General features: G+C 31.6%; 3 protein-coding genes across 7 annotated transcripts; all 3 read right to left on the minus strand.

The window, feature by feature from the left end:
• Positions 1–17705: 17705 nt before the first annotated feature.
• On the minus strand, positions 17706–21382 carry LOC127259294 (uncharacterized). 5 transcript variants are annotated; one of them, XM_051286519.1, is made up of 3 exons: positions 20325–21382; positions 19578–19633; positions 18318–18631 (listed from the first exon to the last, which is right to left on the minus strand). In XM_051286519.1, exons 1-3 carry the CDS (start codon positions 20721–20723, stop codon positions 18622–18624), a joined length of 465 nt encoding a protein of 154 aa, XP_051142476.1. In that variant the 5' UTR covers positions 20724–21382; the 3' UTR covers positions 18318–18621. The 5 variants fall into 5 exon arrangements, with proteins under 5 accessions (XP_051142477.1, XP_051142476.1, XP_051142478.1 ...); XM_051286520.1 differs by lacking the exons at positions 18318–18631; positions 19578–19633 and adding an exon at positions 17706–17795; XM_051286521.1 differs by lacking the exon at positions 19578–19633 and having other exon boundaries at positions 18319–18631.
• Positions 21383–29592: 8210 nt separating this feature from the next.
• On the minus strand, positions 29593–32176 carry LOC127259790 (rop guanine nucleotide exchange factor 5-like). The gene is made up of 7 exons (XM_051287383.1): positions 31885–32176; positions 31685–31801; positions 31454–31608; positions 31271–31345; positions 30869–31168; positions 30442–30777; positions 29593–30355 (listed from the first exon to the last, which is right to left on the minus strand). Exons 1-7 carry the CDS (start codon positions 32114–32116, stop codon positions 29807–29809), a joined length of 1764 nt encoding a protein of 587 aa, XP_051143340.1. The 5' UTR covers positions 32117–32176; the 3' UTR covers positions 29593–29806.
• Positions 32177–67679: 35503 nt separating this feature from the next.
• On the minus strand, positions 67680–69403 carry LOC127259548 (uncharacterized). The gene is made up of 3 exons (XM_051286929.1): positions 68582–69403; positions 68008–68058; positions 67680–67691 (listed from the first exon to the last, which is right to left on the minus strand). The coding sequence occupies exons 1-3, from the start codon at positions 69401–69403 to the stop codon at positions 67680–67682; spliced, it is 885 nt and encodes a 294-aa protein (XP_051142886.1).
• Positions 69404–72089: the final 2686 nt, after the last annotated feature.

Raw genomic sequence — 72089 nt, forward strand, 5'->3', positions numbered from 1 at the left:
ATGTTTCGTTCTATCTCATTTAATGTAACCCCCTTTCAATTGAGTTATACAAGCTGTATTATCTTCATACAATGTAGTTCGGGAAATTTTATCGTCAGGTATTAACCCGCAATTTTTCAAAATATGTTGAGTCATTGACCTCAACCAAACACATTCTCGACTAGCTTCATGTATTGCCAATATTTCAGCATAATTTGAAGAAGTGGCAGTTAAAGTTTGTTTCATCGATCTCCAATAGAACATTGTTTCGCCACAAGTGAATACATAGCCAGTTTGAGACTTGGCTTTATGAGGATCAGACAAATACTCTGCATCAGCAAAACCAATTAATTCATGTCGAGAATCTTTCGAGTAAAATAACCCGAGATCAATTGTTCCTTGGAGATAGCGAAAAATGTGTTTAATCTCATTCCAATGTCGTCGAGTAGGTGATGAGCTGAATCTTGCCAATAAATTTACAGCAAATGATATATCAAGTCGGGTGCTGTTGGCGAGATACATTAATGCGCCTGTAGCACTCATATATGACACTTCTAGGTCAAGTGTTTCTTCATTTTCCTCTTTTGGTCTAAATGAATCCTTTGCTGGATCAAGTGCTCTGACGATCATTGTGGTACTTAGCAGATGTGATCTATCCATCAGGAACTGTTTCAGTATCGTTTTGGTATAATTTGATTGGTGGATAAATGTGCTACTTTCCAAATGCTCAATTTGCAGACCAAGATAAAATTTAGTTTTTCAAAAATCTTTGATCTCAAACCATTTTTTCAAATATTCAACAGCTTGTTGAATTTCATCAAGAGTTCCAATTAAATTGAGATCATCGACATATACAGTGATGATTACAAATTCAGACCCATTTTTCTTTATAAAAACACATGGACAGATAGGGTCATTTATGTAACCTTCTTTCGTTAAGTTTTCGCTGAGACATTTGTACCACATTCGGCCTGATTGCTTGAGCCCATACAAAGATTTTTGCAATTTGATGGAATATGATTCTTTTGTCTTTGATTTGAATTATTCAGGTATGTGAATCCCTTCTGGGATTTTCATGTAGACGACATTGTCTAAGGAGCCATAAAGATAGGAAGTAACCACATCCATTAATCGCATATCAAGATTATTGTGTACTGTCAGGCTCACCAAATACCTGAATGTTATTCCATCCATGACCGGTGAATATGTTTCTTCAAAATCAATGTCTGGTCTCTGGGAAAAACCCTGGGCTACAAGCCTTGCTTTATATCTTGTGTATCATTATTTTCATTTCTCTTTTCTCACAAACACTCATCTGTAACCAACAGGTTTCACATTTTCAGGTGTTTGGACTATAGGGCCGAATACTTGTCATTTTTTCAATGAGTCCAATTCAGACTTAATTGCGTCTTTCAATTCTGCCCAATCATCTCTTTGCCGATATTCATCAACTGATTTTGGTTCATAATCATCGTCATCTTTCATTATATCGAGTGCTACAAAATATGCAAATTCATTATCAATGTTTGTTTTCATTTTGTTCCAATATCTTCCACTAGTAGTATAGTTAACGGAAGTTTCGATAACTTCATCATCACTTTCATCAGAATTTTTCGTTTCAATCTCTTATGGGGTTGTACTGACCTTTTCAAGTATCTGATCATTGTTGATCTCTTCACCAGTATTTACAATTTTCTTCTTTCGTGAATTTTTATCCTTAGAACCCAACGGTCTACCTCGTTTTACGCGGGTAGTATGCTCATTAGCACTCGGCATTTTCCCTTCTGGGATATTTATTTTAGCTGGTGCATTTTCTGCTGCAATATATGATTTCGTAATTCTGGCAGCATCATTAAAACCATTAGGTAATTGATTTGCAATTTTCTACAAATGCACAATTTTTTGAACTTCAAGTTCACTATGTTTCATACGAGGATCAAATTCAAGTGGTATTTTCCACGAAATTTCTTTTTCAGTTGATTACTGTCTCCCCTAATGTCGGGAAATGAGATTCATCAAAATGACAGTCTGCAAATCTTGCAGTAAATAAATCATCCGTTGTTGGTTCAAGATATTTTATAATCGAGGGTGATTCATACCCGACGTATATACCCAACCTTCTTTGAGGTCCCATTTTTATACGTTGAGGTGGCGCAATTGGCCCATAAACAGCACACCCAAAAATTCGCAGGTGAGATATATTTGGTATTTTTCCATATACGAATTGAGTATGGGAATAACAGTGATAACTTGTCGGCCTTATTTTCACGAGGGCTGCTGCATTAAATATAACATGTCCCCAAGCTGATAGGGAAAGTTTAGACCTCATTAACAATGGTCTAGCAATTAATTGTAATATTTTGATAAGGGATTCAGCCAGATCATTTTGTATATATACATGGGGAACATGATGTTCCACAGTAATCCCAATTGACATACAATAATCATCAAATGTATGTGATGAGTATTCTCCAGCATTATCTAAACGTATTTTCTTTATCGGGTGATCTGGAAATTGTGCTCGCAATTTAATTATTTGTGTAAGTAGTGTAGCGAAAGCTAGATTGCGAGTAGATAACAGCATACGTGTGACCATCGCATTGACGCGTCAATTAGTACCATAAAGTACTTGAAGGGTCCACACGGTGGATCTATTGGTCTACAAATATCACCCTGAATTCTTTCCAGAAAAGTTGGGGATTCAAATCCACCATTTGTTGGAGATGGCCTGATTATTAGCTTCCCTTGGAAATAGGCAACACAAACAAATTCATTCGGACTCAAAATATTTTTCTTTTTCAATGGGTGGCCATTTGAATTTTCAACAATTCGCCTCAGCATTACATTGCTAGGATCCCCAAGTAGATCGTGTTAAGTTTTAAATTTGCTAGTAGTCATTTGGTCTACTAGGTGATATGTTTCAATGACACTGAATTTTGAATAATACAAGCCGGAAGAAAATGATGACAATTTTTCTTTCACAATTCTTTTGTCATTCATAACCTGAGTTATCAGAGATATTAATTTTGTCTCATTCAATGTTTCAATGTGATATCTATTTTTCCGAATATCACTGAAGCTCAGTAAATTTTTTCGAGCTTTGCTCGAGAACAGGACATTTTCAATTGCCATTTTTGTCCCTTTAGGGAGAAATACAGTAGCTTTTCCTGAGCTTTCGATCATTTTCGATGCACCACTAATAGTAACAATAGTGGTCTTTCTCATATTTAGGTGGGAGAAATAACATTTGTTTTTTAGAATGTTGTGAGTCGTTGCAATGTCGATAAGGCATATATTGTCATCGGCTCCAAAATATTTGACATCTATATCTTTGCAAAAAAGTAGAAATAATTAAAGAAATGTATTAGTAACATAATCAAAATAGACTTATATTATAGAGGGTAATACAAAAAAGGGGGTAGAAAACATCAAAATAACAAAAGAGATACAACAACATTTTGTTATTTAACATCATCAGCTATGTCAAGCATATCATCGGCATCCAGGTGCGTGATATGTCCATTCATCACATCGTCAAATGTGTCATCGTGGGCAGCCTGATTTGTTTCAGAGGCAATTCTTCCCTATCTTTCTTTTGAGGCCCGATACAGTTCAGCCAAGTGACTGGTTGTGTGACAAACATGGGCCCAATGGCCTTTGATTTCACACCAGGTGCATTTCTCGTCATTGTTTCTGTTTCTCTCGGTGTTGAACCTCTGTTGAGGTCTGTACGGCCTTCTATCATTATAACGCCGATTTGGCACATATCGGGGCCTGTTTTGATAATTATTGTGACCATATGTGTTTGTCTGGCCCCGTCCGCGATTTTGATTTTGATCGCGATCAATTCGTTGATTTATGACTTGCCCACGGCCACGGACCGGATGTGCCGGTTGTATTGTATTTGCCTCTGGAAATGGATTTGCACTTGTTGGCCGAGATTCATGATTTTTCAACAGCAATTCATTATTTTGTTCGGCCAGCAAAAGACAGGTGATCAGCTCAGAATATTTTTAGAAGCCTCTTTCGCGATACTGCTGTTGCAAAACCATGTTAGAGGCATGAAAAGTGGAGAAAGTTTTCTCCATCATATCATATTCAGATATATTTTCGCCACAGTGGCGCAGGTGTGATTTTATTTTAAACATTACAGAATTATATTCTTGGACTATTTTAAAGTCCTGAAGTTGTAGGCTTTGCCATTCACTTCGTGCCCTTGGCAACAATGTCAGCCTCAAATGATCATATTTTTCTTTCAATCTCTCCTACAATTCAAGTGGGGATTCCAGCGTGACATACTATATTTTCAGTGCCTCATCGATGTGATGGCACAAAAAGTTCATGGCCTTTGCACGATCTTTGCTCGGGGAATTTTTATCCCAAACAATGGTATTTTCCAAGCCCAATGATGTCAGATGCATTTTAACATCGCGAGCTCATGCCATATAGTTTTGGCCAGAAACGAGAAGAGAGAGAAATTCTTGTTTGGCAAGGTTAGACATAATAAACAGATAAAATATAAAATATTACCTTGCGAAAATTAAAATATATAATCGTGCTAATAACGTGTTGTGACATTATTATAGGATTAGCCAATAGAAATATTAATTATCTCTACCGCTAACCATTATTTTATACTCCCTCCGTCCCACATAATTTGTCCCTATTTATTATTTTCGTCGATCCCACGTAACTTGTCCTTTCTTTTTTTGGAAATATAATTATACACTTTAATTACATTTTAAACTTTATATTTTATAATTTTTTTAATCTAAATTAAAGTATTTAGTTATCTTAATCTTAATCTATAATTATTTTTACTATACAATAATTATTTTTACAAATACACTTCTTAATTACTTACTAATCATACTTTACCTAAATTCTCATTTTTACAATAGCACGCCCAAATTACCTAGGATGGAGAGAGTATATTGTATATATAGATATATTATATGTATGTGTGAGGCTTGTATACTATGTATGATAATATATGATATATATGTTTATTATTTATTATTATATATTTATGTATATGAATGTATATTATATTTGTATATAGCAATGTAAATAGACAGAAGAAGACATGAGAGAGAGAGAGAATGAGTGGAAGGGGGGTAAATTTATTCATTGCATTACATGCCTATTTATAAGAGGAAATTAATACAAAGTAACACTGCATGTAAAATCATTGCGACGTGGAGTAATATTCCTTAGACGTTTGTCGGTAGTATGACATCCACAATATTGAGATATATCATCTACGTTGCTTATAATAGTTATATATACGGACAATTGGAATAAAATACCCATACCTATTTTCACATTTAAATTAGGTCCCTACACTATTTTAATAAACACTGCACTCCCCCCTTTTTAAAAATCTTTACCATTGACTCCTCATTATTTTTTTATTTTCAATTTTGCCCTTCAATCCAAAATTCATTTTATTAATATCAATTTTCTCTCTCTATTTGTAGGTTTGCTTTCGCACAAAGGAAGAAATTGTGTCCAGCATTGGTTTCATTTGTGCGAAGAAAAAAGATTGTCTACATCGTTCGGTTTTGTTCGCGAGGAGTAGTATGTGATCGTTGGTGACTGTGATGGGTTTCAAATCTAAATCCAAAATTTTAGGTTTATTTCACGCAAAGGAGAAACCGGTAAGAATAATGTTCGATTCTTCAGCGCGTGATGTTCTTTTGGTGCGATTATTTTGTTAGTTAATTACGATGGTTTTGTTAGGGCTTGCGGTCGCTTCTAGTAAGTATTTTATTATTATTTCGATGATAGTTGTCTTGTTTGAAATTATGATTGCAATAACTGCTAATTGAGTTTCATTATAACCTTTCATTTGGGAAAATATATATAAGGGAAAAGTTTTGTGGGGGCCGTTGCGATTGCGATTCCCTGCTAGTATCCGTAGGTATTTTCACGGGTTTTTTTTTCCAGTGTAGTAGACCTATATTCATTAATTTTATACCCATGTTGTCTGATATCGTATGATGCGTTTGTTTGAAAATACCCTGATTCTTTTGGTATATACTATAGTTAATCATATATGACCCTTGATATTTATCTTATGTATTTGTATTAGATAATGTTAAAATCTTGTAGCTATGCAGTAGCGTTTGCAAAAAATGATAAAAATTGGGAATGGTTTGTTGTTGTTTAAAGTTTGTTATGCCATTTATTATTATATGTACAACAAAGTAATTACATTTCATATAGGTAATGCGGAGATATCCGATGCACAACAAGAAGCGATGGACATTCATTTTCAACAAGTCAGTTATGTCCCTCTGCAGAAGGATTTTGAGCAGCATATAACGTATGTTATGGAGGCCATGCCAATTGCCTGAAACTTAATTTCTCAACTGCAACGCTAGTATGAGACAAATGATCTATTTCAAGATACTCATTGGGAAATAATAAATAATACTATAACCGAGTCGTTGAATAGTTTGGTGCACTCAACAATGTCATTACCTTTTGTCAGGATGTTTTATTCCATCCGGCAACATAAATCAAATTTATTTATAAGGGTATTTAATATTTTTGAAGAAGTTGCTACAATCAAAATACGAGTATGTTGTGGCGTTCGGGGAGCATATTCATTAATATGAGATGTATACATATTCGAGTAAGAGAGTGCATATTATACATGAGACATATTAGAACTATCAACTCTATAAGTAAACATTTGTCATTGAGGTGTACATTAAACGTGCCAATCGGTGCTTTCAGAACAGTATGGTGAGTACACATCTTTTTACTATATGTCGAATATGTAAAACCTATTTTTTTAATAAAAGTACATGTAATCATGTCTGGAGTATGTAAGTTAGTTAAATGAGGAACACATGTCTTCATTGAAAGTATATTATTCAAATTTAAGGGTTTCCTACACCCAACCGTGAAATTTTGTGCACCAAAGCATATATCTTAATTATGTGTGTAGGTACCTCTAATACCAATGTTTATATTTAATGTGTATCACATATGTCATATGTTAAATTAGAAATTATAATAAATCTCAAATTTTTTTTGGCAAAATATAACATCAATGACTAACTACCCCAAATTAGAATCCATATGCTTCAAACTTTAATTTATTCTCAATTTATGCATAAAACAACATATAAATCTGAAAAATGATAATACAACACCTCTACGATCTTCTGGTAAATATTTACAATAAATTTTGTTTGATATGTTTTGATATCGTTAAATTCGGTAGTTCATCTGCTAGGTGGATAAATTTCGTGTTGCATAAAACGTAACTCTCAGAGAACAAACATACTAATGACCTGCAATCATGACTCTCACCTTGGTTCTGACAATATTTAAAACACATACATAACTCTGCAAAAGTATATACAACACCGATTCAAGTTTACGATATAACTATATAGGTATATAACTTTCTTATAGAGGAACACCAATTGAAAATTAGGATACACATTATATATTATTTGTTGTAACTAAAAGCATTTTGAAACATTAATGCACAATAGTAAAAACAATCAGAATTTTCATAAATCAATAAAATAAATACATAAACAACCAACAATGTGGTAGAGATATCAACAAACATGTTCAATACGTAAAAACATCACATGAGAAATCGACACCAACGATATTTGAAAAGAATTGAACTCCACCCACATCATACTGCAACTGTTTTACTATAAAACTAAACCTAACAATATGATAATGAACACACTTCTATGTAAAATAAGGTTATTTTCAATTTAAAACACATCAAAATAACTTATATTTGAAACGATGATGAGTTACAATGTCGAAGTAAGCTCGGCTGGTACTTAAGCTTGTACAAACTAGATAGAGACACAACACAAATATTACAGTATGCCACAAATTCGAAAGTACATAACTAAAATATTGATTTTTACCAAATTCAAAAAAATTAACTTAATTCTTAAACTTTGTTTTGGAGATAAACTCTGTTCTACATTTTGAGAAGATTGTACACCTTTGTTTTATCCTCTCGGTTGGTCTTTGATACAAAAAATTTTCAATGCAATGGCGGTGATAATTTCAAGAATGGCGGTTGGAGACGACAACCTAAAAGTAGAAGGTGAAAATTTTCTGAAAAAAAAAATGATTGAGATCGTGTGTATTTTTAAATTCAGTTATTTTTTAATTATTTTTGTAACCAATTATAGTATATAAATAATAAACCAAGGTACATCACTTTGAAATTAAATTTGTATAGCACGCCAATTTTAGAGTATGTAAATAAAGAACGTAGGTTTACATAAACGCAACGTAAGTACATAATATATTAGTTATATATAAACATAATTTTAGGGGCAAAATGGGTAGCAGGGAGCTATCTATAAATATTTTACAAAAGTAGGGAGTACAGTGTCTTGAAATAGTTTGGAGGGACTGAACTTAAATGTTATTTACCTGACAGGGATTTAAATCAAAGTCCCCCTTATATATATATGTTTATTTTATATTATTTTTATTAATAAGTAAAATACTATTCTCTCTGTCCGATATACAATATCTATTTTTATAATTTTCGTCATTCCACATGATTTTTAGAAATACGATCGTACACTTTAATTATATTTTAAATTTAATAATTTATAAGTTTTAAAATTTTAATTAAATTATTTAGTTATTTTTATTTTAATCTATATTTATTTTTATTATACAACAATTATTTTTATTAATATATTTTTTATTATTTACTAATTATATTTTATCTAAATTTTAAAATAAATAGTACTTATTTTAATTTTTGTTGTTTCATAATTAACTTATTCTATTTGGTTCATGGACTTGGTGGGATTCCATAAAATTTGAATTTTAAAGTTCTAACGAATCTATGTTTGGTAAAATATTGATAATGCAATTTAATATAAATGAGATTTTAAAATACTGCAAACGAGGGATTTTCCGGTAACGGATACCCTCACTACAAAAAAATAATATATTTGTAACGGAATTCCGTCCCTAAAGTTCACGTAGCTAACGTAATTCCGTTCCTAATTCCGTCTCTAATGTCATTAGTAATCGAAAAAATAGATTTAGAGACAAAAAAATTTTGTTTAAAAAATGATTTTTTCTTGTAGTGCCTATTACTTTAAGCAAATGAAGGATTTTCCACTAAGGTACCCTATTACTTTAAAATCTCATTTTCATTGCATTTTATATTTTACCATTATACCCTCTTATCCAACAAGAAAATCATTTCTCTTTTCTAATATTATGTATATATCTACATTTAAATTACTACCTCCATCTCACATACCGTATCTGCTACACTATAGACACGGTATTTTAGGAGGGGTGTAATTAGTAGATAATTAAGGATGTATTAGTGAAAATAATTATCCTATAATATAAATAATTATAAATTAAAATTAAGATAACTAATTAGTTTAATTAAAATTTTAAAAAAAATAAAATTAAAAAGTTTAAAATGAGATTAAAGTGTATAATCATTTTTCAAAAAAGGAAAGTGACATGGTACATGGGACGGACAGAAACGGCAACGTGGACATGGAATGTGGGACGGAGGGAGTATATTTTATTTGGTTCTATAAAAATATAATGTTTTATTTAAATATACTATTACAAATAAATATATTTATTCATAATCATTAATTTTATTTATATTTAATTATATTACTAATGATATTTTAAATAAATTAATAATTTAAATTTAGTTGACTGGTCTATTAATTTTGTATTTTTAGTTTAAAGTATTTTTGTTATATTAGATATGAGAAAAAGTGTCGGTAGTGTAAAAAAAATTAATACTACCTTCGTCCGGCTCTAGAGGTCCCATTTACTTTTTGCGTGTTGATCTTTGAATATTAATTATTATATGAAAACGTAGTACAAATTAAGAGAAAATGACAAAAATATTTCTATTAGTGTCTTATAATACCATTATAATGACATTTGTGCAAAAAATTATGCAAATATAAAGATATTTTAAATGTTAGTACAATGACACAAAATCTAAATGAGACAGTTAGTGGAATGGAGGGATTATGCTATATTAAATCATTGTATTTTTTAGTGTAGAGATTATATATTATATATTTTGTATAAATCTATATATTATATTTTTTAATATTAATAAAAAACCGTATTAAATTTCTTTTATTAGAATACACCTACTTTGGTAGAAAAAATAAATAAAGTTCACAAGAAATAGATGTAAGGTTTAATTTATCACAATAATTAAAACTCATTGAAGGATAATTATGTCATTTAAAATATAAAAAATTCAAATCCTTAGATTAATCTCCAAAACAAACTTAATTTGGGAAATATAAATACGAATTGTTTTACCAATTAAGATTCTAAATTCTAAATATAATAAATTATATCATATATAAATTCTACGATAGAATCTCAATCCTATATAAAATATATATATATATATATCGCGAATCAAACGGCCCCTTATATTTATCGTTGAATTAGGGTAAAGATATTTCTCAACAAATTTCCTTGCTCCTTAATATCCTTGAGTAAAGATATCCAAATCATCCATACAGTACAAACAAAATTGCTTTATATATTACTTTCGTTTAACTGTGTTATTATAAATACGAGAATTTATATATAATTAGTAAATAATTAAAAATTATATTTACGCAAAATTGGATATAAATCTCTATCTGTACAAAATTCTTGCAATTCAGTCCCTATTTCAAGATATTTACACTGCACTCTCTCCTTTTTCATTTTTCTTGTTTTCTCCTTCCCATTCTGTAATGGCCTTTCTCGTTCCCATTCTGTAATCACCAAAATCGATCGTTTTCTTCCGCGTGAAATCGAAGGTAAAGAAACCGGTGATTTCAAAATTGAAGCAACCATCTGCACACCATTATTTGCTGATCTTTAATACTTAGTCTCCGGCTGCCGATCTCGAACAGACATTTGTCCCTTCCGAAATCAATGCTGCCATCAAGCTGGTTACGCAACGTCTTTAACAAAAAGCGACGGATGTTAGGGTTTTTAAAAGTTAGTATTTGTTGTGAATTTATACTCCTTCAGAGGTAGATCAAAGTAGATGTTGTTTTGCCGGAGCTGTTCGAGAAGGAATCCCAACCGTGCCGTCATCGGTGAAGGAAGACGTCGCGGGTCTGTTGTTCATCGCTGGAGAACAGCTGCTGCCCGGAGCCGCCATCACTATCCGTCATTGGATAAATCGATCTCGAAGTTTTCAGTTGATGAATTTTGTGAAATATCGAACAGGTTTTGTAGTTTGTTTCTTGTCCTGTGCGTGAATCCCTCGAAGAAGAAAGGTTTGCTTTATTTTCTGAATTTAAGGGCATTGTTTGTTTTGATATCTTCTACTCTTGATTTTCCACTTGCATAATGTCTTTTTAGCTTTAGAATTATATTAATTTAAATTTTGTTTCGGTATTATTAATTTAGATTTTATTTCGAATTCACTCTCACTAATATATTTATTCGTGGTTATGAGGTTTTGTTTGATAAAAGTCATCGATTCGGGAATAAATTCACAATAGTAACTCTATTTAACTTGTCGTAGTAAATAAATACAGTTGCACTTTTAAATACCCTGGATAATATGATAGTTAACTTCACACTATTTGTAAATACTTTGTAAAGTAGGATGAGTACCTACCATTTTTGTTTTTTTAATAAAAGAAATATTATTACCATTTAGAACTAGAACTCTAAATAATTGTGGCGATATTTATTTGTAATTTTTTCTTTTTTATGCAGGGGCGAGGTAGTTCGGTTGTAAAATATTATATCGTGGTAATTTTTCTTTGTTATGTTGTGATAATATCATTTAAATATTATATTGCGGTAATTTTTCTTCATTTATCATGCAGGAACTAGGAATTGATACATGCCCGTTTTGTCTTTGATTGATTCTACATAAATTATTGTGGTGTGCATCGACAAGAAATGTGTTTGGCATATTTATGCATCCTCTCATATTCTCGATTGTATATTTGACATACGTACTTGCAATTTGCAACACACCTTTAATTTGAGATTCGAACATAACCGACGTAGTTGCAATGAGCGGGTATTATAGATCTTTTAAAGTTATAATTTTTTATTTTGAAATATGTACATCAATCATTTACTTTGTAATTACTTTTGGCATGTTGGGTGTAATGTAATATTATAAGTAAATATACAATAATAAGAACCAAAATTGTATTGAAACTTGTTTGTAAATTCGTTGCATTGTGGTATATGAATGAAAAGTACAAGATTCGACTATGGTCAATTATAAATTAATTGTTGACTACAGAGGTTTATTGAATGGTAACAGAGGTACAAGTCATGTTGCTCGATAGCTTCCATCACACGAGTATTAAACTAAAAGATGTAGGTACATGATTACCCACCTTCGTCGTAAGGCTAAATTTTGTAAGCATCTAAAAACGGAGTCCAGGTACACATTTTAGGAAAAAAAAATGGTACATTAAAATAAAAATGAGGTATATCAGAGGCGTGATGAAGTACTTAGTTATACAACCGACTTATTATTTTATAAAATGCTATTGAACGGTTTTTACTTGAGTCTACTAGTGTCGACAGGTCGCCTTGCTTTGTTTTATGGTCTCAATCATTTTGAATAGGATTGGTTGACCTAATACTTGGAAAACACTCAAAGTCCAAGTAGTAGATTACAATTCGCCATTTCAAGTAAGAAATACATTTGCCATATTTTGTTTTGTGTGAAGGAGTTCATGTTGCATCGACAAATCAAATTTCGTAGCAACACTCAGATAGCCTAATAACGATTAATATTTTAACCAACTAATTTGTCAATTTGTTTACCATCCATGTATATGTGTGAAAATGTTCTCCACTACATATTTGTAAAATGTGTACATTTCGCCTTTGGATACTCTTCAAGAATGTGTGAGAATACTATCATGCAGAATTCACCCGATAAAATATCACGAGTAATTATATAGTTCTTAAAATGATCGGTTTCCCGAGTTGAGGTTACATGGGCATAAGTATATGTATCTAGAATATTTGAAATATATGTACGGGTATGTGAAAAATGAAGCAGGACATAAATATATTGTATGCAGTTACATGACTATAGTACTCAAGTATTAACATTGAGTTTATAAGTATATATATAGATTTGAAAGGTATTATATGTTAAGTAGTAGGTATCTTTAAATTTAGTTGAGTTCCTACGATGGATGAGAATTCTCTAAATGAGTTCTTACAGTTTAGATTACTATGTGATGGGTCAAAATATTTTATAAGATGAGTGTTTGTTCTATTAGATAGAAAACACAAATGAAGTTCTAGTATATTACAACTCACCTTTTAAAGTAAATATTACATTTTTTTGTGTTACTTTGTGAGAGCGAATTCATATTGCATCAAATGTTTAATAATCTCGTAGTAGGGGCAGTGTAGCCTAGTAATGAAAAATATTTTTATAAATTTCTTTATGACTTCGTTTACCATCCACAAATAGATATTAAACATTTATTATATATGTGTAATGATATTTTTTCGTTGGATATTTGTAAATGTTTACTATTGCATTTTAATACTCTCTGAAAATGGGTGAGAATACTATCAAGTTGAATTTATCTCTATTTACTATTAACAAATGGGTATATGGTATCCAAAATTATAAGTTTCTTAAGTAGGGGTTCCACGGGCATAAGTATGTGTACTCGGAGCATTTGGTATTATATTATAGGTACATAACTAGTGAATTACGATATAAATATAGTGTATGTAGGTACATGAATGTATATACCGGGTATTAAAATTGACAATAGAGGTACACATATTTATAGATAAGGTATTAGGTGTAAAGTACCAAGTATCCGTAAATATAATTGATTATTTACAACAACAGTTAATCCTCTAAAAGAGGAGCATAAGGAACTCGATGAGAGCATGTCCCCTGTTATCATCTATTATACCCTAACGAAAAGTTTAATCACTGTACGTATATATTCAACAAGTTATGCAACACATTCAATGGCATTGTAGTAGACATTGTAAATATTCTAATTGGGAGTATTTTTATGAGTATTATGCAAGTACATAAACTGCTATTTAAAGTATATCGCTGGAATCCGATCATACTAACTCGATTTATAAAAACTCCATTCATTATTCTAACCATTTACAGAATCATTAAGAAATTTAGCTCCAACAACCGAGATAATTCCGAATGAAAATACATAATAATCAATTCCATATACAAATATGGATGTGATTGTTGAAATTCAGGCAGGCCCAATTAATCTTCTTGCTTCGTCACCATGCATAGTCACCAATCGCAGTAAGGTCATCCACATACGGTAACAAAAAACAGAGGTACAGAATAATTTGCCGTACAAAATAAAATATTTGTAAAAATAAGGAAAATAAAGAGACGCGCTACATCAACAACGGATAAAAGCTCCAGTCCCTGCGCTAGAGCCTCATGCAGCTTCTGCAACACCTAGGCACAGGCCAGAGAACGTGACTTGCCCCCAAAATATCCTAACAAAGCATTCATCGCTGCTGATGCATTGTCCCTGACGTAAAATCCCGTCGAATGTAGTCCTCAGACTATAGAATATTCCTCCACTTCAAAGGGTAGCTCAATGTCGGCTCGGATGTTGAATGACGTGGACTCCGGGCTGAAGTTATTAACCAAGACAGGAAGGCGGTGCCACGTCAGTCTCATATTGGGGCAATCCAAAAAATGACTAAACGAAGTCATTTTAATGGCTCTAATATGTTCATCCAACATGCTTTTTTTTTTTTTTTTTTTTTTTTTTTTTTTTTTTTTTTTTCAGTTTCTCCACCTTATTGTGGAAAAATAGTGTTGCAAATCTGCTGATAACCAATTTGTATTCCTTCTCCGGTATGTAAATAAATATCATCAGTCTATATTACCCAAATCTCGAATTTATTTAAAATTTTATCAGTATATATCAGGAGTACGTAACAACACATTCCGAGTATACAGTAGTCCCCTTAAAATATACTACTTAGCAATTAACTAACCTGAAAAATGCAACTCGGAGTGCCCAACAAATTACACATTTGTCAATCCACAAATATTACTAATTACCGAATAATCAAACACAAAAACTCAAATATGCAACTCCGGTTAACTAAACAAAAGTCTATAAAAGTAACAAAAATTATAGATTAAATAAATAAAATCACCCAAAATCAGTGCCAAATTAAAACATCTAACCCGATCTACGTAGGCAAATATACAAACAATTTCAAACCCGGTTAACTAACACAACTACATCGATCACCTAGGACTCCTCAACATCGAACCGAGACATACAAATACAGGACCAAGCTTACACCCCAAACAATCGAACAAACTACAATATAAAATACTAATGTCAACAAAATAAACAATTGAAAAAGGTTTGACCAGACACTTACTTCTTCGATCTTGTTTTGGGGATGGGAGCACGTCAGCTATTTTTTTTTTCACCATTTTTACACCGATCGGTCGCCACTTGACCGCTGAGGATTGGAGGGCGTCAGGGTTCGCCTGAAGATGGAAGATGTAGGGTTTAAATAGGGATGAGGGAAGTTATGAAACGTTTCCTGCTTCAACCCCTGTTAAATCGTGGGTAATTTTTTTTTTTTAATTCGCGAAAAAAGTACGCGATATTTAAGTAGAAGTATACAAAGTTATAATGGGGGTAGAACGGAAAATAATGTAGGTATATATTACAATATTGGAAGTATTGATCAACCTATTTCGACTACCTATTGCGTATACAACGGTGATTGGGAAAAAAACAAAATTAGGGAGTTATAACAAACCTAATTCCTAAAGTAGGGACTGCAGTCTAATTAATTTTCAATTGAGACTTGAATTTCAAGTGAATTTATCTTACATGGATTTTAATTCAACTTTCCCTTAATATTATTATTTTTATTAAAATAATTTAAAATTAAAAATTTGGTCATATGAAACCCACCGAGCTCAAATATATAATATATTATATATAAACAACAACAATAACAACAACAACAATAATAATAATAGTAATAATAATAATAATAATAATAATAATAATTTTTAAATTTTAATAAATATATTTATCAGTTATAATTTGATTAATTATATCAATAATAACTATATAATATCAATGATAACATATTAACTATATCAATTAATTAATATAATTACTTTTATTAAAAAATTAAAAAAAAAAAAAGAAATAATCACGTGAGAATCTACCGATCTCAAATATATTATAATAATAATAATAATAATAATAATAATAAATTTTAAAATTTATATTTAATAAATATATACTAGTTATAAATTCATTAAGTATTTCAATATAACTATATAATATTAATAGTAACCTATTAATTATATCAATTAATATAATTATTTTATTAAAAACTAAAAGAAAAAGAAAAATTTAAGTCAAACCCATAATATTAAGAGTAACATATTAATTATATCAATTAATATAATTATTTTATTAAAAACTAAAAAAAAAAAAAAAAAAAAAGTTAAATCAAAACCTAGCGCTCTCAAATATATAATATACAGATTATATTAAGTTCGGCCTTCAAGATGATCGATCTCACTTTACTTTCAAACCGGAGCTTCTATGAGTTGGTTTGTAAGTTTAAAAAATTGTAATTGTAACACTATTTACAAGAAAAGAAAAAAAAAAAAAAAATGGTAGGATAGGCTAACTCAATGAGTTCAATTCATTTGGTTAGCTTTACGATTAACAAAAATTTGTCACACATTGCTTAAATAGAAAATTTTGAAGTTTTCGAATTTGAAAATTTTAATAATAATAAAAAATTAGTATTTTATCTAATATTTTAGGAGATATTTTTCTAAAAATCATTGTGTAGATGAATAATATCAAAAATTTCAGAAGTATATGTAAATAGAACACCATATAATACATTTGCTATGGTAGAAAATATTCGGCTTATGAAATATTGGGAACTTAGGTTTATTGTGGCCCAATCCATATTTTAGTAGTTAGTCTCAAAATTGTCCATAATTTTTCTGTGGTTTCGAAATTCAGCGTAAATTTTCTATTTACTTTAAAATTGAATAGCGTACCTTTATACTTTAAAAAAATATTCTTATGAAACCCCCGTGATACAAAAAATATAAATATGAAATTATCTTCTCATCATATAAAAAATGTGAAAAAAGTTTCATACAATGTTTTTTAAAGTATAAAAATGCGTCATGCAATTTTTAAAGTACAATGAGATTTACTCTGAATTTCAAAACGTTATGGACAATTTTGCTCATATTTTATAAGAAACCGATAGTGTGAGAAATAGAAAGGGGAGGGGGAGAGTATTGAAAATTTTGACCATTCGAGATCAAACCCAACGAGTCATTTGATAATACATTAGTTAGTCCACTCCTTAGCTCGGTCCACCAACCTTAAGTCCAATCCTTAGTGATTTTCTTATAACCGTGAGTGGTTGTGAGCTATTTAATCCCAATAGTTCATTCCTTGAGTGAGAGGGTGAAAAAAAAAAGAGGGGTCTTTTGGGGAGAATTTCATCAGCGAGATAGAGAGAGAGAGGAATTCCGATGAGCGTAAAAAGTCTTTTTTGAGTGCCGATTTCGGTGGGTGAAATAAGAAGCATAATAGCAAAGTAAAAAATTTGTTTTATTGAAAAAAGAAACTGCCTTATATAGGCTTAGTTACTGACTAAATAAAGCGTTGTTATAAGAAAAAGAAGATTACAAATTTTGAAATACGACTTTATGCTTTAGAACTTGATACCCGAGCAAGGTTGAGCCCAAGTTTGAGAGGTTCAACCTGGAGAAATGATGATGAAAAAGTTTCAAAGGGAAGTTCTTAGTAAACATATATGCAAGCTGATGATCGGATGCAACATGCTGGGGCAGAACGAAATCAGTGGAATAATGGTGATGCACTAAATGGCAATCGACCTCTAGATGTTTGGTGTGTTCATGAACGAAACCACATGCAAAGATGCGACCCAATGATCTATGGTGGGAGCATGCATGAACTGACTAAGTTGTTGCACATCAAAGCAAATATCCGGCACCAAGGTAAAGAAGTCGGCTAATCAACCGGTGAAAACCAAGAGGAGAATGAAAATGAAAACCTAAGCTTGTAAGAACAGTATGGGGAGGTAGAGGCATAGATGCATGGGAAGGAAGAGTGTCCTCAATGTCTTCCAATATATCAGCAATATGTTTCTGCTGTGAAACCCGAATACTATCTACGGATATAGACAATTCCAAACCAAGAAAATAAGAGGCATCACCTAAATTCTTAATTGTAAACTCCTTATCCAAGGCATCTTTCAATTTGTCAATTACAGCAGAATTTGATCCTGTAACTAAATATCATCCACATAAACAACAAGTAGCAGCATGCAGTTTAAAGAGGCAAGAATCATGAGATGATTGAGTAAAGCCATATTGTAAGAGAAACAAGATCAAGGCACGATTCCATTGGCGCAGGGCCTACTTGAGACCATAAAAAGATCGATGAAGCTTAAGCACTAAACCGGAAGAAGATTTTTGGTATCCAGGTGGTGGAATCATATATAAGTCCTCTTCGAGTGACCCATGGAGAAAAGCATTATTGATGATCTAATTGTGCAAGCTTCCAGTTAGAAGAGGCTGCAACAGGTAATATGTTTAGCAACCGCAACAAAAGATTCACTATAATCAACGCCATAAACCTGATGATATCCCTTGGCAACCAAGTGCGCTTTAAAGCGATTGACAGTCTCATCAAAATTAAACTTTGTTCGAAATACCCATTTACAACCAATAGCAGTTTATATGGAAGTGTGATAACTATCTAGGCGTGATTTTTTTCTAAGGCATCTAACTTTTTAACCATGGCTTAAACCCAATGAGCATGAAGTTTAGCTTGATTATAAGATGAAGACTTGTCATTTAGATTAGAGGCTGGAACATAAGAAACGACATAGGAGCAGTCATAGTCCGCAAATTTTCTAGGAGGTTTTGTTACTCTCAGTGACCTCCGCAGAACTAGAGGAGATGAATTGGAAGAAAGTTCCTGATCTATATTTTCCTCGTGAGGCTCGCACAATGCATCATCAGTGCCCATGAAATAGAGACTTGCAAGCAGAATTCAAAAATTTTGAACCATTCTAAGAACATTTATTCTGCAATTATATTGATTCTGGACAAGAGCTGCAAACATTTTCAAAAGGCCTACTATTTCACTTTTACATTGCATAAGATAGATCCAAGTGCATCTAGAGTAATCATCATCAACCAAAGTTAGAAAATATCGAGCCCTAATATACTAATGGTGCCATACGGTCCCCAAACATCAACATGCAATAGTTCAAAAGGCTTAAAGGAGCATGAGTCGTTTTTCTCAAAACTCAATCTGTGAAACTTAGAGCGAAAACAAATATCACAATGTTTATGTAAATTGGCAAGTGAGGTACAAACAGGAATATGTTTCATTGCTCCAAGTGAAGGGTGACCAAGTCTTTTATGCCATAGATTATTATTAGTACTCACAGTAGTTACAATGCTAGCAGCAAATTCCAAAGAAACTTTATCATCAGTAGAACTAGACACATACTCATATAGGTGCTTAGTCAGCTTCCTAGCCAATAGAGTTGCATGATTAGTTAGGTCCTGCACCATAAATCTAGTCTTAGTGAACTGAACTGTACAAGGCTGATATGCAGTTAACCGTTTCACCGAAACAAGATTCATATTAAGAGTGACAAATTTGCGCGTGCCATCAGGTAAAATAACATAATATGTTGTGGTAAGTGACAAAGGATTAACAAGCATATGCGCATCACCACATAAATGACATGAAGAACTAGAACCTATAATCCAAACATGTTTATCTGCCTTACATAATGTTGAAAAACTAGAGATTGTACATGCATACTCCATTGCAGTATTAATAGATTCAAGAGGAGTGGAGATGTTGAATGATAGAGAATTCTCTTGCAACACTTTTTTTTATCAAGCATTGTTAATTTTCTTAAGACAATGAACTAGGTGTTAGAATATCTTGAGCAACAGTAACTAAACTAGGCATCTTAATCCTCTTTTCTTGATAATTCTCTTTATCTTCTAATTCCTTTCCAGATTCACACTTGCATACAGGATGTGGTGCAAGTTTTTTTTTAATTTATCCATATGTATTGCACCTGCGAGACGATTTTCTTTTAGATCCAAAGAATTTTTGGTCCATGACATTGACCATAGCTTTCTACCAAACTTTTTCATAGCTCCTCTATAATTCTGGATAGCCGAAAAGCTTTTGAAACTTTTTTTGAAATCGAATTGATTATCCACATTTTAACCATACCTTCAGCTCTTCTCTACTGTGTAAATTCCAATTCCAGTGAGTTTCTTCAGGAATCGGTATTGTACCATCAATAAAACCGATTTTAGACTTTGCAATTAAGGCGTCTTCAATAGCAGTTCGCCTATCAAGGAAGTTTGAACCATCAAACGGTGTAGTAACAAGCATCATACCAAGATGATCTGAACCATGGAGAAGAAAGTCATCTCGAACAATAAACAGAACCAGACGCTCCGAAATTTCCAAACACTGGAGCGACCGCTGCTCTAATTTCATCATTGTTGGCCATCTTAACACGATTGGAATGCCAAACCTAGTGCGAGTGAGGAGAAATTTTTGAAAGGGATTAGGGATTATTGCTCTGATACCACGATGAAATCGAAATAAGAAGCATAACAGCATAAGTAAAAAATCTGTTTTTATTGAGGAAAGAAACTGCCTTATATAGGCTTAGTTACAGACTAAAGAAAAAGTTGTTATAAGAAAAAGAAGAATACAACTTTAGAAATGCGACTTTATGCTTTAGAACTTTTAACATATTGGGGTCTATTCGTGGCCGGAGAAGAGATCCGTTTTCACTGGTGCAGGATCGGCAGAGGAGCTGTTGGTTACCATCGCCGAGTGATTCGCCGGAGGAGGAGCAGTCGTCGTTTCGGAGTACACCACTGTTATTCGGAGCAAAGTCGCTGACCGCCGCCTCTGCTTTCCAGATCTGCTGGTCGCTGTCACCTGAGAAAATGACCGGTGAAGTCGCCGCTGCCGAATCGGAGGAAAGCCGCCGCCGTTGTCGACCTAGTTGCTTCCGGAGATGATGGCTGAAACTGTTCGTAGTGTCGTCGATGGAACATATCAATTATGGAATTACGAATCAATTTTGGGTTTGCAATCTCAAACCAGGAAACGAACAGGAAAAATTCTTTAGTACAATTCTTTCAATTAGGCCTATTTGTTTGTGTTTTCCTTTTCGATTCCAAATTTTCTCATATAGCCTTAATTCGATGAGTTCCGGGCGAACGCTCTTTGAAGTGTGATTACCATGGAATTTTTTGTACTTAGTCGGATTTTTGACGAAATAAAAATAAGGGCTCCAGTCCCAGTGACAATCCAACACAAACACAACAATGAAAATTTAACTAAAGAGCATAATAGAAAGAATAATAAATTGAAAGTAATGTCCTAATTTATAAAATTGAAATATTACTAAGTTTTGAAATAAAAATATAAAATCTCAAAATAATTGGATAGAAAGTAAATATAAAAATAATATGAAAAAAATTACAAAATATAAAGATAAGAGATTAATTTTTACTCTTCCTTCTTCATAACTAGTTTTAATACTTAATATGTTTCATAAATAATAAGTATTTAATTAATATGAGATTCTTTTATAAATTTAAGATTGAATTTTATTTATTAATATTTTATATTAATTTATATTACTACAAATATAGGTAAAATGGGTCTTATTTAGAGTAGGCCCTGGACGGGCGCCCGACCGGTCTTGATCTGAGCCGAATGTCAATTATAAAGAAGTCCGGAAAAGAAGGTGCTGAAGTTGTTTGGAGCTATTGATGTGTAGATTGAAGGAAACCTAGCTGTCTTGGTCGTTGTTGTTCGCACTCAACGGAGAAATGAGCTAGACCGCCATCGGACATGTTGTTATTCGGAGATGCTAATTCACCGTTGTTCATCGTTGTTGCCTTGCCACCCGGAGTAGAACACCATCAATCCGTCACTAGAACTTCGATTAACCAATTTTGTTTGTCTCTCGAATGACTTCCACATCAAACAAAATTTGCTTTGTGCATTACTTTATAATTACTTAAGGCTCGTTTGTTTAAATTTATGTTTTTAAAAGCAATTGCAAAAGCATTTTGTAGAAAGTCTCAACGTTGAAATCTTCTTTGAAGGAAGCAAATAACGGTTCTGGAATCGGCCTGGTACAAGTGAGGCTTGTTAGATAATTAACAGTGAATCTGAAATGTGACAAAATCAAATCACCAAATCTGATAACGAGATCAAAAATTAGATTTAAATGAATTCGAGCCTTGCGTACCACGCTATTTCCTTGAAGCAAATTCGGCCCCTCTACCGATTACCTCACATGATAGAACGAATTTCTTACGGAATAACAGATTTTACAAACCAAAGTTGGAAGCTTTTTGGAGAGAAAACTTGTAGAGAGAAATTAGTTTTCTGAAAGAGTTTTTTAGAAGAGAGTATTTTTAATTAAAAAAAATAATGATCTTCTTCGTAAGCTTTAATACTGAGTTTTTAAAGAGGAGAAAAATAAAAAAATAACGTTTATGGGATTATTTATTATTTTAAACACGTGAAGAGGAAGATGTTAATCTTTCACCCACATTTGCACGTTGCAATTTAGTTGCAACAATAATATTTTATCTGATTATATAATTTTCCAAGTCAAATTAAATTAATCAAATAAAATAATAAAATACAAAAGTGATTTTGTTGTTATTGGGCTCAACCCGTGTGGCCCACGAGCCCCCACGGCCCCAAGGCCCAAGGCCTTATCTTTGACTATTAATTTAACCTAAGCCCAAGCAAGCCAAAGCTCTAGCCCAACCAATTTTGTCATTTATCATAAATGGGATAGATGTTTATATAAAGAGACATAAAACTCTTTCATGTTTCCAATGTGAGATAGCCTTTTCATATTCCTCTTTCACCTTTTAAAAATCCAACAATCCCCCACATGAAAGAAGAAAGACAATGACTCGATGAAAGAAAGATGAATTCTGCATGGGATAAGTAAGTATCCTTTTGAACTTTCCTTTTAGCAGTATGTAGCCTTTACCAACTGTCTAGTGGACACGTTGTCCTTTAACTGTTCAGTATTTTAGTAAGTAGGTTATATACTGATACATAATCCATGTACCTAGTTCGGTTCGTTATAGTTTGGTCCGTTTTGGCCATGGAGCCCGTCCTGGTTCTGCAAGAGTTTCTAAAGAACTGAGCCTGAACAGTTCTCATTTGAAGCGACTTCACTTCTCTCTCACATAGGTGATCTTTCTAAGTTTTTGAGTAATACAACTCTTATTTAGTGATCATTAAAGCAATGATTTGCTATTCTTCTTACTATGTCACCGTTTGTTGACAGGAATGGGTTGAGGCTATTAGTCCCCACAATGACGCACATAGGTCTTATAGGGAGATTGTCCTATTGAATCTAGTTCTTGGGATCTCCAATCTTTCTAGGTTGGGTTTTCCTTCATAAGACTTATATTTTAGCAGGCTTAAGTCTCATTCCTCTAGTTAGTTTGTAAACTGCATCACGGTTTAACTATTTGGTTAGCGGATCCGCTAGGTTATCTTTTGACGCAAAATGGTCTATCAAAATAACCTTAGTTGTGATCAGTTGCCTTATGGCATTATGTCGACGACAAATGTGTCGACTCTTTCCATTGTACATTGTACTCTCTACTCTGCCAATAGCAGATTTACTATCGCAGTAAAAGGTTATGGCAGAGACAGGTTTGTCCCACTCTTGAATGTCCTCAAGAAAGTTGCGAATCCATTCCGCCTCTTCTTCAACTTTATCCAATGCAATGAACTCAGATTCTATTGTGGATTTGGCAATAATTTTTTATTTTGAGGATTTCCAAGAGATTGTTGCACCTGCTAGTGTAAACACATATCCACTTATGATCTCGAATTGAGAGTATCAAATATCCAGTTTGCATCTAAGTAGCCTTCTACTATAGTTGGATGTCTGTTGTAGTGCAGCCCGTAATCTCAAGTGTACCGTAAGTACCTAAGTACACGAACTATGGCTTTCCAATGCTCTTTACTAGGATTACTCGTATACGTACTCAGCTTGCTTATAGCATAAGCTATGTCAGGTCTAGTGCAGCTCATTAGGTACTTATCAAGCTTCCAATTATCCAAGCGTATTCAATTTGGGATACACCTTCTCCACGATTTTTGGATAAATGGATACTTGTGTCTAGTGGAGTTCTCGTTATTCCTGTATTATCCTTACTGATTTTTTCGAGAATTTTGTCTACATAATGAGTTTGACTCAAAATTAGTCCATTTTTTGTTCTGTTGATCTTAATTCCTAAGATCACATCAGCGAGACCCATGTCCTTCATGTCAAATCTAGAATTTAACATGTCTTTGGTAGACTTAACAATATATTCGTTGCTACCAATGATAAGTATATCGTCTACGTAAAGGCATATTATCACATAACTAGACTCAGTGATCTTTACATATATACATTTATCACACTCATTGATTCTGAAACTACTATTCATCATGGTATGATCAAATTTCTCATGTTATTTTTTGGAGTTTGTTTAAGTCCATACAGTGATTTCACAAGTTTATAGACTTTCTTTTCCTTTCCTGGAACTGTAAAGCCTTCCGGTTGTTCCATAAAGATCTCTTCATCAAGTCTCCATTTAAGAAGGCCGTTTTCGCATCCATTTGATGTACCTCAAGATTCCGCATAGCGACTATCGCAAGGATCATCCTAATGGATATTATTCTCGTGACAAGAGAATATGTGTCAAAGTAATCTAGGCCTTTTCGTTGCCTGTAGCCTTTGATCACAAGTCTAGTATTGTATTTGTCTATTGTACCGTCTGGTTTTATTTTTCTCTTGAATATCCACTTTGATCCAAGAGGTTTCGAACCAGGTGGGAGATCTACAAGTTCCCCAAGTGTGATTCTGAATAATAGAATCAATTTCACTTTTTACGGCCTCTTTCCAAAGAGGCGCTTCAGCAGACCTTATCACCTTAGCATATGTTTGAGGCTCGTTTTCAAAGAGATAAGTAAAATATCATTTCTAAACGAATTTTCAACTCGTGCTCGCTTGCTTCTTCTGAGCTCAGGTTCCTGACCTGGTTTAGATTCAGATTCATACATTTCCATTCGATGTTGGTCTTGGTCCACAGTTCCGTGTTCTCGGTTGGCCGAACAAGGTTTAGTGCCTGCCTTTGCAGGGAACACATTTTCAAAGAATGATGCATTCTTTGATTCCATTATCATATTTTTTGGGATATCCAAAATTTTCGAATTGAATACCAAGAACCGATAAGCAGTATTGTTATGTGCATATCCTATTAAAATGCAGTCCACTGTCTTGGGATTGGGACCGATTCTTACACGTTTTTGAGGTGTTACCGCTACCTTAGCTAGACACCCCCACACTCGAAGGTGTTTGTAAGATGGTTTTCAACCTTTCCAAAACTCATAAGGGGTCTTCTTCATCTTTTTCCGAGGTATTAAGTTAAGCAGATAATTACTGCTTAATATTGTCTCCCCCCACATGTTTTAGGGTAGTCCACAACTTAACAACATCGCATTCATCATTTCTTTTAATGTGCAATTTTTACGTTCAACGACGCCGTTTGATTGAGGTGAATAAGGTGGAGTCACTTCGTGAATTATTCCATTTTGTGCACAAAATTCACCAATCGGAGTTTCATATTCTCCATCTCTACCACTTCGAATTCGTTTAATCCATTTGTTGAGTTGGTTTTCCACTTTATTTTTGTACAAAATAAATTTACTTAATGCCTCATCTTTGCTTTTAAGTAAATACACATAACATTATCTTGTACAATCATCAATAAATGTAATAAAATATTTATTACCACATCGTGTTTGGAAAGACGACCGAGTTTGTTTTGCTTCAACACAAATTTCACATTTTAATTTATTTAATTCGAACCTTGGAATTTGGTTCAGGTTAATTAATCGACGAATTGAATCATAATTAACATGACCCAATCGACTATGCCATAAAGTAGATGACTCAACAATATAAGCAACAAACTTATTATGATTATTTTCAATGACAGTCATAATACAACATTTCAGAAGTCCATCCTCCACATAACCTTTACCCACATACACTCCTAATTTACGCAAAACAAAATTATCACCATTCAGATTAATATTAAAGCCGTTTTTCATCAGGAGTGTCCCCGAGACCAGGTTCTTCATCATTGTTGGCACGTACAAGGCATTGGTCAGCGTTACAACTATTCCAAACGTCATCTTCAGAAGCATCTTTCATTTTTCCTTGACTTCAGCAGGAACAACATTCCCCATGTACATCGTTTCTCCTTCGACACGCTCGAATGAGAAAACTGATTCCTGTCCATACTGATATGGCGTGTTGCTCCCGTGTTGAGCCACCACTATTTCTTGTTTGATCACACCAGATTTGCCTCAGAGACAACACATGTCAGGTCAAGTAGCTCTTCATATTTAGTAACGACGTGTGCCTGATTCATCTCTTTTTTTCTTTTCGGCGCCTTGCAGTCTATAGAACAGTGTCCGACCTTTCCGCAATTGAAACTGTTACCTTTGAAGGTAATTTTTTGTCTTTTCAACGCCACCAGATGGCTTCAACTTCTCTTTTCCCTTGTCCGTTGGCTTCCAGTTCTTTTCTGGTTGCTCATTGTTCCTCAGAACTATCTTGAAACGAGAGCCTTCGGCTTTGTGCTCGACTACATTGGCCTTGCTGTCGAGTACCAGATGTCCCATGTTTGCTAGGTTCGATCATTGCTCTTCTTCAGTTTGGAGATGATTAATCAGTCTCGCCATATCTATTTCTTTGTGTTTGTGTTTCAAGTAAATTCTGAAATCACCCCAACTAGGTGGCAATTTTTCAATTATCGTTGCCACTAGGAAAGCTTCACTCAGCTACATCCCCTCGGCTTGGATCTCATGCAGAATCAGCTGAAACGCATCAAGCTATTTCGTAATACTTTTTCCATCGACCATTTTGAAATCCAAAAACCTTCCGATGATAAATTTCTTTGCACCAGCATCCTCGGTTATATACTTTTTCTCCAGCGTCTCCCACAACTGTTTAGCTGTTAGTGCATGACGGTATATACCATACAAGGAGTCGCTCAAGCCGTTCAGTACATAATTTTTGCACATAATGTCTAAATGGTTTCAGGCTTTCAGAATTTGTGCTTTCTGTTCTTCCGAGGATCCTTCAGGCACAACAAGTGCATCTTCTGTTAGCTAATCTGTCATATTCATCGTGGTTTGATAAAACAACATCTTTTGTTGTCATGTCTTAAAATTCTGCCCGTTAAATTTTTCTAGCTTATCGGCTGCCGCAGCAACAAGCTGCCTAAAAGTTGCAGCAACAGGTTGCATTACATGGTCTATAACAGCAACATGCCCTCCAACTCGTCTAGTGTTGTCCGGCAGATGCAACGAGACCCTACACAGGTCCTACAACCATACGCTGAGGACGAGGTAGAACAACAACAGGTTGTTTCACTCGTGTATTAGCAGAATGCCGTTTCTGTAGTCCAACAACAGGATGGTTGGAGGTCGCAGCACTAGGTTGCGCCCCCTCAATCGCGGCCTTGAAGGCCTGTTCGTACGCTGCCTTCGCAGCCTTTTCCGCAGCAGCCCTCCTGGCCGCCTCGCGCGCTTCGCGTCTGGTAGCAACGATTTCAAAGGCTTCACAGATTGTGCGGGGTGGTTGAGATAACGGAACAGTATGAGCGGGAATGTGAGACTCGTTGGAATTCACCTTATCATTCTCGTCTCCGTCTGCACCATTCTGAACGTCATCATTCAGATCGTTCAGATTTTTGTCAGGATCGCTCATCGCGTCGATCATTGCTTCATTTGCAAGTACGATTTGGGCAGCCTCGATTTGATTGTGGATATGGGGAATTTCGTCAGCCATCTCAAATTTCATCACACGAATTCGCTTCAAGATTGTTGGAGTAGTTAATAGCGAATCCGAGATATGACAAAATCAAATCACCAAATCTGGTAACGAGATCAAAAATTAGATTTAAATTAATTCGAGCCTCGCGTACCACGCGATTTCCTTGAAGTGAATTCGGCCCATCTACTGATCGTCTCCCAGGATAAAATGAATTTCTTACGGAATAACAAATTCCGCACACCGAAGTTGGAAGCTTTTTGGAGAAAAAACTTGTAGAAAGAAATTAATTTTCTGAGAGAGTTTTTCAGAAGAGAGTCTTTTTCATTAAAAAAAATAGTGATCTTCGCACGTTTTAATACTGAGTTTTTAAAGAGGAGAAAAAAAATAATGTTTTGGTGATTATTTATTGTTTTAAACACGTGAAGAGGAAGACGTTAATCTCGCACCCACATTTGCACGTTGCAATTCAGTTGCAACAATAATATTTTATCTGATTATTTGATTTTTCAAGTTAAATTAATTAATTAGATAAAATAATAAAATACAAATTGATTTTATTGATATTGGGTTCAACCTGTGTGGCCTACGAGTCCTACGGCCCTATCTTTGACTATCAATTTAGTCAAAGTCCAAACTAACTCTAGTCCAACCAATTTTATCATTTATCATAAATAAGATGAATGTTGATATAAAAAGACATAAAACTCTCGTGTTTTCAATGTGAGATAGACTTTTCATATTTCTCCTTCACCTTTTAAAAACCCAACAAGGCTAAGGTCAAACATTTTACTCTTTCTTGCTCTCTTTTTGGTTTTTCTCCCTTCATCTCTTTTACTTTTTCTGGCTCACTTTTTTTTTTCTTTTTTTTTTTCATTCTCTTTTTTCCTTTCTCCTCTTTATCTCTTTTATCCTTTCTAACTCAGTTCTCTTTTTTTTTTTTTTTTTTTTTTTTTTTTTTTTTTTTCTCTTTCTCTCATCTAGAAGCTTCCGCATTTAAGAAATCATTGTAGGTAATTTTAAAATTTTAGATGACTTGAATTTAAAAACTCTGAATACTATCATATTTTATAAATATTTGGAAGCTTTTGAAAAACAACCGTTGTGATTGTTCTAAATTAGTGATTGTTTTTTTAGCTCTTTAACATGTTAATTTCATTTTCAATCGATTTATTATTAATTTATATTTTATTTAATTTTTGTTTTCGCTTTTCTTAACTCATGTAATTTTACGATAGATCGAAAAAGCCCACCAACTTTAGACACAACTTCACAACATGGAAAAGTACCCTAGATATTTTAGTGACTAGACATATGTGATTATTAGTTAAAATATTGCTTCCTCTGCATTGTTTCTTGAAAGCCCAAAAAAAAAAAAAAAAAAAAAAAAAAGAGGGGAAAAAAAAAAAAAAAAGAGGGGGGTTGTTTAAATAAAGGGTTTTTGGAGTTTTTTGAAAATTTGAAAAAAAAGGTAATAGTTTTGTGAAAAAAAATATATATTTGATGTAATAGTTTTTAAAAAATGAATAATGTGAAATGAATGAATATATGTTTTCTTAAACAGAGCCTCTATCTTTGAGTTACAACCTGACATCGACAATCAGCAGCAGCAGCAGCAGCAGCAGCAGGCATTGCTTCCTTGACTATCAATCATCATCTTCATATAAAATGAAAATATAAATATGATTTGATTGATGATGCATTCATTCATTCCTAGTTAAGAAGGACAATATATATGGACGATGTGACGATGTCTGAATCAGTTAAAAACTATCTATATATATATATATATATATATATAATCTATCTATAATAATGGCGAGTCCTTGTCCTTTTGTTGTGATGATCTAGAATTTGAATGTTGTTGTTGCTGTTCCATGCTGAGTCGGGACACCGCCCCTTCCGCGATCCTGCTCGAAATCGACCCCAGCCCTTCTAGAATGTTCCCACACCCAACCCTCGACTCTCCTCCGCCACCCCCGCCGCCGCCGCCGCCTAGATAATTTGTCAGTGCCCTCTTCACCCCCATCCCTCGCCGCGGGGGCTTGTTCCCCCCGCCGGTCCTGCTAAGAAACGGGGTTTGCTCCCCGCCTTTCGCCGGAGAAAACGACGGCGTCGGTGTGCTCGAGGCTGACCGGTAGGGAGTGCCCGAGGCGGGCACCGAGAATGGCAATGTGCCCTTCTTACAAGGAACCAAGCCCATTGCCATTGCCGGCGGGACCGTCGACGACGAGTCCTTGTCCGAGTTTTTAGTTATGCCGTCTACGTAGAGCACATCCTCGATGCGTGCCACGACGTTAAATGCCAAACTTTCTAGAACCCGAGAATAGCTCTCCAAGATCGACTTCCCTACGTCCTACAAAATTTTTAAAATCTTTACGGTGATCAATAATCACCACTCAGTGAGCATAGTTTTGAATGACAGTAAAAAAATAAACCGACCTTGTTGCATTGGATTTTGGTTGCGTCTAAAGTGGTTTGAGTGAGCCCCGGAAATCGCTGCTTCAAGCTATACAATAGACTCTCGGCTCTTTCCGCAAGCCCCGAATGATCCCTAACGATCCTCCACGACGATTTGGCCGCGGAAAGGTTTGGATGAGCTGGCGGTTTTGGATGCTGCCTTGCGCGCCAGATGTGCGTCGCAGCCTCCACGCGGTTCGCCATCTCGAGCGCAATGTGCTCTGAGGACAAGTCGAGGCAGTCGAGGAGACAGTCGGCTGAGAAGTGTTCGGAAGTGATGTAGCGGTACATTACATCTCCAAGACAACCTCGACCGTTCTAATTAACACAACCAACAAAAGATATCGCGAATCGTTAATCAACATCATCATTGAATGCGCGAATCATGGATTTCGGCGATTGATCGTACCTTTGGAAGACTTTCGAGGTACGAATTCGGAACTTCAATATCGGCCAGAGCAATGCTGTTGATGGATACCGCGGCTTTAAGTATCTGATTGATGCAGTCGCGCCTGCTGATCAAATTCTTACGTGTCTCCTCGGAAAGGCCGTCGGGAGGGACACGTGGAACCGGCAGCCACCACTTGTCGTCCTGCCTCGGGATCGCGTGTTTCCACGTGGCGGCTGGAATCGAAGGGTCGGTTTCAGGTGCTTTTACGCCTTGATCGACATACCAAAACTCGGTACTAGAAAATCCGTCGAGGATTTCCTGCGACGTGGCGACAAGGAAGCTGTTAGATCAACCGTTATTGTGACAACAAAACAATCAAGTAATCTATCTAGCTAATTAAATCCCCCCTTAAAAGCTTACTAGCAACATGTCGTCGAGCTTTCGCAGAGCTGGGAGATTTATAACTAGATCGGATCTCGGATGCGACGCCATCACCTAACAAGCAAATCGTTTGTATAGATACTTTTTAAACTTTCAAATAAGATCACATCAATTATCTTTTGATAAAAACTTTCAAAATTTTCTACACGGATCGAATTAAACCTCGAGTTTAGTTCCGTCGGGCAATGTCTGCCAGGAAGGGGTGAGCTGGACAATGTGATAACTGGGGCTGAGAAGCCAATCCATCTCCCGCCGCCACATGGCCTTCTTCTCCGGCGGAATGGGCTCAAGCCGCCATACCTGGCCGAACACGGTGGCTGCAGCGGCAGTCAAGACAAGTAATTAAGTACAAGGTTTAATTTTGGATTAATATTTCAAACAGGTTTAGAGTACCGAAGAGATTGGTAATGGCGTTGGAAATGGCCAGGGCTGGACAGACTCCTTCGCCACTTCCCGACATGTCTTCGCCCAGCAACAATTTCGAAAACCTCTCCTTCATCATTTCCAGCTCTGCTATTTAATTCAAATCTCGATCGGAAACCATATCTATATACCAAATCTAAAACTAATCGGTAATAAATTGATTAACTGACCTGATGAGACTTGCGAAACCTGCTTTGAATCGTCATTACTTTTAATTTTAGTATTATTATTACCATTATTATTACACATCTCAGAAGTCGGCAAAGTGTCGAAACCCTTTCCGACAGAAGAAACCGAAGAACAAGAGGAGGACTTGTCGGAACTGAGTCCGCTCTCGCAACTACTGTCCGCCGCCGCCGAGTCGGAGGGGCACCTATCTCCGCCATTGCTCTTGCTCTCCATCTCAATACAAAATCGAATCAAAAACAACAAGGGCTCTGCTCAATTTTTTATTTTTATTTTTTTTTCAAAAATTCAGATCCATGGAAGAGAGATATAGAGGGGGGGGGGGGGGGTGGGCATGGGTTTGGGGGTTTGAATGTGAATGGGAAATTAGGCCGCTGGGTGAAGCTGCCAAATGCCCGAAGTTACCAACGTCTATATTTTGGTGCAGTCGCTCCTCCGCATTCAAATTTGCTAACGAGAATATTATTATATGGATTGTAATGGAAAGCGACACGTAGCCGTAGCCACAGGCGTGGTAGTAGTAGTACAGGGGGGAATATGTGAACTTACTGTTTTGCCCTTTCGAAATTCAAATTATTTTTGCTGTTTACGGAAATAGTATTCTCAAAATCGTATCCATAGAGATATATATATGTATGTATTCTTAACGCCATAAATATTTTAGGTAAAAAGAAAAAATAAGCACTAATCTCTGTCTCATAATAAATAATATTTTTTTTTATATTTGATAAATTTTATTAATTTAATACATGTTTAATAAATATAAATAAATAATATTTTTTTTATATTTGATAAATTTTATTAATTTAATACATGTTTAATAAATATAAATAAATTTAATTGATTTTAAAATATATAACTGTACATTATGTAGAATTCACTTAAAAATCCCTTTGTTTATGTGTATTTTCAATAAACAAATATTCTATCTATATTTAAAATTTTTAATCTTTTATAAAATTAATTTATGTTAATTATAAACAAATAAATATTATTTTTATTTATTTGTATTATATAAAATTTTTATATTTATATGGCACATATTTTATTAAAATATAATTTTTAAAATATTTAAATATATATTTTAAATTTTTTTAATTATCTATATATTATTTTTTATTTTAAAATTACTAATAATATTTTTTACATAATAAATAATAAAATAATATCATAATTTATTATTATTAACTAATTAAAAGTATCACTTTACAAACCGTGTCTCTAACTCAATGTATCATTTATAATAGGGCGGAAGGAGTACAATATTATTATTTTATTATTTATTTTTTTAAAAAAATTATACTATTTTCATATTAATTCAATATATTATTTTTATCATTTTTGTCAATTTCAATTAAAAAATAATAATTCTTTATTATATTAAAAGTAATAAATTTACAAACACAAGCCGTCCCACCTACTATGTCCATGTTACCGTTTCTGTCCGTCTCACATCTCATGTAAATTTTTTTTTTTTTTGGAAAATGATTATGCATCTTAATCTCAATATAAATTTTTTAATTTTAATTTTTTTTAATTTTAATTAAACTAATAAGTTATCTTAATCTTAATCTATAATAATTTATATTATAGGTTAATTATTTTCATTAATACATTTTTAATTATCTATTAATTATGCTTATCCTAAATTCTCGTATCTATACTAACCAAGACTTCCAATGTGGGACGGAAGAAGTATAATTTTTACGGAAGTATCTTTTTCTTTTGTATCTGTAAAAGTAAAAAAAAATCAAAAATATCATTTTTATTTTTATTAATTAATAAAATTATATTATTTCTTAATCCACTAAAAAAACAAATAAATATTTTCTACTGAAAAGTATTATTATTATTATTTAAAGTATCACATCAAATATTACTTTAAATACTTTTCATTTTAGATGTATTTGTTCTTATATTTAAATACTTTCATTTTAGATGTATTTGTTTTTCTTTTTCATTAATTGTGCTTATCACCTAAATAAACTTACTCATATAGTTTATATAATATTACAAAAAAATGCTATTTAAAAAAATGAATATAAGAGTTAATTTTTTATTTTTTTTGTTTTTTCTTATCTTTCTAAATTTAGAGACTGAGTATAAAATTTAAATTAAATATTTTCAATCCAATTAAATTTCAAAAAATCCAAATTCGAAATGTTTATTTGTTTTTCACACATACACTACGGGCATGGTGATTGAAACTCCAACTTCAAAGCATGTCAAAGAGTGCTCAACACATTGAGTTATAATTTCTCGGCACATTCGAAGTTTTTTTTAAGAATTTGAAGTTTGAATTTAAATTTTGAAATCTTGAATTATAATTTATTTGATGCGATAAAGTTATGTTTTGATCTGATTTTTTTAAATATAAAATTAATTTTTTTTTATAATTCAAAAATAAAAGATTGATTTGATTTCTTTATAAAAAAGAATATGAATAATTTCAAAACAAAGAAGATTAAACGAACAATGATTTTTTAATATATTTAAGTATGATTTGCGATTTTTTTTATTATAATTTTACATTAATTAAGTATTTTACGTATGTATATTAATTATTATGTTTGATGTTTGTTTGTTTTTTTTTAAAATACAATTTATTATTATTGTTATTATTATTATTATTTTTATTACAAACTTCATGTTCGAGATACATTTACATTTATAAACAGAAGTATATATTTTTAATTCATATTATTATAATTTTTATATATACAAACACCTACAAATATGGGTGTGTTTGTTTGGGGATTTAGATTTTGAATTGGGATATGAATAGTAAAAATTTTGAATTTGAATAGTTGTATGATGTGATATAAATAAGTGTTGATGTGATGTTTTGAATATAAATTTGATTTTTAGTATAATACAAAAAATAAAAAATAGGTGTTTGATTTGATATTTTTAGGGGGGAAAAAATTGGATGAATAGTTGGATTTAAATCCAATCCTCCAAACAAACACACCCGTAACTATCTTGTTTAGTAGGATATATCTTAGTGACATGGTTTGTAAGTTATTTTGGAAGATTTATTTAATAGATATTTGTAAAATAGGGATTGTGAATTCTTATATATAAAAACATTATGACTTTTACTATTGTATATATGAATGTGTTCATTTTGTCATTTCTAAATTTTTTTTACCATTCAATCCTCATTATTTTTATTTTTTTTATAAACTTACTATATTTGTTTGTATGAAATATATGCAATTTTTTATTTTTTTTCTTCTAACATAAAATATAGTATATTCTTTTAATAAATATGACTTTACTAAATATTATTAATATCTTCAATATTAAATTTATTTACTCCCTCCGTCACATAATAAACTATTTATTTTTTCATTTTAGTCCGTCTCATAACAAGGTATCTATTTCATTTTTTTAGTAATTGTACTGTCTATCTAACATTATAAATACCCTTACAACTTACAATATATTACAGAAATGTCATTATCTTTATATCATACAATACTAATAAGGTGTTATTTTAGTTATTCCTATTTCATTCCTACTACATCCCAATATAATATTAGTATTTCTAAAATCCCGTTCAAAAAACAAATGGATATATAGTTATGGGACGAAGGGGGTATATAAATATTATTGCATCAAATTATACTCTCTTCGTCCGTTTCTAAGGGTCTCATTTACCTTTTGCGTCATTGTACTTAACATTAAAAATATCCTTATATTTGTATAATTTTTTGTACAAATGTTCTTATATTGCTATTATAAGACACTAATGAAATTATTTTTCCAATTTTTTCTTAATTTGTATTATGTTTTAATATAATAATTAATATTTAAATATCAACACACAAAAAGTAAATGAGACCCTTAGAGCTGGACAAAAAGTAGTATAATTTAATGACAAGAAAGTCTTTGAACCCAAAAGTATTCACTAGTTAATATTTCTCACGTTATCATATGTATCCATTTGTTTTGTTGCATGTGAATTTTAATGTATTAGTATTTCATAAATAATAGTATAATAGAAAAAGAAAAAAATGATTTTGTTCTTAAATCCATATGCTTTTTAGTGACATGGCTTCATTCACCCAACGCTTTTAAATGAATTATTTTTTGTGTGTGATATGTGAAATTATGTCAAAAATATAAAATATATTATTTTAAGTTGAATATTTGGTTTTTTATAGTGAGTATTTGAAGTTTATTTTGACTTTTTTGACTTTTGTAAAAAAATTTGTATTGTTTATTATAAAATTTGTAGGGATAACAAAACCAATATTGTGTTATATGATTTTTTTCTTAAAAAAAAAAAAAATACATTTGAGTTGGACATGCGAAAATAACAAAATTATTTCATATGATTTGGACGGAGAGAGTATTTAGTACTTCTGTTTTTCCATTTTTGTTGGTCTTAAACAATAATCTTATTTTTATAAATAATCATATTATTATAAAATTACCTCTACTTTATTATTATTATTATGCAAATATCATTACTTTTTACACTAATATATTCACAATGACAAAAATATTTAATTTATATTTTTTACCAACTATTAATATAATATCAATATTTTTATAATTTTGTGCCAAATACAAAATTATTATTGTGGAGTATAACATTAATTCTAACATATAATATTTCTTTAACTCCGTGACCTAAATAAATAAATATATATATATATATTGAATAGGTTAGTGAAAATATTATTTTATTTTACAAAATATCATATTCAAACAATTATTAATATTGTAAATTATAAAAACATAAAAATAAATATCATGAGTTTTGAAAGTTACTTTGTTTGAAAATTCTTTATTTTAATTTTTTTCCATTAAAAATATAGCGTTGAGGTTTAAAATGTATTTACATAGAAATTATAGATATATTTTGAATGATTTTTGAAATTATGTAATTTAATAATCCATATGCATATAATTTTATAAAAATAAAATTTATAGAATATAAAAAGTTAAATAAAATAAAATATCAACTTATATAATTAAATTCATATAATGTTAATACAATAAGATTATTTATTCTCAATGAATGGTTTGTTTAACCTAACAAGTGGGACCCACTATTCAATTTGTTTATTTTTTACCCACTACTCATTGAATGCCTTCCAGCCATCCACGACTAGGGATGGATAAATTTACCAATCATATCAAAATATTTTGTATTGTGTTGAAAATATCGAAAATTTCGGTATACTGAAAATTTCGGTACGGTATAGATATTGTACCTAAGTTTTCGGTACAATATCGGTATGAATTTTTGAAAAGTTCGATATTTCGATATGATACCGTACCGATATTATTTATATTAAATAATTTAATTATTAATATAAACAATAATTATTAATATTTTTTAAATTATAACAAAAAAAATATGTAAACTATTGAAAATTTATTGGTTTTTCAATAATATTTTTGTGGCGGAGAATACTGATATTTATTAATTTTTTTAATTATTTTGAAATTTAAAATTATATTTTCGGTATAATCGGTATATACCGGTATCTACCGAAATCAAAATTTTCGGTATAAGCGGTATATACCGGCATCGTATCGAAATTGAAAATTTTCGGTATAAACCGTATATACCGGTACCGTACCAAAAATTTCGGTATATCAAAATTCAGTATATTGAAACTTTCGGTACAGTACCTATATGTATTTTAGTCATACCGAAAAGTTCGATACGGTATCGATATCGACCGATATTTTTAGTACGGCATTCTATCCCTATCAACGATAGCAGGGAATAATTTGAGTAGAAAAATTCAACAGTTCCCAAATATACAAATTAAGTTGTTTAAATGAATATTTCTTTAGTTACACATATTTTTACATTTATTTGTATGTGATTTCAGATTAAATTATTTAAAAAAAAATTATATTCTTTAATAAAATATTACATTAAAAATATTATTTTAAATAAAAGTTTAAATTAATATTTTATTTTAAATTAATTTTAAATTACAATCAGACATATTTATGTATTTAATTTTAAATTATATTATGTAAAAATTAAACTAAAATTATACTGCAGATATAATATAATACTCCTTCCATTCCAAATAAGGTGCAATATTTGACACGAGTTTTTAGGTGGATAATATTAAGTATGATAATTTAGAAATTGAGTGATGTGATCGAGAGATAAATATATATTTTATTTTTTTATTTGGACGATGAGACGGGATAAAGTATGGGATAGAGATCAAGTATAATTAATTATTTTCTATTTTGAAAATATTACATGTGTTTGGGACATAAAAAAAAATGTTACAGAATATTTGGAAGAGAGTATTTAAAAATAAAAAATTATATGTAATTCTTTTTCCTCATAAAAATTCAATAAAACAAACTGTACAAAGATAAATAATTATTCTTGACATAAATCATACAAATGGAATGAAGAATAACTAATTAATGATTATCCCTTCATAAATGTGAAACAACATTATTGACATCTACAGACTTTATTACAAATTGCCTTAACACTATCCCACATTTGAATTTAATAGAATATTTTTAAATTATACTTTATTCATAATAATTGACATATATATATTATTTTAGACAATTTATAAATATTGACATATTTTTATTATTAGTAAATTTATTTATTTTAAATATAAATTTATTTGTTTCTCTAACTCAACAAACAAACAATTTTATTTATATTTAAAACTTCATATTTTTTATAAAATTATTTTATATTAATCGTAAATAAATAAATAATTATCATTATATAATTTTTTTTTCTATTAAATGATATTCATATTATATATATATTATTGAGATACAATGTTTAATATATTTATACATATACTTTAATTTTTTTTAATATATATATTAATTTTTATTTTAAAATACCAACACCACTCACATGAAAAATAATATCATAATCTATTATGACTACCTTACTAAACTCTATTACCTTAAATAATGTATCACTAATCAAACGTTTTAACTGTTCTGTGACAGAGAAAGTACAAAATAAAAGTTCCTGGTGGGTTTGGTTTTAATTTAAAATTTGGTGTTTCATATGAGTTTTAGTTTAAATACACATTTGTCATGACTCAAAATATCAATTTTTTTTTTTTAGTGAATTATGAAATAATAATATTTTATTTAGTAAAAATGTGTAAAATAATATTGATATTTTTGTCCTTACAAGTACAAATGAAATAAATATTTTGTAAAAGTTAAGATTGTTTTGATATTTATATATATTACTTTTACTATAATAGAAAAGAAATAATTTTAAGTGAGACAAATGAAAATAATAAAATAAATATTTTAAGTTGGGACGGAGAGTATATTATTTGGATGTAATTGTAAACATTAAAAATCAAATACCTAAAATCAATTCAATATTATATATTTTGGAAAAAAATAATTTCCCAATAAAATAAATATGTGATATATTTAATTATGCCCATATATAAACTAATTATTGTACAATAAATATCAATAATTAATTAAAAAAATATGCTCAAAATGAAAGATATCATACAAATATTAAATATCGTAATAGATATCTGACAAAATATATATATATATATATATAAAGGTCTCGACGAAAAAAACAAAATGATAAAATCAAATATACTTTCTAAAAGGGAAAAATGATCCAATAATAAAGAAAATGTCATAAAATCTTTCCGTCGACCAATCAAAATACACCACATGGCTCATTTGAAAAGGAAAATTGAGACTACATCTCCCCGATAAATATAAGTCTTAGCCAAGTCATTCAACATACCAGTTCATTCGCAAATTGGAGCAAATGGGCGAGTCTTTATATTCTCTTTGCAATATTTTTCATATTATTTATGTCATTCGTAGTGTTTTTCATCGAAAGTCTTCAATGTGGACAAATGATCAAATATTAGTTGACAAATTGATAAAGTTAACATTTTCCGTCGTATGTTCAAACTGAAGGAAAGATCAAAACTTCAAAATCCATTGAAAAATTCGGTAAAATCAAAGAGAAGTCATTAAGTTCATCCCAAAGTTTTAAAATATTCTTCAAAATCATCAATTCAGTCTTCTTTAGCCCCAAGGTCAAAGGAACATGCCACCAAAAGCGCTATAGATCACCAATTTCGTCTTCACAAAGATCAAAGCACTAAATTAATCAAAGAAATCATTAAAGCCAAGTCGATGATCAAATTTGATTCCATAGAGACCAAAGCCCTCCACAATCCAACAAAATCATATTGAAGACCAAATCTCTTCGAATTATTCAAAAAAGCCAAAAATGAAAAATCCCTCAAATTCTTCAAAGAAACAATTCAAATTCAAATTGAAAGTCAAATAGACTCGGAGAGAGAATTAAATAACTCATTAGAGAATATGATCAACTTTACTTTAATTTAAATCAAATACTTATAATTTGTATGATTTTTAATATTTATAAAAATAACACAATATTTTGTCTATAATAATATTTTATGAAATAAATGATATATTTTATGATAAATAGTACAAAATGATAATATCAAAATGTGTTCTAAATAATAATAAGAAAACAAACAAACAAACAAATCTAGTCCCAAAGTTTGTGTTTGCATAGGTGTTTAATATAATATTTTATACTATTTGCATAGTGATTTGATGTTAGGGTGTATTGATTGTAATTTGAAATTCAAATCACCACTGTTCATTTTATACGACTTTCAATAAAAATATATTTATTTTTACTATTTATTTTATACAATTTTCAATAAAAATATACTATTTCCGTCATCAATTTGTGTGCTCAAATATTTGGACATATACTTTAATAAAAATGGGTAATACTAGTTGTCATCTTTTGCCTTTTTAGTAAGAAAATACAGAAATATAATGTATTTTATTTGGGATAATTTTTTTTTTCTTTGATAAAATGAAAATAAACATAGTTTTGGATGATGTGGAAGTACCTTCCTTTTTTTTTTTTTTTTTTCACATATAAGAAAAATAATATAATTTTTTAGAATGTTACAATTGCATATTAACCTTCACCCCGAAAAATATTAGTAAAACGGGATAGTATATATACAAATTTTAACTAATACTGTATTATATATAAAAATTGTTTGGGATTTTGAATTTTGAGTTGATTTAAATAATAAAAATTTTGAATTAGAATAGTTGTATGATGTGATATAAATAGGTGTTTATGTGTTATTTTGAAGATAAAATTTATCTTTAATATAATATAGAAAATAAAAAATAGATATTTGATTTGATATTTTTGAAATTTTTTTTGATAAATAATAAATTTCCAAAGGAAATCTGCCAAACGAACACACTATAAATATGCATTTATATATTTACATTACTTATTATTAGAATTACATTCAACATCGCGGAAATAGACTTTTTCATTTTGTATTGATTGAGTTACGATTGAGTTAGAGGTTTCGATTTGAATTTCTAGTTTAATTAACATTTAAATGTAACATTTTGTAAGAAAAAAAAAATAATATACTTTTATTACGACCAATTAGATATAAATACCCAACTCATATTTTATCTTTAAATTCAGACCTTCACATAATTGGAAACCACTCCACTCCCTCTTTATGAAAATATTTGACATCAACTTTCTACTTCATATCAATTTCCATTTATACCCTTACCCCAACCCTAATTCATTTTCTACCTTTATCCCTCCCATACTATTCCAATCGAGTCTATTTATTTCCGCACGAGAGATAAACATATCACATTTCAGGTGGCATATTTTCAGCAATCCAACCCGGTGAATCGGGGATTGATCTTGAGCCAACCTTTGGTGGGGATACAAAATATTGAATTGAGACATTTGATTACAAACTTTTAACAAGGTAAAATTTATTTGTTATTTCATTTATTTATTTGAAAGTTCGATGGCTTGATTTTTGGAGTTATTTGTCCGTTGGAATCGATGCCCGGAGGAAACCATGAGCACTGCCGGAGATTTTGTTGATCGGTTCGACGACGAGGGAGGAGTCCGATCTTGTTTCCCAAAGTCGCCGTTGCTGACCAATGCTTGAAGATATTGTTGATTCTCCGTTCTTTCTGAAATCCTTAGTCGATTTCAATATCCAACAAAAACATAAGAAAATTTTGTGCAATTTTTTTTTTTTTGGATGTAGCATGAATAGGGAAGTAACTTCTTTTATTTCAATTAAATTGGGTATTAATTGATTGATTCAATTTTTCAATTTCAATTTAATTTTGTACTCTGTTGGTACCTCAATTTGAATGTCAACATACACGTATATTTATCGTTGATTTGTTATGAGATAATAATTGATTGTAGTAGTTGCTAATTTTATATTCAATATAATCTATTGTTAGAAATTTATGTATAGGAAAAATATCTTCAATGAAATGTTTGCTTCTAGCATTTGGAATTTGAATCCATTAGCATCATACCTATATTATTTGTATATAGTAAACATATGCTTTTGAGACATCTTATTGCATTTTAATCCATAAAATATGTTTGCCTTTTGACTTTCAATAGTATCTATCTTTTTTTGTTTTTGACTCCACTTAAGTTAATATTTTGATTGCGATGTATATTGTTTAGCTTCAAACATCATCTACTTACAACAAACTACAAATAAGGAGTCTTAAAGCAGACCATTTATTTAATTTGTAAATTTTTTCCTTTGATCAGCTTGAAATATTCAAAGCATCTGTGTTTTATTTTTAACTATGTATTTTTTTTTAAAATTTTATATTCTAATTTTGATTATGTTGAAAGGGTTCATGATCTTTCTTGTTTATTTATTTATTTATTAATTTATTATTAGTGATGTTAGATATATTATAAGAAGAAGTTTGACGAAAAGAATGAACCAGATGGAATGGTCCTCTCTAACTGAACTAAACTTGTGGCAGTAGAAAAGAACAACAAAGCGTTTGTCGATAATGGCGCAAACACCTTATTTCTGGTGTAGTATCCCTACACTTATTAATCTTATACCTGTGTTATATGGTATTATATGTTCTTTTTGATTGAAAATACCCTAATATTGTTGAGGTATACTATTATTAATCATCGATAAACTCTGGTATGTTTTTCATGTACTTGTATATTTGATAATGTTCAAATCTTATTGCCACAGAGTGGTGTCTGCCACAAATGATGAATATTGAGAATGATTTTACTAGAAATGAGAGGAAATTTATTCTCGAAATAGGAAAGTAAATTGATATTGACGTATATGGCCTCAAGAAGACAACAATATAACCAATAATCGAGATCAACATTCAAGGTGATTAATGTCTAATAATCTGTAAATACGGTCGTACGGACATAACCGACAATATTGCAATGAAGCTCTATCATAGGTTTTTTTTTTTTTTTTTTTTTTTTGTGGTTGCAAGTTCATTTTATTTTTTATATATTGTATGCTAAACATAATCTCTGTATCAATTCAATATTTTTACCGGGCATACACAAATTTTTTAATTACATGAGTATGTTTGTGGTAAATTGTGGGTATATTGATATTATGGGGTATTTAGTAGTCCAAAATAATTTTTTTAAATTGTAAAAAAATTATGTGAAATAACCATTATAGTACATTACAAGTCATTGTGGGTATGAAATATAACTAGAAGTATATTTTATTTTACATGGATATTTGATTATAAAATTCAGATAGTGTTTCATATCCTTTGTGTCTCCCAAGTAGTCGTATTGGTATTACATAACCTATAGAAAACTCCATTCATTTACCTGATTTTACATTAATATAAATTGCATTAATTAATATATGTATTTAAACTTTTATATGAAGTTCCTACAATTGTTTTAAGAGTATAAATTTACGTGTTTGAGGTTTATTGAATATTACCAAAGGTGTACATATCTAATTAATAGGCTTTGTTGTTACATATAAAAGTATTTATATTCCTATATGGGTATTAATTTGATCAACAAAGGTATTTCAATGTCTACTGAAATTGTTCATTGATTTTGGCTAGATTAAACGACTATTAGTTGAATAGATCGTTATCATTTTGTAGTACATATCTTTTAACTACATGTCGAATATGTATTTAGTTACTTATAAAGCCTATTCATCAATAGCGTACATACAATTATGTCAGAAGTATGTAAATTAATTATATGAAGGAATACATGTCTTGATTGTGGGTATGTTGCTCAAACTTAGGGATTTCTTGATATCCAACTATGAATTTTTTCAAACCGAATTATATTTCTTAATTATGTGAGTATGTACCTTTAATACCAAGGTTCATATTTATGAAAATTTGTATCATATGTTAAATTAGAACCTAGAATAATTCTAAAAGTTTTTGACAAAACATAACATCAACGACTAACTGCCCCAATTTGGCAACCACCTGCTTCAAATCTCAATTGTTCCCAATTCATGCATAACAATTAACATGAAAATACGATAAAAATGATACTAGGAAATCCTTACAGGGTCTCTGATAAAATCTTTACAACAATTTTTGATTGATATGTCTTAACATCGTTGAATGCAACAACTTATCATTTAGGCCGGTAAGTTTCTATGTTACATAAAACATAGCTCTCGACGAATATGCATACTAATGGCTCACAAATGAGACTCACCTTGGCCCTAATAACATTTAAAACAAATATAACTGTACACAACACCAATTCAAATAGCAGGATGAATAGATAAAATAAAATGAACAATAACGATAACAAACACCAAATGTTATCTTTTACATTAGAACAAAATAAAGATAATAAGTGTAAAAATGTATTGAAAATCGTCCACAAACAATGCCAGGAAGCTTCAATTTTGGACAAATAAGGAATACTTGAATGAAGTGAGTTGTACATCCTTTAGGTATTTCTTGTTCATCTCATCTTTCCTCCCAAACAATTTTGAAAAGCTCACATATAGTATAATAACATTATCAGAGCATACACACATTTTGCGTGTAATCGAAGAACTATAGAGAATTTCTCAGGAGTAAAAACTTAATTCATATTTATCTGAAATTCTAAATGATCAGGACTCGATGCTAAACATATCGACTATCGCCCACAACCGATGCCAATGTAGCTTTATTTTCAAACAATCAAGTAAATGTCCAAATGGGGTGAGTTGTAGAGCTTTCGGTCGTTTTTCCTTAATCCTAACTTTTAGTTTAATTATTTTTGTTTAGAAGAAAGGTATAGAAAATTTAGAGGTAAGTCATTTGTATTCTTATTCGGATTTTCCATCATTTAAAAAAAAAACACATGTTTTCATGAGTATACCCAACACGCCAACACCAATTCAAGTTTATGACATAACTACAGAGGTAAGTAATGTTCTGGTTGAGGAATATAAATCACCGCACACCAAAAGCAATTGGAGACACTAAAAGACAAAAACAATAAAAAAATTTCACTAATAAAATAAATACATCTACAATCAAGACCATGATAGAGATATCGGCTAACATCTTCAGTACTTAAAAGATCACCCCACAAGAGAAAAATTTGCTTACCGTATTTGAAAAAAAAAGGACCACCCCTCACCTCATGTCTCAGTCATTTTTAGAGATGGAAAAATTTATCAAATATAATGAAATACCGACTTATTGTATCGTTACAAAAATTTTGGTATATACTGAAGTTTTCAGTATGGAATGGATGTCATACCGAAGTTTTCGGTACAATATCAGTATGAATTTTTAGAAAGTTCGGTATTTCGGGATGATACAATACCGATATTATTTTTATTAAATAATTTAATTATTAATATAAATAATAATTATTAATTTTTTAAAATCAAAACAAAAAATATACATATTACTACCCTAAATCCCTAAACCTAATATACACCTTCTACACCACAATACACAACCCACCGTCAACACAATCTTAAATTTAATTTTCGATGACACCAGACCTCCCCTGAGTTTGACCTCCTATCCCAATGACGTTAGCTGCCGGCTGCCCTCCCCTACTCGACTTTGCAGATTTAGGTACTTTCAACCCTCTCTCGGTTGTTTTTTTTTTTAGAACTGCCAGTGACATTGACGGTGGCCCCGTGGCCAGCTGCCACCGGATGCAGTCTGTCGGCTGGGGGAGAGCGACAATGGGTTGGCCCTCCCCTTTTAAATATAATAAAATTATTTTGTGAACTGAAAATTTGATTTTTGTTTTTTTTTTTTCATAATATTTTTGTGGTGGAGAATAGTGATATTTATTAATTTTATTTTAATTTTTTGAAATGTAAAATCATAATTTTCGGTATAATCGATATATACTGGTATTGTACCAAACAGAAATTTTCGGTATAAGTGCTACATACCGGTTCCGTACCAAAAGTTTCGATATACCGAATTTCGGTATGCCGAAATTTTTGATACGATACCGGTATGTATTTTTGCCATACCGAAAAGTTCAATATGATATTGGTATTGATTGGTACTTTTGGTATGGTACATTATACCATCCCTAATCATTTTACTACAAATCTAAACCTACAAAAATGCAAATAAATGTACTTCTATGAACAACAAGATCATTTACAATTTCAAACATATCAGATAACTCATATTTGATCTGATGTTCTGATACAAAGCCAAGGTAAAATAACCTGGACTGAGGCTTGTACCAACCCAATCGAGGCATAAATAATATAGATCCGAGCACACCACAAACTCAAAATTACAAAACTAAATTATCGATTCTACCAAAACATAAAATTTAACCTACTTTTCTGAACTCTACTTTGGGGAGGAGGCCTTTTTGGACATGTCGAGTGGGATTAAAGATTTCCGTAGTGACGGATACTTTCAGGAGTGGCAAAGGTTTTTGTGGGGAGGTCGATAGTTATTACTTCGGTGGGTGCTTCGGTAGTGATAGACTAAGTGGGAGGGTAAGAGTTTGGAAGAAATGAACTCATTCACAACGTGAGATCGTAGATCTAATTATGGTTTTCTTTTGTTTAGGGGTTTAAATTACTGTAACTGATTCCAATATATAAATAAAAATTCCATGCACATTATTCTGAAATTTTCTCCGTACAACAAGATAAATTTGAAGTTTCTAATTCGATAACATAAGTTTACATAAAATTAACGAAAGTATATACATCATTTGTTATATTATATTGAGATTTGATGGGTAAAAATAGTAATAGAAAGTCAAATGTAAATAGAAATAAAAAATAGGAAGTGCAATCTCTTCTTAAAATAGGCAAAGACTAACTTAAATACTCATTTTTTTTTAACCTAAATTTTAATTCAAGTTGCCATTTTTATTAAAAATTATACGGACTGAATAATAGTTCTTCCGTCATACATAATTTGTCAATTCTTTCTATTTCGGTCCGTCCCACATAATTTGTTCTTTTTTTGAAAATCTAATTATACATTTTAATCACATTTCAAAATTCATAATTAATAATTTTTTTATTTTAATTAAACTATTTAGTTATTTTAATATTAATCTATAATTATTTTTATTATATCATAATTATTTTTACTAATATATTTTTTAATTACTTACTAATTATGCAATACCTACAACTTGGTACCTAACTAAAGTGAACAAATTAGCTGAAAATGAGAAAATATTAAAACAATACTAAAACAATTTTAAAATCATAACCAAACACACTGTAAAAACACCTACGGGCCATCACTTTGTAATTTCATTATTGTTATATTAGTTCACATTTAGTTGTTTATAGATAAAGATTTGTTATATTTATTGGGATTTGATAATTGGTAATTTAAGTTTGAAGATATATATATTATAGAGAAAAGAAAATAATTTATAGCTAAATGGTTTACTAAAATGAGTAAAGGTATTTTGAAATGGTTTGTTAAATTAATTTTTACGCATAGAGGCGTATGAGCTTCTTAAATAGATCGCGGGACTCGTGATGCGCCAAATAAGACATCATGGAGCGTGCTAAAATAGCTTTCTTTTATTTATTTACTTATATTTATTCATTATTATATTTTATTAAAAATATATAAAATATTTTATTTTTTAATTATTGAATAGAATTCTCTCCTATCGACATAAAATTTGAATAGAATATATATATCTTAAAAAATGGGAACGACTAGCAATCATGCATCTTTTATGCATTTAAATTTTTACAATAAGATGGGATAACCAAACAATTGAATCATGTCATTGCCATCATTAAAAAAAATAAGGGCTCCTCCGTTATTTTCTCTACATTAAAAATATTATACTTATTATATAAATTTAATCTAATTTGAAAAATGGATAGTTTTTAAATTTAGACATAATTAAAAAAATAGAAAATAACTTAATTGCAATTATTTGTATCGAAACTTCTATCTCTTCTTATTGTTACTAGAATAGAGTGTTGTATGGATTCGTAAGACACCTTGTTTAAATTTTATAAATATATTTGATATATTTCTTGTAAGCTCAATCCAACATCTTAATACAAGTTTTATAAGTTTTACTTTTCATTCCTTCAATTTATTTCTTTTTTCGTATTTATTCTTCTTCATCTTATTTTCTTTACTATCAAACATCTGGACATTGCATTTGGTATGAATTAATGATTTAAATACTCTAAATTTTCTAAAAAGAAATCATTTGGTTATTATTTGGTTGGAATTTTCAACCCACAGTAATATTTTGGTACGCCCAATGAGACTGAAATTTGTCTATTACGAAAAATTATTCTAAATTCATCAGATTACGATAAGGAAGACTTGTATATATACCTGGATGTATCGTTTCGAAACAAAGACATCAACATAAGACACCAACCTCATTTACACAACATCTTCAGGCATACCACATATGCCAGTATCTACTTTGGATGGATTCACTCCAACACATAATGAAAACTTTGGCATAAAATAATGGCCAGGAGAAGTCAAACGTGGCCACACACGGCAATAGGGTTGTGCTATTCCAAGGGATATGCCAATAACTCATCCATAGGTTTTTTGGCCACGGCCTAACGGATAGCAAGTGTGAATACGACCTCACCAACTTCTCAAGTCGAAAGTGGTATCAGAACATATCAATTACGACTGCTGACTTCGGTGGAGTTTTGGAAATCACGGCCAGCAATGGCTGCATGCATCCGTACCATGTTTACAGACACCAATACTACCAAAACTTACGATGTGCCGCTGACTACGACTTATACTACGGCGCTGTGTACAATGACGAGCCGTATCCGCAGCCCATTCCTCAATAGTGGGTCACTAAGTCATACAAAAATTCTTTTAGAGCCATTCAAAATTTTCAGCAACCACATGCACTAGTGGCACAGAGACCCAATGTCGTTGTGGAACCATCACAATGGAATCTGTAGCCCACCGTTCAACTGAGTATCCGGACGTAATACAAATGGTACAAGACGCAATAAGCCAAGGTGCCCAAGGCCAAGGGCCACATGATCTTGAATATCCGAAACCTTTTCCGAATGGGTGAAATGAAATTATTCATTGCCTCGACATGATAGAATTTCCAAGTCTCTCATGTTCTTGGGGAAAAATTACACGTGACCAGATTTACAATCCTTATTGATGAATTATCCCTTAAGGAATTTTACAAATTACAACTATTTTCGTTAACTCTTAATAGAACTGCCTCCACGTGGTACTCATTCATCCGTACTAATTCCATTCAAAGTCGGACTTAGATGGAGCAAGAGTTCATGACAGATTTTATAATACCATATCAGAAACAATGCTCATAGATTTAATGGAAACCAAACAAAAATTTAGGGAATTAACTCCCGCCTTCATTGAAAAGTACAGACGAACTAAGGTGCGATGCCCAATGATCAACAATGAATCCGAATTTTGCTAGTATCACTATTAGAAATATGCAGCTGCATTTGCGAGACCCACTCATAGCTCACGAAGTGTAAAGTTTAGCTTAATTAACATCCAAAGCTGCACGCCTGTTGCGACTTTTTCATGAGATAGTGACAGGGGGCAACTATTTCGAACATCAAGTTTTTGTGATTGATGTCAATAATAGGATTGATGGATACAAACTGCCAAATATTATTGAACAGGCCACAACGGAACTGGTACCGAACAAATTTTACACTTGCTCAAATTAAGCTTCCAAACAGTAAAGACATGCCTAAGTTATAGAATGAGGATTGTTTGTTCAACGTTACCCAGGCCAGTGCAGTTTTCGATGAATTGCTAAAAGGCGGCCAAATTCGTATTCCTAAGGGCCAGAAATTGGCCTCACCTCGGAAATCAAATGGAGAGTATATTGCAAACGATATAATTTATTTTGACATGCCATCATAAATTATCTTCATTTCAGGAAAACCATATATAAACCTTTAAAGAATGGGTATTTCAAACTCACCCATATAAAAGCAGATAATGAACTTTCTCCTAAGGTTCAAATCGCCACCAAAAGACGTAGCCCTTCGGGACAACAGAGCACCTCGAGGACGATCTCTATATAGACGTGACTTCACCCGACACTGGATCAACCAATAGTTTCTAGAATCAAAGGTTTATGTATTGGTCGATAACACTGTAGCCATGCATAGCTCGGCATGATGATCGGACACCCAATAGGATGCATCGGTTGGACTACATCCGAGGAGACATGGATGTAGATGTACATTCTAAGTTGGGAAATATCAGAAACATATTTTACCAAGTTAGGGTTTTGATCTATTCTTCTCACTACGTTTCATCTATTGTCTGCCAACAATTAGTATTTTAGGACGGAGATAAGGTTAAGGTGGTGGGAGTAGATTTGGTATTTTTTGGATACAAACTAAACCATATGAATTAACTTTATACGTAAATAATATGAACCCAATTATGACTACGGCCTCCGTGGAAACTAAGAGTGTGTTCGAAAATTAGCTGATAGCTTTTAACTAGCTTATTCGATTAGCTGTAGCTGATTCAGTTAGCTGGTTTGACTAGCTAATTCAATTAGCGATTTGTATTAAAGTATTTGGTAAAATAACTGTTTAATATTAGTGGTTCACACGTAAAATGATAATCGAGTACATTTACATTGCATTTTACAATATTCAATTGTATTATTTGGAATTTAAATTTTTTTATAATTTTTTATGAAAGTATTATTAATATATTTATTTTTCTATTTTTAGATTTTTTTTTTTGTAAAAGAATAATATATTTTTACTAAATAAGATAATAATTTTTTATTGAAATTAATAAAAAATATAAAAGACAAATTTCTAGTATATTTGTTTTAAATAATGACAAAATTGCACAAAATTGCCTCAAATCCCTTTTAAAAGTGCGTTCAAACTCCCTCGTGATTTTATAAACTCGTGTCTAATCCCCTCTGCCTCCTTTTTTTTAACTGTGTTTGATTTGCACGCGCCCAAATTAGAAATGAATTTCATAATCTCCATATCTAAATATCTGAAATTACATATATATATATATTCATTTACATTATATTTTGTCTCAAGAAACACAACTTTTTTTTTTTTTAAAACCCGAGCAAAACAACTATTTTTAAGTATATTTTTACTGTTTTTTTTAAGTTAAATATATATAAAAAAATAAGTATATTTGTAATTTTAAAGGTAAATTAAAAGAGATTCTAAAACTCATTCAAGGTTTAAGCGCATACAGGTCAAACACAGTTAAATAAAGACGGCTGACGAAGTTAGATGCAGAGTTTATGAAATTACGAGGGAGTCTAACGCAACTTTAAAAGTTTGAGGGATTTTGGTGCAATTTCGTGAAACTATAGATGAATTTTGTTCAATTTTTTCATTATATTAATTATTAATTAATTTATTATTATAATTTTCAATAAATTTAATCTTTTATTTATTTATTTTTAATATAAAATTTTATATAATTAACATATATATAAATAAATTAATAATGTTTCTATTTTTTCTTTAATTTAATAAAATAATATATATTTTACAAAGAAAATAAAAATACTATAAAATAAGTAATAATCTCTTGAAATTTTTAAAATAAAATAATAATTTTAACTATAAAAAATACAAATATATTAAAATAATAAATAAAAATATATGTGTAGGAAAATAATTAATATTCAAGGGCAAATATAAAATAAATATAATTATAGTGAAAATGCTCTTATGAATTGTCGGGTAAAATAAATTTTTAATATTAGCTTTTAGCATCCAATAAGCTGTTTAAAAAGTTTATTTATCAAACACCATATTAGTTTTTTGACTTGTCAAATAATTAAAAGTTCTTAAATAAGTTAAAAGCCGTTGACTAAGAATTTTGGATGATATGCACGGCCCTAGATGGGGCTGACTCCAATAACTAAAAACTAATATGTCGGTAGCAATTTAGAATTATAACAATGGCTGCAGAACACCTTTTTCAAGTTCATATCCTCAACTGAGACCTGGATTGCTATGTATCAAACCAATGTCACATTTAAACAATGGTCTGACTATAATTCTTCTTCTATCATCAAACCGTACCGTGCAATAGATTAAAAAATAAGTCTTTGCAGGGTCTAGACTTTTGAGTTTCTAGGATTTTATTATCACATGACTTCAACATGTTAAAGAAATTTTTTATATTTATTATATAAATCTCGTCTAATTTGGAAAACCTGATATAATGTTTATTATAAAAATCTGATATAATTTGGAAAATAGGATGGTTTCTAAATTTATACATAATTAAAGAAAATTAGAAAACAACTTAATTGTGATTATTTCTCACTACCACAAAAGAATCAATTATAATAATTAGGATGGAGAAGATGATGACAGATGACGCAACAAAAGGCCCCGAATCGGACGGGGAGTAATGATTTTTAATTTTATTTATTACAAATTTTATTTGTTATATTATTTTACATTTTCTATTTATTGCCATGAAGATTGTAATTTGATTACGGTTTGCTTATGTGAAACACAATATGATAATTTGAGACAATATTTATAATATTGATATGCACTATTTTGGTGGAAATATCACGATGAATAAACTAACCAATTTTCTCAAAGGAAAGATCACTTCTGCCAATTTTGCGGACCTGAAACACACGACAAGGTGCGATAGACTGAAGGATGTAGGATTCTTACAGAGTCGCTACATTTCCAATGAAATTTGACTTCTGGGTGGCCAAATCGGGTTAGGCTGTCGGTAGGCTAAAAAGAATGGTTCCTAAGCATGCTTAAGAAAGTTTCTGAGCTACTCTTGCATAGGATTAATAATAATTAATAAAAACAAAAGGGAACAAAAAGAAAATGTTGAAATCTAAAAAAAAATACTGAATTTAAATTGGCATGGAATTTAGGTTGTGTTTCGTTTGAGAAAATTGGGTTGCTCAAGCTGAAAATGCATCATTAATTTATCTATCCATAATTGAGACTTAGGGCTCTGATAGCATGTCCGGATGTACAGGATGACCATCTCACCTAAAATAATTAAACGGTTAAGGAAACGTTATCCGCGAACAGAGTCCCCAACATGTTTGAATTGAATTATATTTGAATTTTGAGATTGAGTTTGAATTTTTGTGTTTCTTTAATAAGTTTGTAGGTTTTATTTAAATTTTGAGATGAATTTGAATTTTTGTGTTTCTCTAAGTTTGTAGGTTTTATTTGAATTTTGGAGGTTTTGATGTGTATTGGTTTAATGTGTAATATACTATCTTTATTTTATTTTTTATTTTTTCAAATAAAAATAATTTTAAGAAATTGAAATTGAGATGTACTTTTAGAGAAATTGTATTTCAAATTAAAATAAATAGTAATTGAATAAATCTTTTAGTGATATTTTTTGAAATAAATGTGTTATTTTGAAAGATTTTAAAAATTTCTACTATTAGAAAAAAAATAAAATTAGATATCTATTTTTTTATTTTTTATATTACATTAAAAATCAATGTTGGCATATACAAAAAGTCAAAACCCTTTTTGTTTTTACTTTTTGCATATGAGCAAGTGTGCAGGTCGTTGTTGCAGTGTTGACACCGTTTATGGAAGTATACACAATTGCAAAAAGTTGATCGAGTTGGTGATTTTGGATGTATTCAGCGTATCTCACAATATAAAATGACAAATGTATGTGTGTTGGACAGAGGAAGCAGGAGAGGCAGTATGTAATTTATTGCCCTGTTACATAGCCCCAAAGTTGACATGCAATCAACTTTGTCTCCTGTGACCAGTGCTTGTTTTTTGTATGTTTGTTTGTTTTCATGGGTGAGCACCTGAACTTAGAGAGTGTGTATTCTCTCCACCTGTTAGAGTGTTGAAAGAACTCATCCATAAAGGTTTGAAGATGAGAAGAAAGATCATTGGAGTTGAAGCCTAAGAAATAATCATCCGGTATGCAACAAAATTTAGCTTGACCGCTGGTCTGCTGGAGTTGTTAAGGAGCAGTAACAATCAGTCTATGAGAGTTTGTATAAACTAAATGGAGTTTGAGTAAAATATAGGTTGGGTAGTTCATGTTGGTGTCTAATATAGTGTAAACCAAAAGTTTGGTTTAGTTAAGACTCTTGGATTGGAATCCCCCATAGGTAGGAAAACTGAATTGGGTAAATAAACTTGGTGTGTTGTTTGTCATTTTGCACTTATTTAGCCATCGATCTATGCACGAACATACGTTGAACGTTTCACAGTTCCACTATGCAAGTTAGTCAAAGGCGTTGGACCTCTGATTCGATCAGTCACCCGATTTCCAAGATCTTGTATCAGAGTAGCGTATTGAATACCCCGAGTAAATCCGTCCGTGGTTCAAGATGATTCGTGAAGTAACCTCGTCCATTCGTCCACCAGTTTTTTTATGGGAACAACTACTTCTACTGGAAGAACATAATGGAAACGTACCTGATAACCCTCGATGATGAAACTTGGGAAGCTGTAGAGCTTGGCTAGACCCCTCCAACCAAAGTGATGCTTGGAGAAACTCAGAATGACCCCCCCAATTATCGTTTTGAAGTGAAAAAATGAGTGGAAACCTAAAGAAAAGATTGCAGCAAATGAAAATGTTAAAGCTGTAAATACCATGTTTGCTTTGGTTGATGAAGTTCAGTCTCATATCATCTCAAACTGCAAGAAAGCAAAGGACGCATGAAGAGCCTTGGAAAATAGATTTGAAGGGACTTCTGAAGTTAAGGAAACAAAATTCCAAAGGGTGGAAAGTATGTTCGATGCTTTGAAAATGTCAGATGATGAAACCATGTCAATTCTATACTCGATTCAAGGATCTGGTGAATCAAGCATATGCTATTGGCTTGAAATATTGTGAACAAAGACTAGTTCAAAAGATATTAAGAAACGTGAAAAAAAAGTTCAAAGTCAAAGTCTCTACTCTTGAAGATAAGAAGAAAACCAAGAATGACTCTTGAAACCTTGAATGCTATTTTCATGACTTGAGAGATGAATCATATTGAAGAAGGAAGCTTAAAAGGGATTGCTCTCACTGCTAAAGATCTGGAGCTTGTCGAACTGATGAAGAAATGTCTCAGCTGTCGAAGAAACTATCTCAAATGATAAGTGAAAAGCGTGCTCGAAAATTCCACAGGTCTAGAAACAGAGGCCACTATGGTGGTAAAACAAATGACGAACAGCGAAAGTATCTAGAATAGAAAAGTGCTGGTTACAACAAAGGAATGAAGCCTATGATAAACACTACAAGAAGAAGTTCAACACTGCTTCAAGGCCAGAAAATTCAAGTGACCCGAAATGTTTTGCATGTGGTGGAGTAGGCCATGTGAAAATGGAATGTGAAATGTTCAGGAATAAAGGAAAACATGCATTTCAAGCTACCTGGAGTGATGAGGAAGGCAGTCAAGAATTTAAAGATGAAAGTGATAAAGAAAGTATAGTTGCTTTGGTTGCCAATGAAGGAGAATCTAGCAAAGGGAAAGAAAGTGTATCTGAAGAAGAACGTAATAGCAACGACGCTGTTGAGATGGAAATTTCTGAGCTGATTGAAACTTATGAGGAAGTTGTTGCAGATTAGAAAATTTGTGTAAAAGGAAACAAAGATTTGATCAACACAGTCTACCGTTTGGAAGCTCGAAGTTAAAAACCTGAGAAAGTGAATCAAGAAATGTTCAAAATCAATAAAGGACTTCAGAGGGAAATCAAGCAGCTGAAAATGAAGTGTGGTGATCTGAAAGAAGATAATGATAGACTCAGGAAAGGAAAAGACAATCTCGATGAAGTTTTATCGATTGGAAAGCCATTTGGAGATCACCGTGGGATTGGTTACCAAGAATCTATGAAAGTGAAACCAACTACCTTTGTGAAAGGTGGATTGCATACTGATATGAAGATTCCAGAAAAATCCCCAAAGGAGAAGAACACTGAAGGTCCCAAAGAAAACAAAAAAGATTGACAAAATTGAATTGTAGAAGGAACAAATGTGTCAATCCATCGTCACAACAAAAGAGTAACTATAAGTACTGTTTTCGATTTGGTCATGGTGAATTTCACTGTTTCAAGTTGGCTAGGGATTTGATGTCTAGAAATAAGGTTCATCGGACTTCAGAAGAGCTGAAACAAAAAGTGAATTTCAAAATGGAATGGAGATCTAAGAAGAATCAACCTAAGATGATGTGCAATTTCATTCTATGTAGTCAAGAAATAACCAATTCATCCCGATGGTATTTCGATAGTAGATGTTCATGCCATATGACGAATCAAAAGCATCTATTGAAGGATTGTACAACTGACAAATGTGGAGAAGTGATATTTGGAGACGGAGCTAAAGGAAAAATTGTGGGCTATGGTTCTCTTGAAGCCAAAGGTATACCGATTTGTCGAAGGTATTTTTTTTTGAAGGCTTGAGTACTAATCTTATTGGTATTAGTCAGTTATGTGATGATAAGCTGCAAGTGAAGCTCACTAAGGATGCTTGTGAGGTGTACAACAACAAGAAGGAGTGCGTGATGACTGGAAAAAGATCAAGGAACAACTGTTACTTACTTGAAAAACCCGTGGATATTGCATTGATCTCAAAGGATGATAAAGCCCTTTATGACATACAAGACTTGGACATGTCAACCAATAGAACTTGATGAAGTTGAGCAAGTAAGGAATTATCAGAGGACTTCCAAAGTTTTCAAAGTTACCTAACTTCATTTGTGATGAATGTGCTCGTGAAAAACAGAAGCGTGTCTCTCACCCGCAGTCAGAACATCAGAGCAACAACACTTGTCTGGATTTGCTGCATATGGATTTGATGAGTCTAGTGGATACACTAAGTCTTGGAGGTAAAAAATACATACTTGTTTGCATTGATGATTACTAAAGATACACAAGGGTTGATTTTATGAAGGAGAAAGGTGATACATTGGATTCCTTTGAGAAATTGTGCAAAATATTGATGAATGGGAAGAGATCAATGGTGAATCAAATTTGTACCCATCATGGAAAGGAGTTTGAGAATTAGAAGTTTGATAGTTTCTGTGCTAATCTTGGAATACATGATGAGTATTCAACTCCGAAGACCCCATAACAAAATAGAGTTGTTGAAAGAAGAAACCAAACACTTCAAGAAATAGCTAGATCAATGATGCAAGCCGTAGGTGTTGTGAAGTATTTATGGGATGAGGAAATCAATACTGCATGTTATGTGATCAACAAAGTATATCTAAGACCCCACACTGAGATCACACCATACGAGCTATGGAAATGAAGGAAGTCGAATGTGTCATACTTTCACATATTTGGATGTTGACGTTACATCTAAAAGGATATGAGCTATCTTCAAAAGTTTGACTCGAGATAGATGAAGGAATATTTATTGGTTATTCCCATAACAACAAAGCTTATCGAATCTACAACAAAAGGATAAAGAAAGTTATGGAATCGATGAATGTGAATTTTGATGACTCTCATGTGGAAAGGAGATCAATCAATCAATCAAGAGGATGATGAAGATTTGATGCCTCTACCTACTGTTCATAATCAGAATGCCTTATCTGAGGTTCAGAACCCTCCATCTTAGATTCATGAACCAACTCGTGATGAGATTTCGATGCAGTTCGATTGTAGTAAATAAGAGGAATCTACTGATGTCACAACTGCTGCTGAACAACCTAAAGAATGTCAGTCTGATATAGAAGCAAGGAGATATGGTTCAAAACTTTCTAAGAACCATCCCATTGATGCTGTGATTGGAGATCCACAAGAAGGTCATCAAATCAGAGGAAAGAAAATTGATTTCAAATAAATGTCTAGTATGAATTGCTTTATGTCTTCCATTGAAGAAACAATGAAAGATAAGTACCGGATCAATTCTATGCAAGATGAATTGAATCAATTTCAAAGAAACATAGTCTCAACGTTGGCAGAACGATCAAATGACATCAATGTCATTGGAACGAAATGGATATTAAAGAACAAATTTAATGAGAAAGGAAATATCACAAGGAACAAAGCTCGGCTGGTTGCACAGAGATACACTCATATTGAAGGAGTTGATTATGATGAAACATTTGCCCCCGTTGCAAAGATTGAAGCCATGAGATTACTACATTCAATTTTATGCTCGCTTGGATTTTCTGTATTTCAAATGAATGTCAAAACTACATTTTTGAATGGTTGGATTAAGGAGGAGATATATGTGGAGCGGTCTAAAGGATTTGATGATCTGTTATATCAAATTATGTCTACCGATTGAGGAAAGCTTTGTATGGATTGAAGCAAACACCTCGTGCTTGGTATGATCGATTGTCTACGTTCTTGATTGGAGAAGAATATACCAGAAGATCCAATGATAAGACATTATTAATTAAACATCAAGAATTCGATATGAGTAAGATAGAGGAGCTGACATACTTCATTTGATTCCAAATCAAACAATGTGCTGATGAGATATATATGAATCAAACGAAGTATGCAAAGAACATGATTGACAAATTTGGGATGCAGAGTTCTAATAATGTTAGAAGACCGTTGGGACAACAAGACAAACTATCTAAGCATGCTGAAGGAAAGGATGTCGATCAGAAATTTTACAGGAGCATTATTAGATGTCGGTTGTATATGATTGCTAGCAGACCCGAGATCACATTTAGTGTTGGTGTTTGTGTTTTTGTACGAACTCTATGTCTCACTTGGGATTCTATTCATAATATTATGCTCTATGAAAAATTACATTTAATTTGTGCTAATCATGCGTTCCTTATTATATGTTGGTCTCTTTCATGTATTTGATGAATATAACGATATGCTACTATCCGGCATATTGCACTATACATAATGTTAAAAAATGACTATATTCTAATTGAGATGGTAGTAGTTTTACATAGTTTGGTGGCTGCCTTTTTGGTAAGAATATAATGCTATTGGTTCATTTATGTGACTATGATGAGCTTTAATAAAAATTGAAGATTTTTACCAAATATTGCATCATAAAATAAGGTCTTAGTCACATGCATATCCATGTATCATATGCGCACGGTATGAAATGTACAAAATGTGCTTGAAGATGTAGCTATTCATGTAATATCCATGCATACTTCTATGATTTCATCAAAGAAGTCATTGTTTTCTTACTCAAGTAAGAGTTATCATTGAAAAATAAGAGATTATTGCATCTTGTACTTCAAATCCCAATCCGGACAACAAAAGCATAGCATGGTCTTCTTTACCTTTGTCCATGAGGTATGTGAGACAATTAATTATCAAATCCTTAGTCACATTCAGGTGTCTAGGTAGAGCATCCTGCCTAATAAGTGCATCATTCTTCATGTGTGGAATTTTGTACTTGTTTTGTCCTCTATTCTTCATTATCTCAATCATGCACTTTGTAATCTTAAAAAAACTTTGTTTAGTTTTTCAACAGTCAATTGTCAAAAGATAACATCACTGTATTCGCTACCTCATCCACGTTTGTGCAATCTTTTTCAATTTGAATACTTTGCATTGCCCTAAACCATCCAAGGTCATTGATATTCAAATCGAGAGAGTTGAGAGGTTGTTGCACTAAAATAAATCAAATCCATTACTTGTGGCAGCTTTTTTGAAATCAACATCATCATTTTGATATGTGGTTTAGCGTTATCTTGCTGAATATAAATTCTCTTCGTCATGTTGACTAACCATTCTTTATGGCTGGAATAATATTTCAAAATATTGAAAAATAAATAATGAACACATCTAAGCTTTCAAAGTAAGTGAATGGATATAATGAAATAAAATAAATGAAATTGTTTTAGTTTGAATGAATACTAGTACAATTTAACATTACTTATTCTAAGGTTTTATAAATTCAAATAGTAGGAAACTCACTTTGTCAATTAAGCATGCCTTAGTAACATCCTTTGTAATTGATTGAATGAGTATGGTGATTAGTGTGCTTGCTGCCTGGTTTTTACTACTTTTTGTAGTTTTCTTGTATGTGAACGGGAATATGTCAATCTTCTCATAAAAAATTAGTGAACCATCCACCCCATATAGCGGTCTTGAGAACGCGCACATGAACATAATTTTGGTAATAAATGCCTTATCTTAACATGTTTTATGTGGATTTTCTCCTCTGGGGTCATATAGAATCTATGTGACCTTCTAGTTATATAAAACCACTTCTCATTTATATGTATGACATTATCCTTGTATTTGAATTTAATGACTTCTTCAATTGAAGAGTAAACAAGTTCTTCAAGTGCAAATTGCAGCTTGAATAGCTTATTCGGTGCCATCAAATCTGGCTTAAGAGCACTTGTTTGTGCTCTTAATGCTCCACTTGAAATCCATTTCCAAACAGAACTTTTAGAACAATTGATTGATGCTGACATACTTTGAATAGATCCTTTTATTTTTTTTTTGTTTGTTTTTTGAAGAATACTAATCAACTCATAATTTAGAAGCACCCTCTTTGGCTTGAAAATAATTTTTTTTTTTTTTTACTGCTAATTGAATGAACTGCTTCACCATTATCCAGTTGTTTCTTGGTTTCCCTCAAATATCGATTGACAATACACTTAGAACATAAAAATTGTTTTTGTGCCTCCACCATTTTCCCAAAAGCAGGTTTTTCATTCTTAAGATTCCTAAGTAAAAATTCAACTATAGTATTACGCTTGTTATCCCTGCGATTTTTCTTTCCTATCATTGTAGGCCAGATGTCAAGGAAAAGATTGTATTGAGATGATCACTTGCAAGCTACAATCAAGATAAGGTAAAAAAAAAAAAAAAAAAAATCTCTTTACATACTTTGCATAGCTAAATGATTTTGAGATAAAATAATGTAGCAAATTTATCTTTTGTAAAAAACACTCCCGAAAATATTGCCCATTCTTTACTGCACGTTGACTAATGTCTGTGATTTTTTGTGAATGACAGTGCAAAGACTAACCTTTTATGGTCCCCTTGGTGTATTGTATACCTTAATAGCAGCATATGTAATTGTTGGAGGGAAACTTTTAGGAGAAAAAACAAAATTTGGGGTGTCCTTTGGTCAAATTGCTTTTTGGTTGATATTTTACTGCATTTGGTGTGTTATAGGAGTATTTTTGACGTGTTAAATGTCGTATCCCTTTTGCTACAACTGATGTTGTATGGTTTTGTTATTATCAAATTTGGAATGGTTTATTATGTTAAGATTACGAGTGCAATGATCTTCTAGTGTTATTATTGGTAATGTGTTTTTATTATCAAATATGAAATGTTTTATTATATTGTGTTTATGATTATAACTTGAATTTTATAGTTATGGTTGATGTTGTGTTTTTATTATCAAATCTGAAATAACTTACTATGCTATGTTAAGATTATAATTGAAATAATTATGACTTATTATACAAAAATTAATGTAATCGGACTTCACTTATATCACAATGTAATTTTTTTTACTATTAAAATAAATTTAATAACTAAAATCATGAGTTCAATTTTAATTCAATATAAAATTTTCACCGTTACAATTGTTTATTATTGAATATTTTTATTTATTTGATTTCAAAATAAAATGAAATAAAATAATTAATATTATAAAATTTAAATAATACTTTAAATTTATTAAAAATATTACCCATAAAAAATAAATAAAATGATATCACAAATTATTATCATTAACTCCTTAACTACATTACTTTTACTCGCTAAACTACACTACCTTAAATACCATGGTACAACTCAAAGGTATCATTTGTTATGAACGAAGAAAGTATTATATGATGATTAAATATTTTAAAATGATCTAAAATGAAAACATCTTTTAAACTTTAAGAATTTGATCAAGCCCGGTACAAAATTTTATAAACCTAGATCCGGCAGGATTTCTTTAGCCAGTTTGGGCCAAGACGGACGAATATATTTTCGGTCCTAGTCTCTTCAGCCATTTAAACTATACTCCTTATTATGTAGTTGCAAATAAACTTTGTTGGATTGGCATAGAAATTATTGTTCGATTGAAGTGTTTTTTTAGAAAAATAATGTCCTAATCTAAATTTTGAACGATTGAAATAAAATTTTAATAGTTCAATCTATGTATAGATATTGCATGTTGCGATATACCGTAAAATCTGTAAATAGTTTAATAATAATACAATTACTATTTTACCCTCATCAATACTTTACAGACTTCATAAATTTGACACCAAATCCTCGCTGTCGTTTTACCTTTTTTATTTACTTATCTCGTTCTTTCCGCCCATCTCTCTTTCATCCTTGCACGAGGAATATATATTACATAAAAGGTTAGAATTGACCCAACATGGCTGATCTTCATAGATTCAATACAATATCAATGTCCATTATTTTAAATATATCTATCTAATGTTGTATCAAATCATTTTCCCGTCTTAGATTAGAAATTACAACTATCTAGTCCTAAGCCATTGAAAAATTTCAATCATTGTCCTACATTGAGACAGTAAAGTTGATTTTACCTAAGTTAAAGAAGATGGATGAATAGACTAAGGGTTTATTCTTCGGAGAATTTCTTTTTTTATTTAAAATGTATTTTGACATACTATTTTACGAAAATGTGAAAGCTGAACAATCGAAAATTGGGAAAAAAATGTTAAGAGAAAACACCCTGAAAATAAGAATGGTTACAAACTAAACAGATATGGAGCATAAACTAAAGTGCTTAAGACATCAGTTCAAATTTTGGAAAATTACCCCCTTGACAACCAAAAAAATTATAGAGAAGAAATAGTGCTCTTTTTGAGTTTAATTGGTACTAAATTTTAACTATGTGATTATTATAACTTTCTATATATAAAAAAATATATTATTATTTTTTTTTAAAAAAAACATCATATTCAAATCACTATTGAAATGACAAAAAATAAAAAAATAAAAACCTACTCTTTATAAACTATAGAAAAAGGATAATGCATCAAGTTGATACAAATCAAGAGTGGCATGGATGACAGAAAATGATTTGAACACAACACACACACATATATATATATATATATATATTAATTGGTAAGCAGTGGAAATAAATGTCTCAGATAAAATTCATATGTTAAGAATTAACAAGAAAAAAAAAAGTAAAATTCTCTGGATAACAATAAAATCAAGAGGTGTGTTTATTTGTGGGTTTTCATTTTATATTTTGGTTTTAAATAGTAAAATTTTGAATTAAAATAGTTGTTGACATAAACATATATTGATACGATATTTTGAATATAAAATTAATTTTAATATAATATAATAATTGAAAATTAAGTATTTGATTTGATAATTTTGAGTAGAAATTTTTTTGAAATAGTAAAATTACAACCAAAATGTCACAAAAGTAGTTGATAATATTTTGAATGTATTGTTTTATTAAAAAAAATTGTTTTTACTAATATTGTTTAAATAAATATAATTGTTTGATAAATATTATGAATGTGTTGTTTTAATATGACAGATTAAATAATAAACATACAAGCAAACAACTTTTATCAGTGGATACATAAAGTTCAATGGCTAAAAGGATTTTATGAATGGTGTCACGATGAAACAAATGAAAAAACATTGTTAATTAAATAAGTCACACATAAGATTAAAAAAACAACAATGAAAATGCTCATGTCTACTAAGACTAACTGGTATAAACTTTGTTCACGGTTTTTTTTAAATAAATATATTTTTTTTATGTTAGGAAAGAGCAATTGTATGAATAATATAAAAAATAGTAATACTTTGTATTGTAGTATTGAATTTTGTGAACAGATTCATACTTTTAACATAAATTTCATATTATTCAATTAATAAAAAATGCTAAAAAATTTCAATTTTCGAATACTTCTAACATTATATCAGTTGATAACATTATATCAGATGATAATCCTTAATATTATATAATAATAATAATAATAAAGATGTATAAAAATGTTTGTCATATTTTATGTGCTTTATAAAGGTTTTCCAAAAACACACGCAACACAGTAAATCCTTTATGCATGTTCATAAAAACTCAAAACTATGCACAAACTCAAAACTCATGTGTGCATATTATTATTTTTTTATTATTATTGTTTTACTCAAATGTTTTATTTTTTATACAATCTATTGTATTTAATGACTATCTCTACTTAAAAACCATCAAAATGAAATTTACAAAATTAAAACAAAAACACCAAAGAACACATCCAAAATCCATACTTAAAACGCCAACTTTTTGAAATGGAATGAAAAATAAAAAAGGCTATGAAGAGTTTGACAAAAACCATATATGTTATCTAACCAAGAAAAAGCTAGTGTATACCTTGCCAAGGTCTCTCCTCAAATCATAATCTTATATATATATATATATATATATAAATATATATTATCCTAAAACTAATTGTACAAAATAATTGAAGGAATACAAAGACAATTTATTTTAGCGGACTTGAATAAAGTCCTCTAATCCCAATATTTTAATCCACCACTAGTTATAAATTGAATACGTTTGGACTAAAAATTGAAACCGGTCAAATTAAAGTTGAAATTGTGACTTGGAAGATTTGGTTTCAAATTATTACCAAATTGTATCGGAAAATTTAATCTAATTTGAAGTTAAATCTAAAGTCATAATAAAGTTTGTGTTACACCTAGCCATACGTTTTGCAAAAATACCCGCCAAAGAAGTTGTGCTTCTAAATACGTAGTTACTTGAAAGTGATAGGGAGGCATCTCGAAAGCAAACCCTAAAATCTGTTGATGTTAATACTCAAATTTCTGGACGATGAAATCTAGGAGTCTAGACTTATATAATGAGCTATATCAAGCCATTTTATTTTTTATGTCATTTCTTCATGTCTTGTAAATATTGTAAAAGTATATATGGATATTTTTGATATTTTAAAACTTGCATTCATATTTGGACATATCTAATTTAATTTGCAAGTTGCTATTTTGTCTATTTATTAGATGGAACACAAAGGAGCTCAACTTCCCTATAGAATGCGAAGCAATGTCTCCGGGTTTCGATAACTAGAGACGGGAGCAATACAATTGTGGTTCTTCCAATGTAGGGGTAGCACACCCATATAGGTCTGTTACTTTTCTAAGATATATATGTCTATACAACATTGGTCATACATAATAACTTATTTACACATGCAATATTTTTTTCTTTCACTTATAATTTGTCGTGCCGTGAAAGAATTGTGCGACTTTATCACAAAAAGTGTGCATCTATTGAAATTGAAGGTATACTCCATACATACCCATTTATTCAAATCCACAAAGAATAGAAGGAAATGGACGAAGTGTTGGATTTCTATCGGAGACAGAAACTAGGAAAAAACTCCAAAAGAACATCATTGAAGTTGACAAAAATCATAAATAGATCCAACAGAGGTTCAATTGGCTCTCATAGAACATCTGAAGAATCTTCTTAAGCCCTATTGGAATTGCAGACATATGAGTAGAGAGGCACATAAGATAATAGTTAAGAAGTCAATATATAAAGTTAGTGAAAGTTTTGGAAGATCAGAAATTCCTTTCGGAGGAGATATGGAAAGATACCTTATTGCTTCGCAGTCAAAGCTTTCTGATCTTATCAAGGTTTGTGCTAACTTTGTGCTTTAGTGTTTTAAGAGGATTTATAACATTGCTACATCGTATCTTGTGACATAAATTTAACCATAATACTTGCTTTCTTGCAGGCATATGCGAAGAAATACAAAAGAAGTAAAATAACGAAGGCTGGAATGTCTTAATTATATTTAAATCCATATCAATAGTTATTATTATCATTCCTTAATTGAAATTTAGTTTGTCTTATCTGAGTATATTGGTTTCTCTTGACCTCATACTATATACTCATGTTACTAATATTTATTTATCATCTTGGTTCGAGCAAGTGCAATTTGACTTCAGATTAAAGAGAGTAAATGTTATTTATGTATCTGTATATATATTCATATAAAATGAGAATCACTTAATAGGATATATTTAATTTAATTTTAAAATATTATATTCAAACAAAACTTTTAATTAACATTATAAAATCATATATATATTCATGTTGTATTAAAAAATTACTTCAATTTTTTTTTTAATATTTTAAAAATATCAAAACACACAAGTAAGAAATACCACTTCTATGAATTACGGCCAACAATGTTCCACTATGTCTTTATCGTTCTTGGAGGTACAATAACTTGAATTGACAACAATTGCATTGTTATGCATATATGGATCCACAAATATATTATTAGAGATATATAAGCACTGTTGAAATGGAAAAATACTTGCAGAAATATGTTGCACACAAATGTGCAGGGCTTTGTGATGCTATTTATGTAAAGAAAGAACATAATGAAGCTAGGAAGTTTAAGGCGTAACAGCTGCAGAAGAAACAATGGGTGGCAATGATGTCTGAATGGAGACTTTGGATCAATATATGTGCTAATTTTTGGTGGGCATACATTTCTGCCCCTGATCAGAAAATGAAGGTTTTTTTGGTAGTTTGAAGTGGCAAGTCGACATGATTTTTTCATGTTGAACTGGTCCGACCTAATTTTGGATGGTGACAGATAGGCTAAGTGTAATACCCCCAGAGTTGGGCCGGTGCTAGGCCAACTCCCGTGAATGAGCCGGTCCCAGGTCATTCGAGTTTGAATATAGGTTAAATGGATTGAATATACTACCCATGTCAACAATGTGCACATTCCTTTTCGGGAGCTCTACTAAAAGAACTCAGTTAAGCGTGCTTGCCCTAAATAATTTGAGGATGGTTGACCCCTGGTTGGTCTCCCAGGGTCGTGTGAGTGAGAACAGAAGCGCGCTGTGTGGGACTAGTTTGAAATTTCAACACGCCCGACTTTACATGACTTGCGGGCCGAGGTGTCACACTAAGCCAAGTTTTAAACTGGATAAGAAAATCTAAGCCCGAACACAATCCTGTATGAATTTGGCTACCCAACTTGCTTTTCTTTAAATAATAATAATAATAATAATAATAATAATAATAATTTATTAATGAAACTTTGCTTAAGGCAAGTTTTATATTTTTATGTTGTTTTTAATCACAAAAGTCATAAAAATAAATAAATAAATAAGACTTATTTACTTCATTTTTCCAAAAGAAGAACAATTAAATAATTACCAATGCTATTGTATATACACAATTATACAAAAAAAAAAAAAAAAAAAAAAAACTCCATAAATTTTTATTACATTATATTATTATTTAATATTTTAAAATTATCTAAATTCAAAATATTTTTTCAATTTTAACAATTCGGACCAAATCCAACATGGGCAGAATTTTAGAAACCAAGATCCGTCACGGCTTTTTTTTTTTTAAAAACCGGTTTTGACCAAGATGGGCCAGACTTTTTTGGGTCTTAACTTTTAAGTTCATATTCAATTTTCCTGTATTGCGTTTGGATTAATATTTGTAACCGTGTCTATTTTTTTAGGCTTTACTTGCCGTCCTATATTTGGAAACAAGAATAGTATAGAATAACCAATGATCAATGGATATTTGCTCTAACAAAAAGAGATCAATGCTATTATACGTTCACTAGTTTTCTAACCAATGAAACTCAATATGTATAAGCTTGAAGAAAATATTTTAGTTCATATATTTGTTTCTTAATTGTTGTATACTAAACTTATTCACGATATATATATATGTATTTGTACCTACGAACAATTATCACTATTGTTGTTTAATTATCATCCTAACAAAATATGTCCTACATGTGTCATTTTTTTTTGCAAATTTTTCCCTCCGCAGCACAATCTCACCCGCACCGACACCCGTAGGATACCTGCACGGAGATTGAATTCGACGCGCGGCTAGAGGATGAAAATCGTAAAAAAGTGACATATGTAGGATATATTTTTCCAGAGTGACAATTTATAAGAAAAAATAATAATTGTCCAAGTTTGAGTCTAAAAAATAGTTTGTTTTTTTAGCAATTTGGCCTTTTTGGGTTCTAAACAATCTCAAACTAATAAAAATTTTGTTTGTTGGTTCGTGTGTTGGTTTTGGATGAACCATGGAATTTTTGTTCAATTTTTTTTGTCTAAAAGTTGATTTATATTTTTCTAGAGTTTTGGATATTTAGGACCCAAAATTATTTTCACCAAGAAATAAATATTTAAGATGTATAGGAAGTTGTTTCAATTGAAGATCAGGGGCGTTTTCAACTGATGGGACCAGCTTAGGAATATACCTATGTTAAAGTGTAATTAATCCAAATGTGTCCTTATTTCTGAAGTTTTGATTTTCCTTTGAATTAACTTCCATAACATCTTCTTGGGCAACTTTTAAATGAAAGGAAGAATAATGTAAAGCATTAAATTCTTGTGAGATTACCTGTTTTTCTAGATATACAGCTGTGATCTGGTTGCAAGTGTAAACATCATCGCATCCTTCGTGCATTTGAATTGCCTTGGCCACATCAAAAGAAACTTGCTCCTTACCAACCTTTAAAGTGATTTTTCCATCATCAATATCCACCGTTGCACTCCCAGTTTGTAAGAATGGTCTTCCTAAAATAAGAGGCATGTCCGGATCTTTTTTCATATCTAATATGACAAAATCCACCGGGAAGATGAAATCTTCAACTTGGACAGGAACATCATCAACAATTCCCAAAGGTGTTCGTATGGAGCGGTTCGCTAATTGGAGTTGCATTTCTGTTGGTTTCATCACTCCAACTCCCAGTTCCCTGAAAATTGAATACGACATTAAGTTTATACTTGAACCTAAATCACATAAAGCATGACTAAATTCACGAGTGCCAATAATACAAGGAATTGTGTAGCTCCCTGGATCTTTTTGCTTGATGGGTAATTTTCTTTGTAAAACAGTGCTGCACTCCCCTGCTAGTGCCACTCCTTCATCATTATTGATCGACCTCTTCTTTGACAAAATTTCCTTAAAAAATTTGGCATATACAGAAATCTGTGCAATAGCATCAGAAAAAGGTAAAGCAATGCGCAACTTCTTAAAAACTTCAAGAAATTTAGAGAAATTTTTATCCTCTTGTGCTGTTCTGAGACGGCTCTGATATGGAACGCGTGGTTGATACGCCTTGATTGCCTCTCTTTTTTCCTCTATTGATTTTTCCTCCAATTTTTTCATGCCTTTTTCTCTGATCCTTTGTAAATGCAGTTCATCATTTTTATCCTTCATTAAATTTTCCACTATCTCACCTTCGCGAGCAGCCCTTTTTTCTTCCTAATTCGTAGATTCCTCGACAAAATCTCTGAATTCTTTCAAATTCGGATAAGGATCAGGTAATTGCTTCTTATTCCTTAGTGTTAATGCTTTACAATGCTCTTTTGGATTTGGGTCAGGCATACTTGGCAATGTCCCTTGCTGCCTCTATGAAGTGTCACGAGCAATCTGCCCTACTTGCACTTCCAGATTTCGCATCGAAGCTTGCAATTGGTGAATGGTATGTTGTTGTGCCAAAAGTAAGTCCTTCAAGCTCAAATCATCCTGTCCTCTTCCATTGTGTTGCTGTTGAGGGTGATATGGTCGATTTGGTATTTGTTGCGGCTGTTGGTAAGTGGTTTGGTTACGGTTTTGATTATATTGCGGTTGGTGATGAGTCTGGTATTGTTGGTTATTTTGGTAGTATGAATTTGGTTGAAAGTGTTGTGGTTGAGGCTGGTAGTATGAAGATGAAGCACCGTCAAAATTCCTTGGCTGATTTTTGATAGAATTTATATCGCTGATTTGTTGCTCGGTCCTTTCACATTGCATTGTCTCTTGGATATTTCCATCCAATAAGTGACAATTTGCTGTCTCATGGCAGCCATGGCACAATTTGCAACGAGATGGAACAGCTTGTCGCTTTTTCAACAAATTTACTTCCCTCATCAATGCATCAAGCTTAGACTCCACTGCTACTTCTTTATCGACTTCGTACAGCCCCCTAACCTTTCCCCGAGCAGCCTTTTTTCCAGGAAATTTCTTCATGTTTTCTATCTTCTTCTCGATGATTTCCTTGGCTCGAGTAGGTCCAACAGATAGGAACGAGTCACCAGCGGTAGCATCAAGTAAATTTCTTCATTGCTCGGTTAGTCCATTGTAAACCAAGTGGACCTGCTGCCAATCAACAAAATCATGATTAGGACAACAATGAATTATACCTGTCCCATGCATCTTGTAAGCTCTCATCCTCCTCTTGGATAAATTCTTTAATTCGCTCTTGTAATTCTAATACTTTCGCCGGTGGGAAAAATCTGTCCAAGAATACACGTAGCATTTCCTCCCAAGTACTAATCTCACGAAGTGCCAAGGTGTTATACCATGCCTTTTCTTTCTCTCTCAAAGAAATTGGGAATAAATGAAGCTTAACAGCATCTTCTGAAACTCCATTCAGTTTCACCGTGTTGCATAAATCAAGAAATGTGGTGATATGATCAACAGGATTATTCGATGAAGATCCATTGTATTGGTTGGACTGCACCATGGTGATGATGGCGGGCTGAATCTGAAACTGATCAGCGTTAGTAGTAGGCCTCAAAGTTCGATTCAACATTGTGTTGTTTCCTCCTTGTAAATGATCCTCAATTGTCCTTCCGGGCGCAACGGGTCCATTCTCATGATTATTTCTTTCGTGAACATTCATGTTGTCCAGATTCTGGCCTGAGTGAAAGGGATATTCAAAATTACTTCTTGACAATGACTCAAATTCACTGCTTTGTCTTCTTTCGTCGTCAGATGATGAATTTACATACACCTCAACCTGAGGTGGTCTTCTACTATTACTGAGTAATTTTGAAAGGGATATTCAAAATTACTTCTTGACAATGACTCATTCTACGATGCTATTTTGTTGGGAATTTCTCGGCAAGATCTTATGCCTCATAATACCATACAATGTGAAAAATTCATTGAATTCACCACTGCAAAATTCCAAGCCATGGTCAGTTCTAGGAAATTCTATTTTCTTACCCATAAGATTCTCTACAAGAGCTTTCCATTTCTTCAAATTGTTGAAAGCTTCATCGTTCCGCCTCAAGAAATACACCTAAACTTTTTGGGAAAAATTATCAATCAATGTCATAAGTATCTTTTCCCAGTAAATGATGGAACCTTCGGCGGTCCCTACAAGTCGGAGTGATTATAATCGAGCACGACATGTGTACGATGAGAGGCAATGAAGAAATCGACCTTCTTTTGCTTTCCAAAAATACAGTGTTCACAAAATTCTAATTTTTTGATTCCTTGATCACCAAGAAGATCTCGAGAGCTTAACATCTTCATTCCCTTTTCACTCATATGGCCCAAACGCAAATGCCATAATCGAGTGAAGTCTGAATCATTCATTGATGAAGCCGCTGCCGCCGAACCCGATACGGTATGGCCATGTAGGACGTATAAACATCCAATCCAATTTTCATTCATAATTGTTCAAGATCCTGTAGACACCTTTAAAACTCCACCTACAACCGAGAACTTATAACCAAGCGAGTCTAAAGTTCCAAGAGATATCAAATTTCTTTTGACATCAGAAGGGTATCGAACATTCGTAAGAGTATGAACATAACTGTCATGAGTCTTTATTTGGACTGAACCAATGCCAAGGACAGAGCATTAAGAATCATTCCCCATCAATATCACACCGACATTCTTTGATTCGGATGTAGTAAACCAGTCCCAGTTGGGACAAAGATGGAATGTGCATCCATAGTCCAAAATCCAGTCATTCTTAATGCAAGTTTCTGATGCCCCTATCAAAAATGGATTGCCATCTGAATCGGAGTGCACGACATCAGCTTGTGCTGCCTCTACAGGTTTCTTTAATTTTTCGAACCTTCCATTCTTATTTTTCAACTTCCAGCAATCATAAATAACATGGACATAG

This window comes from Andrographis paniculata, unplaced genomic scaffold (assembly GCF_009805555.1).
Source record: "Andrographis paniculata isolate CXL003 unplaced genomic scaffold, ASM980555v1 Contig60END, whole genome shotgun sequence".
NCBI lineage: Eukaryota > Viridiplantae > Streptophyta > Magnoliopsida > Lamiales > Acanthaceae > Andrographis > Andrographis paniculata.

What these genes read in the sequence shown, in the direction of transcription:
- LOC127259294 (XM_051286518.1), bottom strand. Translation starts at nt 20,723, where the DNA reads ATGCTGTTATGCTTCTTATTTCGATTTCATCGTGGTATCAGAGCAATA. An exon ending in ACAGTAGAGAAGAGCTGAAG is followed by an intron (nt 19,634 to 20,324) that starts GTATGGTTAAAA and finishes TTTATGGTGCAG; the next exon opens with GACCTAACTAATCATGCAAC.
- LOC127259790 (XM_051287383.1), bottom strand. Translation starts at nt 32,116, where the DNA reads ATGGAGAGCAAGAGCAATGGCGGAGATAGGTGCCCCTCCGACTCGGCG. An exon ending in CCGACGGAACTAAACTCGAG is followed by an intron (nt 31,346 to 31,453) that starts GTTTAATTCGAT and finishes TTTGCTTGTTAG; the next exon opens with GTGATGGCGTCGCATCCGAG. An exon ending in ACCTCGAAAGTCTTCCAAAG is followed by an intron (nt 30,778 to 30,868) that starts GTACGATCAATC and finishes TGTGTTAATTAG; the next exon opens with AACGGTCGAGGTTGTCTTGG.
- LOC127259548 (XM_051286929.1), bottom strand. Translation starts at nt 69,403, where the DNA reads ATGAAGGATAAAAATGATGAACTGCATTTACAAAGGATCAGAGAAAAA. An exon ending in CTGTATATCTAGAAAAACAG is followed by an intron (nt 68,059 to 68,581) that starts GTAATCTCACAA and finishes TTCATCCTCTAG; the next exon opens with CCGCGCGTCGAATTCAATCT.